The sequence below is a fragment of the Thunnus thynnus genome, chromosome 11 (genome assembly GCF_963924715.1).
Source record: "Thunnus thynnus chromosome 11, fThuThy2.1, whole genome shotgun sequence".
Classification (NCBI taxonomy): Eukaryota; Metazoa; Chordata; class Actinopteri; order Scombriformes; family Scombridae; genus Thunnus; species Thunnus thynnus.
Window position 1 is genome coordinate 25,400,944 of NC_089527.1, and position 62,526 is coordinate 25,463,469.

A 62,526-nucleotide genomic window follows, 5' to 3' on the forward strand; every position below is an offset into this window, starting at 1 on the left:
TTTCTGTAATAATGGCTTTTATGGGACAATGTTTTTACCAGAATTTCTTCCAGGCATCTAAGTACATCCCTGACATTTGTGTGATCCGAGCGGTACAGAAAATAGTGTGGGCATCAGGCTGTGGTACAGTGCAGCTCGTCTTCAGTTCTAATGAAGAAATCAGCAAGATATATGAAAAGGTAAGTATACACGTTTGTGAATTGTTTTGTTTCAGATTTTGTTGACAGTACGCTTTCTGTTTTAGAAAAAATTACAAATGTAATGACTTGAATAAAAAGCCGAAGCACATTAGTTATGGTCATGCAGACTGTTGAGGCAGGACAGCAAAAGCTTGGTCTCAGAAAGTCTTAAACCTTTGACAGGGATCGGCAGTTTAAAAAGTGAAAAGCCAGATGTATTTTATTTTTTGTCTTTCTCTCTTTTGTTAGACAAATGCAGCGAAGGAGCCAGATGGGGAAGATGAGCAGGTGTGCTGCGAGGCCCTGGAAGTGATGACATTGTGTTTTGCCCTCATGCCCACGGCTCTGGACACACTCAGTAAGGAGAAGGCTTGGCAGACCTTCATCATAGACTTGCTGCTACACTGCCACAGCAAGTAAGTACACCAGTATCTGTTCCAACCAACTGAACTGTCTGAGAATATCATGTTGCTGATGTTAAAACTGTCTCAACAGATCTGTGCGTCAGATGGCCCAGGAACAATTTTTCCTGATGGCAACGAGGTGCTGTATGGGCCATCGACCCCTCCTCTTCTTTATCACTCTCCTCTTCACTGTGCTGGGGGTGAGTAGCTATATGCCTCATGTTTATTTTTACACCCACAGTTTTTGCTGGATTGTAAAATGTATCACCACAGTGCTGTAAATAAAATCATTTTTAAAACTGCAGATGGGATCATAATTTACCTGAATTTGTATTCTATGTCCAGAGTACAGCCAAGGAGCGGGCCAAACACGCTGGGGACTACTTCACTTTGCTCAGACATCTTCTGAATTATGCCTATAATAGCAACATCAACCTGCCAAACGCTGAGGTGCTGCTCAACAATGAGATCGACTGGCTGAAACGAATAAGGGTAAAACAGCCTGTTCACCACAGTCTTTTTATTTAGTACCCTAGTTATTTTAGACATTATGTTGTATTATGTCCCCAGTTTGAGTTTATCTATTGTTTCGCCCTCACAGTTGAGTGTGGGCAAGAGTTGATGGTACATAATATATTTGTGTTTTCTAGGATGAGGTTAAGAGGACAGGGGAGACTGGTGTGGAGGAGACCATCCTGGAGGGCCACCTGGGGGTCACTAAGGAGCTTCTTGCGTTCCAGACGCCAGAGAAGAAGTATTACATCGGCTGTGAGAAGGGTGGAGCTAACCTCATTAAGGTACAATAGGCAGACAACACCTGAAACAGTTGGAAAGTTGTATTACTTCTGCATATTCTCTTCTCATCATATCTGTGCTATCTCTTTCTCTCTCATTAGGAGCTGATCGACGACTTTATCTTTCCGGCATCTAATGTTTACCTGCAGTACATGAAGAGTGGGGAGTTCCCCACAGAGCAGGCCATCCCAGTGTGTAGCACTCCTGCTTCCATCAATGCTGGCTTTGAGCTCCTGGTAGCACTGGCTGTTGGCTGTGTCCGCAACCTCAAACAAATAGTCGACACTCTGACTGACATGTACTACTTAGGTAGGGAGACAGTTTTACATATGCATCCTACTTGACAATTTGTAAGTTGCAGCATGCATGAGGATGTTGTTATTTTCTCTCCCTCCAGGTTGTGAAACATTGACAGAGTGGGAGTACTTGCCTCCGGTGGGCCCACGGCCCAACAAAGGCTTTGTAGGTCTGAAGAACGCCGGGGCCACCTGTTATATGAACTCAGTCATTCAGCAGCTGTACATGATCCCACCAATTCGCAATGGCATCCTGGCCATCGAGGGAACAGGCACTGATGTGGATGATGACATGTCAGGGGATGAGAAACAGGAGAATGAGGTACTGTGAGAGTTTGTGGTGCAATGAAGCTTTTGCTCGATGAAGATTTTCATCCTTTCTCAGCATCTAGTGACTGACAAAATGGCCGACTCTAGGCTTGCAGGCCATGTAGGCTGATCTTGGAGCTGAGGGCATCCTAATTACAGGAAAAATTCCAAGTGCTAAATTGTTCCAGAGACTAATTTATGCAAATCTGATCATCACAAAGTAATGAACAGTAGTTAGACAGGTGGTTATTTATGTTTTGTTTGTTTTTTTTCTGAATGTTTTGTCTCCACAGAGTAATGTGGATCCACGTGATGAGGTGTTCAGCTATCACCACCAGTTTGATGACAAGCCCTCCAGTAAGTCAGAGGACAGGAAAGAGTACAACATCGGGGTACTGCGTCACCTACAGGTCATCTTTGGCCATCTGGCTGCATCCAGACTGCAGTACTATGTCCCTAGGGGATTCTGGAAACAGTTCAGGTATTTCAGAGTCTCAGTCATTTTTATGGTCTCTGTGCTTTGTCTGTTAAGCTGTTAATGTCTAATTGTCTTCTGTCTGCTTTACATCTGTTACAACCTTTTTAGGTTATGGGGTGAGCCAGTGAACTTGAGAGAGCAGCATGATGCTCTGGAGTTTTTCAATTCTTTGGTGGACAGTCTGGATGAAGCTCTGAAAGCCCTGGGCCACCCTGCCATGCTCAGCAAGGTGCTAGGAGGCTCCTTCGCTGACCAGAAGATCTGTCAGGGATGCCCCCACAGGTGAGCACAGCCCTTTTTCTGCGCATAGTTCCTGGAAATATTTTACATGTTTCAGAAAGTCAAACTTCAGACTGCCTTCTTGTACCAAACAATGTTTGTATTTTCAGATATGAGTGTGAGGAGTCGTTCACAACGCTCAATGTGGACATCAGAAACCACCAGAACCTGTTGGACTCCATGGAGCAGTATGTTAAAGGAGATCTGCTGGAGGGAGCCAACGCCTACCACTGTGAGAAGTGTAATAAGAAGGTGAGAATGGAGCACCCGCTTGGTTGTCAGCCAGTGTAACAATGTGATAATCATAAAGTGCCAGCAAAAATAAAGGAGATTTTAATGGCTGTCCCATGGTTTATTAAAAAGTATCTCCCTCCTTTCTCTTTCTAATTAACTTCTTGAAGATTTATTTAAAGGGTCAAAGAGTTCATCTGTGGTGATTTCTCTCCTTGTTAGGTGGACACAGTGAAGCGCCTGCTGATAAAGAAGCTGCCACCTGTCCTGGCCATCCAGCTGAAGCGCTTCGACTATGACTGGGAGAGGGAGTGTGCCATCAAGTTCAATGACTACTTTGAGTTCCCGAGGGAGCTGGACATGGAGCCATACACGGTAGCAGGTGTGGCCAAGCTAGAAGGGGACGACGTCAACCCAGAGAACCAGGTGATCCAGCAGAACGAGCCCTCGGAACCCACACCTCCAGGCAGCTCCAAGTACCGTCTGGTGGGGGTGCTGGTCCACTCAGGCCAGGCCAGTGGTGGACATTACTACTCCTACATAATCCAAAGGAACGGGGGTGATGGCGAGAAGAACCGCTGGTATAAGTTTGATGATGGTGATGTGACTGAGTGCAAGATGGACGATGAGGAGGAGATGAAGAACCAGTGCTTTGGTGGGGAATACATGGGCGAGGTGTTCGATCATATGATGAAACGGATGTCGTACCGGAGGCAGAAGCGCTGGTGGAACGCCTACATCCTGTTCTATGAGCGTATGGACTCACTAGACAAGGACAGCGAGCTTGTCAAATACATCTCGGAGTTGACCATCTCCACCAAGCCACATCAGGTCAAGATGCCTGGTGTCATCGAGTGCAGCGTCCGCAAGCAGAACGTCCAATTCATGCACAACCGAATGCAATACAGCCTGGAATATTTCCAGTTCATTAAGAAACTTCTGACCTGTAACAGTGTCTATTTAAACCCTCCTCCAGGTATGCATTTGTATGCATGATACTAAATTATTATTTGCTTACTTACTGTATAATATAGATGGAAAGTACTAAATGTGTCTTGGTAGGTTAGCCATTTAACATCGACTAAAACATCGGGGGACGTTTTGGAAGCCCTGTACACTTGAAACACAAACTGCAACTAACCTGGTGCAACAGATGGTGCAAACTTAATTTTTGCACACAGTGTAGTTGTCATTTGTATGTCTCTTTGTTGCACAATGCGGGTAAAAACATTGACAACATACCTGATAATGAATGGTTGACACTAGCACGTACACTAATCTTGTGTGTGCACGATTGTGGGAGTGACAAAATGTAAGGCATGTGATTTGTTATAGATACACGGAGCCACTCTTCCAGTTATGACAGTGCTATTCGATACCCCCAAAGGGGCTCTTTGATCTTTTGCACAGTGATGAATTCCTCCTCATATCTCTACTGTGGATTTCAAAGCTTCTCTCTTATAGATATAAGCTGCCATAATAATTTTATCACTGTTCTCAGACTTGGTTCTCTAAAAAAAATTACATTTCAAAGTGATGCTAATACACAGCATTCCTGTGGAAAGAATTGGTGGACAGTAACGTTAAGTGCAGGCTGCAAAGCACTGCACTGCCTCTGCAATGCATTATTAATGGACCCGGAGCCCCGTAATGTTTCACAGGAAATAATGTTTGAGGGCAGCCATCGATTCAGAATGATTCACATCTTCAAGGACATAGAGTGTAAGGACGGATAGTATGTTTTATTTCTACCCAGTACCTTGTATCAAGTTGAGCAAGTTATTGCTGTCAGAATCCTTTTCAGCAGCTGCAAAGGGATTTAAAAAATGAACATATTGTTAGACTGTGATGATGAACCTGCTGAGCCGGTATGTAGTTTGGATGTATGATCCCATAGATCAGTGGACACATATTTAGCTTGCTCTTAGCCTTAACACTGCTGTCTTACATTCTGAGCCAACTACTTCCCCATCGCTATGTTCTTATGTATTTGCAATTTGTCTTTCTTACTCTGTGATTTCCTGACGTTTAGTATCTTTTACCTCACAATTTGGTATGTGATGTAATAAAAGTAATGTCTAAAAGAAGTTGGACAGTCACACATTTGTCATTGTGTTGACTCTGTAATCCAACATATTTATGATTTTAAAATTGAAATGACCTTCACAACAATTTTCAGCTTTAATTTGAGGATGTTTACTTCTGTTGACCTTTTTATTTAATAGTGCTCAAATTTTAGGGGACGAAATTAAAATGAAATTGGATAAACACCCTAAAAGTAATAAAACCTCAGTGATTTTTTTTTTTCCCCCCCAAATACAATGTGTTGGAATACATAGCCAAAACAAAGGAAATGTGTCACTGTCCTTTTACATTAGCCTTTGGGTGTAGTTTTTAAGGTTTTTGTCAGCTTACATTAAAGTGAATTAAGAAAATCCCATGGAAATGACTTGGAAGATGTTTTGCTAATTGTTGCTCTCTTTTTATCAGGACAAGACCATCTTCTGCCAGAGGCAGAGGAGATTGCTATGATAAGTGCTCAGCTGGCTGCTAGGTTCCTCTTCAGCACAGGTTTTCACACCAAGAAAGTAGTACGGGGTCCTGCCAGTGACTGGTAAGCTCTGTCTGCCACAGTGTTGTTGATTTTCTCCCAATTTTGTCTTACTCTGTGTTTTATCCTTCTCTATAAATATTCTCCTTCTCTTCTCCTCTAGGTATGACGCCCTCTGCATCCTGCTGAGACACAGTAAGAATGTACGCTATTGGTTTGCACACAACGTTCTGTTTGCTTACCCTAACCGGTTCTCTGAGTACCTGCTTGAGTGCCCGAGCGCTGAGGTGCGTGGCGCGTTTGCCAAGCTCATCGTCTTCATTGCTCACTTCTCCCTGCAAGACGGCCCCTGCCCCTCCCCCACTGCCTCGCCTGGACCCTCTACTCAGGTTGGTGCCAGTCTCAAGCTAGGATCTGAGAAAAATTAGCTTTGAATATGACCTTAAGCAGTATGGATTCTTAAAGCAGTTTGAGTACGTTTCTTGGAAGATGCCTTAGTTTGTATCACAGATTTTCACAGAGAGGTTTCTCATCCTGTTTCTGTTTTCCATCTCTGTGTATCAGGGCTGTGATAACCTCAGTCTAAGTGACCACCTGTTGAGAGCTGTACTCAACCTGCTCAGAAGAGAGGTTTCTGAACACGGCCGTCACCTGCAGCAGTACTTCAACCTCTTTGTCATGTATGCCAATCTGGGTAAGGAGCACACAGCAATCGCCCACCTGTCATGTGCATCTGCTCCCTCAGTGTGACTTTTAAGATTGAACAGGCGATGTTCATACAAGATATAAAAAAGAATTGATGTGATTCCTAAAATGCTTTTATTCTTTCTTTTATTTTCGCCTCATTTCACCATCCCCACACAGGCCTGGCAGAAAAGACTCAGCTGTTGAAGCTGAATGTCCCTGCCACGTTCATGTTGGTTGCTCTGGATGAGGGACCCGGCCCTCCCATTAAATACCAGTACGCTGAGCTGGGCAAACTCTACACTGTCGTCTCCCAGCTGGTGCGCTGCTGTGACGTCTCCTCGCGCATGCAATCCTCCATCAATGGTGAGTGTATCAAACTTTGATATGAACTCAGCTGTTAAGAGGCAGTAATAACTCGTCAAGCCCCCTGGGAAGCCCAATGAAGATTTTCATCCTTGCTCAGGATCTGGTGACTGAAAAAGCAGCCACTCTGAGCTTTGGCTGTGTAGGCAGAGCTTGGAGCTGAGGGCTTTATGAGATGAAGAATGAAAGACACTGTGCAAAGAAAATACCTATACATTTTACCCCAATAAAACGTGTATTTCAGATTACGTTTACTCACATTTATTGCCCTTTTCCTCTACCCCTTACAGGTAACCCTCCTCTCCCTAACCCGTATGGCGACACCAACCTGACAGCCCCAGTGATGCCTGTGCAGCAGCTGGTGGCAGAGATCCTGTTTGTGAGGACCAGCTACGTTAAGAAGATCATCGAGGACTGCAGCAACTCTGAAGAGACCGTAAAGCTGCTTCGCTTCAGCTGTTGGGAGAACCCCCAGTTCTCCTCCACTGTGCTCAGCGAGCTGCTCTGGCAGGTAAATGAACATCATCACCAGGACATCAAAATATCTATGGGTGGCTTACTTGTATGTGTCTATAAGATGTGTGTATATATTTGTCTGTGTGAAGGTGGCGTACTCCTACACCTATGAGCTGAGGCCTTACCTGGACTTGCTGCTACAGATCCTGCTCATTGAGGACTCCTGGCAGACACACAGGTCAGTTTGATTGGTCAGTGTGTAAATCATGGGTGTTGGATTGTTATATGAACTTCATTTAAATTTCTATTCTCCTCGTTTGGCTGTGTAGGATCCACAATGTGCTGAAGGGCATTCCTGATGACAGAGATGGGCTTTTTGACACCATTCAGCGCTCCAAGAACCACTACCAGAAACGGGCTTACCAGTGCATCAAGTGCATGGTGGCCCTCTTCAGCAACTGCTCTGTGGCCTACCAGATCCTACAGGTACACATACTCACAGATGAAGCTCTCTCTCTCCTGTTGTCTCATGCATTACATGTCACACATGGGAAATCAATGTCCTTTTTGTGATTTGAAATGACAAGATCACTCTGACGAGGAACCATTCTGCCAAACAACAAGAAAAAAAATGCACATGCTAAATGCAGTTCTCCTGTTGACCCAGTTACTTTTCCTGGGTGAAGAGCTGTTATCTTCTGCAATAAAGTTTATTTTACTTGTTTATTTCTATGGTTTCTGTCTCTCCCGTGGGTGCAGACTGAACCAAACACTTGCTAACTAAGTGCTAAGAAAAGTAAACTGTATTGTCTGCATTCACAAATATATTTAAGTGGAGCCATATGTTCTTCGTGTGCACACAGAGTAATGGTGATCTGAAACGAAAGTGGACGTGGGCAGTGGAGTGGCTAGGGGATGAGTTGGAGAGGAGGCCATACACAGGGAACCCTCAGTACACCTACAACAACTGGTCTCCTCCGGTTCAGAGCAACGAGACCTCCAATGGCTATTTCCTTGAGCGTTCACACAGTGCACGTATGACACTCGCCAAGGCCTGTGAACTTTGTCCTGAGGAGGTAATGGCATTGACATTTTACTCTTCACACACACACACTTTTGCCTGATTTCACATAAACGTGATCTTAAAGTGTTGGTGCTCAGGTAGCCACACCATAAACTATATATGTATGTATACATATATAGTTTAGATTATATGAACGTTTAGTAACACCCATCAGAATTTCTGAACAGTTCCGTCTGAATTTTCTGATTAAGTCAAACACCAGGATGGTCGGGGTGTTTCTGTTTATATACAAATAGAATCAAGAAGGCCACATAAATATTGAAATTTACCAAAAGACACCACACAAAAACATACGTAGATGTTCATGGTTGCTAAGGCAATATATTAACAATGGTGTACAGTGGTGAAGGTAACAGAAAAATCACACAGACATACTGTAAGACTAAGTCAGAGGACCTTCAACCACTGAATGGCATAACAGCCAGTACAACAAATTAGTTTAAACGATGACTTCTCTGACATTTTACAGAAAAATATAATCACACAGTATTTAAGCCAGAGGGAAGGACATGGACCTATTATTTCTGTGTTTCCAAGAAGCGATTAATTGTAATGTTTGATTAATTTAACATGATCATATGCTAGCAGTGCCAGTTTTCTAATCATTTGGAAAACCTGTTGCCAATCTCCACAAAATCTCCCATACAAAGTGTTGTTCACTAAGGTGAATTGGCTTTGTATTGATTCGTGGCTGCAGTGTGCAATGTATGCATATGTAATTTTGTGTTCTCACTAAAAATAAGTTACTTGTATTTGTTTATGTTGAAAAATCCAGTCAAATGACACACTTCTCCTGTAATATTTCATACACAGCTCAAGTGTACTCAGGGAAGCCCAGGGAAGGTCAGTATTCCAGGCACCACGACATAAAGGAAGGAAATAAAATAATTGAATTAAAGAATCAGCAGAGAAGCAATGAACAATTGGCCAATGGCAAGGCCTCCAACACAACCAACACTTAGATACAACTACACAATCTGTAGCTTGGATAGTCATCAGTGGCCAAGGCTAGAAACACTGTCTTGTTGAGTCTACATACTTGATCCCAATTTGTCTACTTTTGCTTTATTTTCTTTTTGGACTCTTGGTTTGTATTTGTGACACAAATGTTATTTAAACAGTTAAGTGCAGAAGGATAGAGTAAGGCTATGTTTACACAAACTGATAATGATTTATAGTCAATGATTCACTAAAGTGAGCAGTTTTTAACATTATTAACACTTAAAGTTGTCACCACTTGAGATGTTTTATATTGAAAAAGTATGTTGACTCTCAAACTTCGTAAAAGCTAATGCTATGTACGCAAGTATAGTAAGTAAAATAGTCATCCTTCATCCTGTTGTCCACTAGTATAGTAAAATGAAAGGTAGACTGGCTACCAGTGAGTGATATGTGAGACGCTCTATAGTGTAACTGACATGAGAAATCATGTTACACAGCTGCACACAGTGAACAGATCTTTATCTTTGTTCTCGTGCTGTCCTGTTGCCCAGTCTCAGTGATTCGCCAAAGCAACAGCACTGACATAGCCAGTCTTCCATCTCAGTCTAGCGCTCTTTTAACAATCCATGCCAATTTTTGCTTCCCTCCCAACTCAAACAGCCACCTGCATCTGATTGAAAACTCTTAGTCGCAGCTAAACTCCAGTATTCAGCAGTAGTTACAGTATTTGAGCTGTGAGACTTCATTAAGGAAAATCTTTGTTGTCCATTTTGCCATTGTAGGTAATATGCTATTATAGGCTTTTTTTAGGCTTTTTATAGGCTTTTGTAAATTTATTTAGTGACATGTATACATGTCAAATTAAGTACATGATACAAATATAAAACCTAAATGTTCTAACCTGTTAGTTGGGAGAACTTTTCCTTTAGAAAATGAGGACACCATTTGATAAAACAGCCTCTAACAAATGTTGTCAATCTTTATTTTTTTTCTATTTGCATCAAATCAATAATAGTTAAAAAACAAACTTATAAGCTCAGACACTCTGTAGATATTATATAATGGCTGGATTAAAGCTGATCTGAGCTTAAAACAACACAAGGATGGTCTGTGTGATGGCAAATGTTAGTACATGAGCTTCACATGCTACAGATTTGTGTCAATAGCCTGACAGGTTCTGTTGTTTATCTATTTTTGACTTAACATCACATTGTAATGTGTTAATATGTACATGTAACACAGAATATCCTGTGCACTTAACTTTGTCACACAGATATAAATAATGAGGCTGACTTTAGTACATTTTGCTTTCAACAAATTGCATAAGAAAAATTATAACTAGTGTTTGAAATAACATCTACAGTAGAGAAGTTAATGTGCAGCATTTGTTTCTAAAGAATTACCAGCAGCTCTCCTGCTGACAGGATGCTCTCAGGTGTAGAATCCACCCACACACATAATCAAATCTCTTTTAAACATCATTGACTTCATAATGTAACACAGTTGGAGATTTGACTTTCCCATGCAACCTACTTGCTGTGTCACACTGAATTGCCAAAGCTCAGAATCTTATCCATTGTTTTGTTCAAATAAATAAGCAAATTCTATAGATATATGTTTATATAGTCTAAATCATTCTAATATACTTTGAATTTTGAATTTAATTTGTGACAAATAACATTTATCTGACATGCTAGGAGCCAGATGAACAGGAAGCACCTGATGATCAAGACTCCTCCCCACCTGAGGACACCTCTCTGTACCCACATTCTCCTGGAACTACCCAGTTTCAGCAGGTAACGACTTGGTCATGTTTACCTCACGTCATCATGTCACCCAGTGATGTAAGAAGACATTTTTGGCTTCTTTCATACTGCTGGTGTTAAGGATTGATTTACTGTTTGTGTCTGACCTATTATTATAGCAGGGTAGAGGGTAGGAACATGGTAGCGGTGTCATCTCCCACAGCCAGTCTCACATCAGCCATGAATAATGCTGGTGGTCATGGCAACAATGATTTTGACTTCAGCAGCCAGTGTTATTTCGTGCCTGAGTGTTGTTTGTGACAACACAGAAAGACACTTGCTATGGAATAAAATTTGGGTCAAATGTATCATAGCTGTGTGTCATCATATCTGAATGTGTGAAAACATTTTGTATGAAAACATTCAAATGTGTGAATGTATAGAAAATATCTGAACAAATAGATTTAATTTTTGAATCCGTAAGGAGATTTGTAGCTTTGCATGATATTTTGTGAACAAATGAAAAAGATTTGCACAAATAATTTCCAATGTGTGAGTGCATGAAGAAGACGCCACTTCACCAAAAAACACGGCGTGAGAGGCTTTTGCTCCAAGGGTGGCGGCCAAAATGAAGCCATCAGCAGAGAAACGTTAACACCGAACTCCATTGGGGGAAAAAAACAATTTAACATAAAGATGATTGGTGATGGATCACTTGTTATCTAGTCATACATTTTTACTGAAATAAGTCCACATTTACCTACAAAATAGGTGACATATTAAACAATGGCTCCTAATGTTACTTTTTAAAAATACCATCCATGTTTGTCCTCCGTGTACAAACAAGGCCTATTTTAAATTGTGTATTTTTATATGGGAGTTCAACATGAGCATTAAGTTTAAAGGCTGTTAGTTGGGCCGTCCTTTCAGCACCTAAAGGACACGCCCCCAGCGTTTCAGAGCATTCTCAGTGGCTATTCAGGAGGAAGTGTCAAATGTCGGACAAAAGTATTTGTATTTGTAGATTTGATTTGTAGCTGTTAACGGGAGACATACAGTTGAGTTCTGTTTTTTCACCCACAAACAGATTGATGTGTAACTGCAAACTTTTGTGCAAATCTTCTTCATGCACTCACACAATGGAAATTGTTTGGAAATCTTTTTCACTTGTACACCAAATATCATGCACAGCTACAGACCTCATTACGGATTAAAAAATTAAATAATTAAATCAGATATTTTTTATACATTCACACATTTAAATGTATTCATAAGAATGTTTTCACACATTCAGACATGGTGATACAACTACAATACATCTGACCCAAGTTTTATGCCATACTTTGCTTCCTTTTCTGCAGACAAATTAAAAAAAAAACCTACTATTGTTCAGATATTTTTAAAAAATAGATATAAATCAAAAAATAACAAACATGCAACCCTATTAATACAATGACAAGAAGAGTTTGAAGACTTGTCCAGTTTTGAAAACAGAATAAATACAGTTGCCGAGTCCTGAAAGATCTCTTACTTTAAAGTGAATCGTTTCATCTTCTCAGTTTGACGTTGTTGTCAGTCGCTTTCTTGTCAGCACAACCTGATTTTTGTTTACCGTCTCCTCCTGAACAGAACAACCACCCCCATGGGCAGCCGTACACCGGGCCTGCTGCCCAGCACATGAACAACCCCCAGCGTCCTGGTCCTGCCTCTGCCCCGACTCCAGGCCCTACCCAGACCCAGACCCCGACCCCGACCCCAGCCCCTGGTCCTACTCCTGGCCCAGGCCCGCGAGCACAAGAGAACTGGGAGAGCACCGAGGAGGTCGCCCCCGCCCCCACCTCTACCCCAGCGCCTGCCCCACCTAAGGAGTAACATCCCCTCCCCCTCTGCTGTGCCTCGAGCCTCCATCGTCCCGCTCTCCCTCCTCTCATCCTTCGGTCAACAGAGCTCCTCGTTGGGCCTCTCTCTCTCTCTCTCTCTGGCCCCAGGGCAGGGCAGAGCCAGGCCTCCTATCCCCTCTCCAGGCCACTTCTCTCTCCCGTCAGCCTGCGGGGAGGTGCTCTTCCCTGGCCTGGGGCTGCCTGACCGCGTGACGGGGGCCTGCTGGCGGCTGCAGAGGCGAGGGAGTGGATAAAGAGTTCTAATAAAGAAAAACAAATGTACCCAGAGCTGACGATGCTGATGCGCTTGTCTACACGACGAAAAGGTGTACATAGTATGTTAATGTTTTTGACTGTTCAAATCCCCCAGTAGCATAACTCTGTGTGGTTTGCTGTTGGGAGATGTTGCAGATATTATGGAAAACAAAATGGATATTATAAATAAGAAAAATGCCCAAAAAAAACTGTAAGAAGACAACAACTCCTCTTTGTTTTATCACCCATGCTCAGCAGTAAAGTTTGTTCTACCATCGGACGGTTACTGGTCATTCAACTGTAGAAGGACGCATTGTTATTATCATAATTATATTATTCTTAAGCTCCTTGGCAACCTTATGACCCATGCCAGATCAACTCACGAGCTGTGGTTGGTTTTAGTGTGAGATATGGAATGGTTGGGTGGACTTTTACGGTGTTTGGTTGATGTGAAAAAGCAGTGATGCAACATTGTTCTGAAACTCATTGCCTTTCTTTTTTCTTTTTTTTTTCTTTTTTTTTTTTGTTTGTTCTGGTAATTAATTCAATCCTTTTTGAAGCTCTAGTTAATATGCTGTAACATTTAGCATGGCTTCTCACCAGAATAGTGTAGCCCAAGGGAAGACTTGTGATCATAACAACCTGAAGCTGTTCTTAATCCACATCTCCAGAGGGGAATTACCCTAAGGTTTTTTTTTTTTTCTGTTTTTTGTTTTTGTTCTTTTCTACTCATCTACCCTATCTACAATGAGGGCAATATTTTGAACCAATGTATGAATAAGTGGCTTTTCAATTGCACATATAATCCTCCAACTTCACATTTGGCAGTCAGTTTTGGTGGGATAGACAGCTTAGCTTTTCATCTATAGGAATTCTGAAAACTGAAACACATATGCAACAGAATAGCTGCACTGGGCTATCTGGTGTATAATAGACTGTGTGGTTTGCTTCTGTCTCTTCAATAGAGCCTAGTCTTAGACAGACTTGTTGCCCAGACGGCTTCCTTTCTGTCATGGAGCTGGTCAGGTTTGGCGTCTGGCTGCTGCTCGGGATGAATTCGCAGATCCTGAGCAGTGGCAAGACCCTCACCAATCTGGCTCCATGGAGAAAAGGATCAACAGCAGGGTTGTACCAGCTGGTTAGTCATGTTGCAACTTGAGCTAACTTGTAATTCTGTAGGAGTAAAAGGTAAACATCAGTAAATACTGTATTTAATTGGTAACTTGAATGCGTGTATTTTTTTGAATTTCTTTTTTTTTTTTCTTTTTTTTTTTTTTTTTGTCTAAAACATACCAAATACTCCTGCAAATGAAAATATTCTGCCCACCGTATTATATTTAAATATTTTGCTCTTATTTTATAGAATTTATTTTGTTGTATTTCACTAAAAATAGAATTTGATTTAAGAGGAACATTTTTGTCCTTGTGTTATTTTTAAAGAAGATATTGACTGTACAGAGTTCTGCGCCCTGTTTTTTGCCGACTTTTGTTTTGGCCATGGTGTGACGTTGAATTCTGGAGCTACAGTCGCGATGTGGACTTTCACTTTGTGAGGTTTTTTGTGCACAGAAATATAACAAAAAAAAAAGCATTGCGCCCTTAGCAAATAAAGAACATGGAATCTTGTCTGTGTCTCATTTTTACTTGTGGATATAAACGGTGAACATCTGCTAAGCGTCACCAGTTTTCATCCAGAAAGTAGTGACATACATGATCAGTATGTTCAAAAGTTGCATGGACGTTTGCACCAGCTGACATTTCATGGTTCTGCATCACTGTGTATTAAGTTGTGCAGTTATGACATGTATGGTTTGGTAAGTAACACAAGACGATTTTTTGTGAAGATGCGTTTTGAGCGACTCTTAAATCATATTTTACAGTGATTCCTACACTGGGGGCCCCTCATTATGGGCTCCAAAGAAACATTTAAAGGATTAACAAATACTGTCACAATCTTTCCCCCTGATTTTGCTGTTTCTTGAGACTTTCACCTTTTCATTCTCTAGAAATGATGAAAATCACTGAATGAACTGCTCACAACTCCTGTCCACACAAAGGTCAAACCACTGAATCACATACAGATGTTTTGTGAATGGATGCATTTCACACAGGAATGAAATGATTAAACCTTTTCCTGTAACACGGGCTCCCTCTGGTGTACAAGCACTCGCTTCCCAATTTATTAGGTACCCCTCTTTAAATTTAAAACTAATGTCTGCTACAAATCTTTACTTTCTTGAAGGTTTTTATGTGAAATATTTGTTGAAACTGTTTCAGAGATGTGCTGATTCTACTTGATTGTAATTTTGGAGGCTGTTGTTTGTGGTGTTAAACTGTATTTTGCTGCAGAGGTATTTTTATCATGTAGACAAAAAACATAGAAACACTTCAGTTTAACAGTGTGTTTAGTATTTAGTCAGAGGTAAGTGGTCTTTTCTCTATCAAATTAAAACATATTGAGAAACACCTCTGTGTAACTCAATACAGCTCCACAACCTACCACCTCCAAAACAACCACTGAGTCAATTTACTTAATCAGTTTAGTCAAAAACTGAACATAACCTTCACTAAGGTTTGATTTCTTGCAGGGTTGTTGTATTAGACTGATACTTCTATTTATATAGTGCTAGCCTGGTATGGTCTAGTTTAAGAGAGTATGTTCTCATCAGTCCTTTCATCTTTGTCATCAGATATTTATAAAAGACACAGTACAGCTGACAAACCCACCACCTAATGTTTTATATTAAGTGTAAAATGTCCCAGTATGTCATTTGGTGTTAGTGGCAGACAAGACTGTAATCCACCCTTTTCACAGCATTTTGTCATCACAGTAGGAAAAGCACAGGTGTTGATAATGATGGCTCAGTTCTGTTGAAGTGTCCCAGTAAACCAGTATGCACCAGCACCAGGACCCTGAAACTGAAGTGGCTACATGGAATTCAGCCATTAATATTTACACCTGTGCTTTTTCTACTGTGACGAGTCAAAATGTCTTCCATGACAGACTATTGTGATAATTTATGCATTTATCATCTAGTTGAGTATTTTACCACTACATCTGTCCCACATTTGAACTGTGACGACCCGCAAATGAAGCAAATGAACAGATTCTTTTGGAACAGATTTTATTATCAAGAAAGTCAGGCTTAGTTCTCCTTCTCCTGGACGGTCTTTGTTCCACGCAGTCTGCCTGTACGACGGGCAGCGATAAGACCGACCTTGCGACCAGCAGGTGCATCCCTCCTGATTGTTGAGGGTTTGCCAATATGCTGATGGTTACCACCACCGAAGGGATGCTCAACAGGCTGCGGAGAGAGAAGAGAAAACAACGTTATTAGTTTGAGGAACTTAAAATGTTATTGAAGTTGCAGCCAGACTCCACCTCCAACTCCCTGTTCAATACTTTGCCTCATTTCCAGAGTGCAGAGATTGACCCCAACACAATATATAAGAAAACTAACCGATACAGCAGAATGCTCTTCATTTTGACAACTGTATAACACCTTCCAAGACGTTACAGTCTTGTCCTCCAAGACATCACCTGAACGCTGTTTTTTGGTTAGTTAAGATCATTGTATATAAACAACATGATGGTCACAACAAAGTGCTTCAGATTCAGAAACTAATATGGACTTCATGAACGTGAAGGGTTGACGAACACAATCCAGTCAGGAAAAAGTTTAGTGACGTAGAATCAAGATCCAGTCCTCATTTCAGATGAGCAGTCTGAGGCGGCCACTATACCAACACACATCCTCGGGTGCTTTTAAGAGCTTTACTGAGACGGCGCACTTTCTGAAACACTCCTATAACGTGTCTTAGATACATTAACACACGTTTGGAGAGAATATGACCGTGATGAGGACATGTGAGCAACCAGGCAGGAACTACAAGACGTTGCTTAAACTTCATCACCTGTAGAACAGAAAATCCCTTCCCTCCCTTCATTTCTCCTGCAGGTTCTCACAACTGAGACTCCTACTTTCTTAGCTCATTAACACATTTCCCTCATCCTTCATTAGACAGTTAATTATTTAAGTCCCTCATAATTAAATCTCTCTCTAAGACATGACCTACACGTAAGGCTGTTTGATGGAAGCTACAGATGACAAAAGCCAAGTCCCAGATATATCTATTCACAATGTAACAGAATCGATATTTAACAATCTTACTCAGCTCTACTGCGTTCATACATGCTCCTAGTGAATCGCACTTACTTTCTGTCCCCAATCTCATCTTTCAATACTGTTAACTATTCCTCACTCTGTGTTGACCGCTACCTCAGGCCTTACAGTACTCAGTAACTGAGACTTTGCACAAAGTCTCACGATTATTCATGAATGTCCGCAAGTTTTACTCAGCTGCCATCGTAGAGAATATCCTTTCGTGTTCACTTACGTTCATAGCCACACCACGGACACGTGGCCAGCAGTTCCTCTTGGCCTTGTACTTGTGGTAAGCGCGACCAGCCTTCAGGATGGGCTTGTCAATACGACCACCTCCAGCAACCACACCTTTAACAAACAGGGCAGAGCTGGTCAAAACATGCACTGCTGCAACTACATTCAATTCACAAAATTCAAATTAACTGTGCATCACTACACAACACATTTCACATCAAAGAATACACAGTTCTAAAAATGCAGTAAGGGTCCATACCAACGACAGCTCTGTTGGCAGAGGAGATCACTTTCTTGGAGCCTGAGGGCAGCTTGACTCTGGATTTCTTGGTTTCGGGGTTGTGGGAGATGACTGTGGCGTAGTTTCCTGAAGCGCGGGCCAGCTTGCCTCTGTCACCGGGCTTCTCCTCCAGGCAGCAGATGATGGTTCCCTCAGGCATTGTGCCAACGGGCAGGACGTTGCCAATGTTCAGCTGAGCTGTGGGAGACAAGATGAACAAATGGTTAGCTGCTGGAGTAAAACAACGGCTCCACACACAGTATCTAATTAGTCAAACCCACTAACAACCAAAATACATTTCTATCAAGATGAAGAACCACATCCTGCTTTGTCAGCATTATTCCAATACTTCTGATGTCACCTCTTGCTGTAGGCTGGTACATTAAAAAGCAGGTGAACTGTTAACATGCAGGCAGATACAAATAAAAACATTTTGATCCAAATTAATGTGTCCAAGGTTAATAGAAAGATGCAAGAAGTGAAGAAAGTTTTGCTGCAGATGCTGCAAAATGAGGCAGAGATGCAACTAATCTAGCTCAAAAGTTCTCCATTTAAGATCCAAGTGGGACTCAGGATTTATCAACAGTGAATTAAAACCACCACAATGGCTCAGACAAACATGTCTGACCCTGATTTCTCACACTAGAGTTCCCAAATGTCTTCCATACTTACAGTTCTGAACTATTAATTTGTACTCTACATGTTGTACCTTATGTGCCACCAATCTTACATGTTGGTCTAATGTTTGATTGAGCCTCCAAAGTTACTTTTCCATTAAAGTCATTTCTGCAGTCTTACTAGGTTGGAAACATCACATTCATTCATTAAGCAACAGATCATATTCTACTGCAAAGTAAGTTTGAAACCCATTAATTGATCTTACTTTCCAACTCATCCCATTGTTCTCCAGCATTCCCATATCAGGTGCCAATTTGTGTGCGAGCGTTGCAACTACATCTGTAATGGTCCAGTCAGCTTTGAACATGTGCATAACTAACGTATGTTTGAAACAGCGAAAGCCATAACTTCTGCATATTCCATGTCTGAAAAGGGCTTTTTGTTTGTACTGTGTTGTGGGTCAGCTGTTAGTGGGGATTCAGACCAAAAACAGCCCTGCATTGTTTAAGATAGCGGTGAGACAGTGGAATATGATCCAGGACGTCCAGTTGGAGTAACGGAATATGTTGAAAGCCTCATCAGAAACCAAAACACTTCACACTTGTTTGTAATACTAAGTTATCCTGACACAACTACTTATTCTTTCATCACAATGAGGTTAACAGTAGAAAGACAGCGTTCGGTAGGGTTGACCACAAAGTCCTGCTACTCACATACAAATCTGTCAACAGACATGTGCCTCCCTACCTACAGGAACTGATCACACCACAAACCTCCACCCGCACCCTCAGATCTGATCTTAGTACCCCCCCACACCATGGGTGATCGAGCCTTCTGCTCTGCTTCACCACGCTAGTGGAACAGCCGTCCTAACCATCTGAGGGCAGCACAGACACTCGACTCTTAAAAAAAATTGACCTAAAAAAGATCTTTCTATTCAGGAAGGCTTTTTCATCTTCACTCGTTATTTTCTTTACGTTTTTAACGCTGTAGCACTTTGAGATTCACTGCGAATGAAAAGTGCGGTACAAATTAAATGTATTATCATTATTACTATAACAGTGTAATCTACGTGGGATGTGCGCTTACATGTATGTAGGCTAGTTTACATAGTTCATCAGATCCATGTTACAAGAATCCTAAATGGACTTAAAATGCAATATCAGTATCTACTGCATCGGTCACTTTCACAACTGTAAACACCTTTCTGCAAACTCTGCTGCTATTTTAAAGGCTTTTATACTTTTGTGTAGCTGTGTGTGTTTATGTAATCCCTTTACTTTATCTTTCTAAAACTTTAATATGTTTGGCGAAACATTATTAGTAGTCTTATATTTTTAGTAGTTATGTTCGTTTATATTGTTTATTCTTTAAGTGCGCTGTTTTTGGTCTGGAAGGAACAGAATTTCATTTCAACGTATGGGAGTACTGAGAAATGACAAAGAAATCTTAAATCCTAAACAGCCTACTTTCAGCGTCTTACCCTTCTTGCCGCAGTAGATGAACTGTCCAGTGTGGATGCCCTCAGCAGCAATGAAGAGCTCTGTCCTCTTCTTGAAGCGGTAGGGGTCACGGAAGGCTACTTTGGCCAGGGGGGCACCACGGCCGGGGTCATGGATGATATCCTAAGAGAGAGAGAGAGAGAGAGAGAGAGAGAGAGAGAGAGAGAGGGTAACCCACCATTATAATGTACACTCACCCACAACCAGAAAGATGTTCACTCTGCTTCCCAAAATCATCACTTACCTTCACAATCCCCTTGATGTAACCATGACGTTCAGCGAAGTCAATGTGACGGAGTTTAGCAGCACCTTTCCTGTGCTTGACGTGGGCTTTAAACACGGAGCCCGCACCTTTTCTCTGTCCCCTGATCACACGTCCCATCGTGAACTGAAACACAGGACAGTTTATCACATTACTTACTAAGTAGACATGTGTATGATGACCGAGTCCTACAACTGATACTGAGTGGCTGACTGGCGTCTTTTTATAGGATTATTCTGTCTGTATTTAAAACGGCCTTGTTTGATAGATTTAAAAGATTTGGGAAGCAGGAAGTTCACAACAATTAAATTTGATTCAACTTTGTCATTGCACAAAGTTCAAGTACTGAGACAACAAAATGCAATTTAGCATCTAACCAGAACTGCAAAAGTAGTAGTAAAGTGCAGTGTAGTACTAAATAGAGTAGACAGTAAGGGTAGGTATGAATTGGATATATACAGTGTGAACACTAGTAACTTAGCAGTATGAAGTATACACGCTAGGAAATGCAGAGTAAACAGCTCGATGTCTTATCAGAATACGATGAACACACTATAGATCATATATAAACACTATAGACAGAAGTATGAGTGTGAACACAATATATAAGATATAACTAGTACACACAGTGGTTTAAATGTAGTATAAATAGCGAATGTGTGTCAGCTACTGCTAGTTAGCATGCTAGCCGGCGTTAACAGTTAACAGTTTAGTAAATGTTTCGGTACTTTAACAAAGTCACAGATGAACTTGCTGTCAAATTTGATAGTTAAATACAAATTAAGCTTTCTCTAGCTTCTGTCAGTGGTTCACATTTAACACATATGCTCCGTTTGAGGCCTTTTAGCGGCTACACATTACTGTTACAAACGCCGTGTCACCAACGAGCTGGACAGAACTACAAAAATACTTTAATATCAACTTCTGCCGCTAAAATACTCAGTAAGAGTTGTTTTTATACATTTTCTACACATTTAGAAATGTCAGTTTAAAGCGGATGACATCTTAAAATCATGATTTAAAGCAGATTTTGTGAAGGGAATAAGACCGAAGCCGTCCTACCTAAACTCCGTAGACGGAAAGAGGAAGTGCAAAGGGAAAAGCGAAGGTTTTCTTCCGGAGAAATCACCGCAGGGGCTGATGGGAAGTGGAGGCAAATATAGTGTCTATCGATATATCTATCTTGGTAGGAAAAAAAAGATAAATCAATGATTAACGTGTTTTTTAGAAGCTAAAGGATTATTATCAAAGCAGTTTTAGAAAGTCAAGACATACTGTAATATGTTTAGAGGATAAAGTAAGGGATATGCAAAGGTACAAATGCGCAATTATTTTTTCCCAAATATGTTTATTGTATTTACACATAACATAAAATAACATACACTTTACATTGAACATAAAAGACACAAAAGTGGCTTAAACAAAACACATAAAGCCACTTTGAATACGATTTGGCCAAGTTACGTTCGGCTGTCATACTTGTAGATAGGATACTTAAATCATAAAAATCAATGATCTAATATAATAGATAGTGAATAATGTAGTATTCACTTAAAACTCAAGGTAAAACAAAACATAAAGAAAATTCACAGAGGTTCAATGCAAGGCCTCAACAATTACATTTCCCCTCCAGAAATGTCATGAATGAGCCCCAAATCTTTTCAAAAGTGTTGGATTTTGCTTTTACTATATGTATAAGAATATGTGTATATATGTGTGTAAGTTTTTCCATAGGCAGGCTATGAACCAGTCCCTCCATCCAGCTTTGCTTGCTGGGTCTAATAACGGATTTCCATGATAGGGTAATTTTATGATTTATGAACAAACATAACCATCATCTTAATTAGATTTTTAAGTTTACAGGTTACAGGAAAAATGACCAAAATTATTGGTACCCTTCCATTTTATTAAAATAATGCACCATTCACCCTGAACATTAAACATGGAAAACAGAAGGAAAAGTAGAGAATGGTGCGAAGAGACTAGTAAAAAGGTAATAGCCAAGCATGGTCAACATAAAGGTTACAAGACCATCTCCAAAGAGCTTGATGTTCCTGTGATCACTGTTGCCAATATTATTAAGAAGTTTAAGGTCCATGGAACTGTAGCCAACATCTCTGGATGTGGTTGCAAGAGGAAAATTGGCCTGAGATTGAACAGAAGGATTGCTTGAATTGTCAAGAACGAACCAAGGAAAACTTCAATACAGATCCAAGCTGATCTTCAAGTTCAAAGTACAATAGTTTCAAGTCGCACCATCCATCGCTGTCTGAATGAAAATGGGCTCCATGGTAGAAGACCCCTCTTCTAAGAGGGAGACACAAAAAAGCCAGACTGGACGTTGCCAAAATCCATGTTGACAAGCCACAGTCCTTCTGGGAGAATGTGCTTTGGACAGATGAAACAAAATTAGAGCTTTTTGGTAAATCACACCAACCCTATGTTTACAGAAGAAAAAATAAGCCTTCAAAGAAAAGAACACCATGCCTAACGTGAAACATGAAGGAGGCTCAGTAATGTTTTGAGCTTACTTTGCTGTCTCAGGGACTGGGTGCCTTGAATGTGTGCAGGGAACAATGAAATCAGAGGACTATCAGTGCATTTTGGAGCCTTATCAGAAAGCTGTGTCTTAGTCGCAGGTCATGGGTCTTCCAGCAGGATAATGACCCCAAACATACATCAAAAAGCACCAAAGAGTGGATGAGAAGAAAATGTTGGATCGCTCTGAGGTGGCATGTAATAAGTCCTGATCTGAATCCCAGTGAACAGCTGTGGAAAGAGCTGAAATTTGCAGTTGGGAGACAGCACCCATCAAACCTGAGAGAATTGGAGCAATTTGCTCAAGAAGAGTGGGCCGAACTACCAGTGGAGAAGTGTAGAAATCTTATTCAGAGTTACAGAAAGTGCTTGACTGCAGTTATTGCCTCCAAAGGTTGTGCTGCAAAATATTAAATTGAAGGTACCGATATTTTTGGCCTTGTCATTTTCATTTGTTTTAATGTATTAAATAATATGTTAAGTTGTAAATCAAAAACAAAGTTTCAGTTATATTAAATGTGAAGTAAAGAATGATGGATACTTCTGTCAGAATCAACTTAATACAGAGGAAATTTAGTTTTTGTTTTTCTTAAAGTGGAAGGGTACCAATATTTTCAGCCATGTCTGTATACAGTCTATGATCATGATATAGGCCTCTGGTGTATTTAGTGAGATCTGAGATCTATTAGTGTGTTAGTGGTGTTGCTATTTGCAGACAATGAAACAACATATGGAAAAGAAGGAGATATGAAAAAAATATTCTCAATAAAAGGTGGAGGTGTGGGCACTAGAGTCGGACATTTATGGAAAGGAATTGGAAACAATTTAATACTTAAATATTGGAGAATATGGTTAAAGAAAAGACTTACATGGGTTTATATATTTACAGAAAACAATGTAAAAATGCAACAAAGTGTTGAATGTCATGAGTGAAAAGAAAAAGTGACAAGGCTGTAACACCCAGTGGAGCTTATTCAGTCCTTTCCCTTTGCACTTTTGGTGAACATTTAGCGGTTTTGGCTTATTGGGAAAAGTGATATAATATAATAAAAGTATACATTTCTGTTCCAGTGGAGAAGACAATTGTCCAGATCATTGTAAATATTTTATCCATTAGTTGATGAATGTGAAATTGCGAAAATGGTCTGTCATTATAAATACCTAACAGTAAAATCTGGAAAAAGAAACAATCTTATGTCAGCCATTAGGTCATTGCTGTAAACGTGAAATATTATTATTGCCCAGCAGATGGGGCCACAAGTCCTGCCACGCAAACCTCAATTATACAGAGGACAAACTGTGGACTCCATAAATACATTTTGTGTTGTGATTATTCTGAAGTTATATCAAAAACCTGAAGACTTCAAGTGTTCCTAGAAATAAAAGAAGATAAAGTTCATATAAACCTTTATTCAGTCTGAATACAACACATATTAGGTGTTACAGGTTTATGTAATTGATCCACACTTCACACCCACTCTGTCAGATTTGTATAAACAAGTTAAGCAACATTTTTGAGTAGGCAGGTGCACCTTAGTGCTTTCCGTGTCTGTACAGGAAAACAGTGTGTGTCATTGGATGTCTATTGGATAATGACTAATTAAGTGACGCACTAAGTCGAGAGGTGTGTCTGATCTGTGTGTGTTCTCAAACTTTGGCTTATCTCAGGAGTGGACTTGGACGACACAATATTGATTAACTTTACATGATCTCTTGGGGATGGAGTAAGGGGGGATTTGCTAGGCATCAGCCTCTCTTCTCATCTCTCATTTTGGCAATCTCTCACCAGTTGACCTTTCTCCTAGTTGCCTATTACCTCCACTGTACCTTATCCCCTCAACATATGGTCTCATCAGCCCTCTCTCTGCTGGTACAGTGTAATGCAGGGGATAAATAACTGTGAACAGGCCTCACAGCCTGCGTGTATAGACAACAGAAGGCACACCGTTAGAGAAAAGACAGAGTGAGGGGGGTTGTGAGTGGAGGAGAAGAGGGAGGCTGGGAGAAGGCTTTGGCTTTGCTAATGCTTGACTCTGCCTGACCTTACAAAGGACATTTGAAACCATATGATTAGGAGATGATCAGCCATCCCAGATGTCACATGTCCCATTTTGAGCAGCTTTGGGAAACAGTTTATGTAAATTAAATTTAAGTTTTAAAAAGCAGTTAAATAAAAATTTAACTACTTTTGACTGGTGCTGTATATAGTATAAAACGTTCCAGATCGTCTTCCTCCAGGAGACTCACACCTCTTGTCTCTTCTCTCTCTGTGTGAATGGTCTCCAGGTCTCCATCGCAGAGAGAAGGTTGTTTTATTCTGTTCTCTTCTTGTATTTACATTTTATATTATCATTCCATTTATCTTAAGTGTTGTTGTTTCTGTCAGCTCCGTGCATATGACATCATATGACATTATCTCAAACTACAGTCTAAGCATACAGGGTGTCTGCACTAATTGTAAAGCCCTTTGAGGAAAAGTTGTGATTTTTGGGTGGCCTATATAAACTGGAGTACCGGGTTGAAAACCACGTTTTATACATTTCCAAACATCATGTGTAAAGCAAACACAGGTGGCAATTCAGGTGACACAGATGATGGCTTTTATTACCAAATGATGTAATTATCCTATAGGATGCCTTGTGATGTTTGGAAAAAGTGATTTTCAACCCAGTATTCCTGTTTGGTCCCTGATGAAGGTGTAAGGTGTAAATGCTGGACTTTATTTCAGCACAATGCTGTTTGAATAAAGAAGTTGATGAAACTAACAAGTATGTGTGCATTCCTCCTCATTCAACTATTTAAGAGTTAGCTAGTAACCAGCACCAAAGGGTTGAGGTGCTTCTTCATTTGTAGCCTATATCAGACTATCTTTATTGTCAACTCATTCATATACAGGTATGCATTTGGGTCTATATGGTGCAGTACAGTAAAACAGGTAGACAGTGCAAGACAGAAAATTCACAATATAAAACATAAGGACATAAACTGAACAAATCTGTGAATAACATAATATTGCAAATATGATAGACACTATAAGACAGAACAGTAGTGCAAAGACAATGTAAACTGTAAAACAAGACACTAATGCAAAAGGACAGTGATATATATAAATGACATTTACTTGATTTGAAGTAAAAGTTGTTGGGGTTTGGTTTAGTATAAACTGTTTATGGAGCCCACTCCAATTAGTTTATTAAGTTGTCTGGAAAACTTAAGAGTGAAACCTTATATCCAGGTACACTCATTGAAACAGGCCTCATATATTCAGTCCGTGTATGACTAATCCCCTCTATGTTCCCACAGCAATAAGACTGTTCAATTCCTCCTGAATTGACTGGATAGTTTTTTGTTTTCATATTTTGATGAGCTCTTGACAGTTTGAATTTCCCTTCGGAAAGTAAAAAAGTAATATCTATCTATCTATTATTATTATTATCATGTTTTTAGTTTAGTTTTGTTTTGTTTTTAACTGCGTCATTGTAAACTGTTTAGGTTTCGGTCCTGGGGTTTTATAGGTACACAGTGAAGCATGTGCAAATGACGCGTCAAGACAGAGTTATATGACCAACCGCATTATTTTTCCCACCTGCATTCTGTGAAGACCCGCCTCTACTCTGCCTCTGATTGGCTCTGACTCTGAGACTTATGCATAAATCTAACCAACCTAATCAACGAAGGTAACGAGTACCAGCCAATCAGAGGCAAAGTAGGGCGGGTCTTTGCAGAATGCGGGTAGGAAAAAAATAAGGCTGACCAATCTATAATGATCGGTTTCATGTGTCTACCAATAGCTGCGAAGGAGAAACATCGCGATGTTTGTGTAACAGCCCGCTGGCTGAGGCGATATCTCGCGTTACCTGAGCACTCGATGCCTCATTCCGCCACGGTCGAGCCTGCCGAGAGGGGGGTTTCTGTTCAACAGCGCTGCTGCAATCCTTTCATTTGGAAACTTGAACAGAATTTATATTTATAACAAACATCACTGTTTTATTTATTTTAAGTAAACGTTATTATCTAGCTAACTTCATAAGTAACCGTTGGCTCAAGGTAGTAATTTGTACAGAATAAGAGAAGCTAAGTTAACGTTACAGTTACATTAGACCCGGGTCGTGCTAACAAAGAAAATCCTTTCTCTTCAGAAATAATCCCCCACTACTCTCTTTTAGTTATGAGTCATGTGGTCGTTGATAATCCACACGGTCTAGATCAGCAGGTGAGTACTTTCAAGTGGCTACTTCAATTGTTTTTTGTTTTGTTTGTTTTAAAAATGGTGGTGATTTGCCGTTTAAGCACATGTAGTTTTCGGTAGAGAAAGAAGGAGCCTCGTTAGCCTGCAGCTAAGCTAACGCTGCGGCTGGTAAAATGGAGGTGATGATGTCGCTGTAGAGAAGATTGTGATGGCGGAGCTCGACACTGCGTTGTGCCAGCAAAACTCAAATAACAGCCTTATAGTTCACTGTTTTTGTTTAAGCTGGCGAACAACTCATTTAAACGCAACTGTAAATGACACGATAACCGTCTCTCCTGCGATTTTATCCCAATTAATATCAATTTACACGGTTGTCTAATGTTCAATACCCGGCCGGTATTGGCCCGGCAAGCGTCGGGCCTTCTCGACCTGAAACGTGGCGCAGGAAAAAAATGTTGGCAGCGGGTTTTCAGCGACTCAATAACATATTTTATGTGGTCAACTTAATAAGTCGCTCGGGTAGTTTTAAACGTAGATAGGTCAATTAACTACTAGTATTAATTCTTGTATCACTTCCCTTTTATGTGGTATCTTTTTGTAATTTGTCAGCATTTTCCGGCTGGATCATTGTGCTATGCCGGTTGTTGCGACACATCAAGTTAATTTTAAGACCAATATCATAAACAGGGAGTTTTGAGGTTGTTTTTTTTAAATTATACCACGTAAATACGAGAGTCGGAAAAAATATACAAAATGATTTGATAAGAAGTTGAGAGGCAACCATTTTAAGTCGGAGAATTACTTTAAATATGCAAAATATCATTCGAGGTAGCCATTTTTTTCAGTTTAACTTTTAAAATGTATTGGTAGTTTTGGTTGTTTAGGCACTTGATTTTTACACAAATTACCCTCCTAAAACCGTGAATGTCTCTTTTTTTGTGTGTTTAGCTTGCTGCCCTAGACTTGAACTCTGCTGAGGGACAAGGCGGAGGAACTGGCAGTAAGTAATGAAGCCGATTTTTATTTAAAAAATATATCTGTAAATGATTACATTACGTTCAATCTGTGCCTCATGTACTTTTTTTTTTTTTTTTTTTTTTTTAAATTTGACACTTAGATATTGATTATGTTTGAGTTACCAATATGAACCACGGTTTCTGTTTTACTGTCTGTGGTAATGCAAGTTCCTGTGTTTAGCTTCAGCTTGTAAACAATACCAATCTCAGTTAATGAGGGTGATAAACTGCAGATAGCACATGACATGTTTTTCTTTCTCTCTCCACTCAGGACGTTACATTCCACCTCACTTGAGGAACAAAGATGCTTCCAAAAATGGTGAGTTAAACTTAACACCACCCGCTGAGCCACAGTCAGACCAACAACACAGGTTTGACTTGTGGTGTTGTTGATGTAAAAAGCCCATCAGAGCATGGTAAAAGCAAGCACAATTGCGAAAAAAAACCAAACAAACGGTGAGGCTTTAATCAGACAATATCTGTTTCTTGACATGTTTTTACCAGTCAAGACCAAGATGGTGGTTTTCAGTAGTTTTGCTGCACTCCAGTCCATTGGACCGTTAAAGACATTTGTCTCATTTTTACAAGTGCACAGAATGAGGAGAGAAAGCCACGTCAAATGGGTTTTCTGTCTGTGCACTACAGCTTATTTGGCAATAATAAAGTAGGGTAAGTGGTTTTATAGAATGGCTGAAGCCTCAAATTTTCACCCCAGACTGCTCATAAGACAGAACGGGGCAAATTTTAAAACAGCCTGATTGAGTTTTAACAATCATTTCGTTGAATTGTTTTATTCTTTGGCTGGTGTAACGTCTCACATGTGAACAAGAGGAGTGCTAGCTGTTGACTGCTCTGATAAAGGGAAATGTGTGGGCTGGGGTTGGTGTCTGTATCAGTGTTGACATCTGTAGACTTTTGAAAATGTGTTTTTTGAAGCCAGGATGAGGCGGTTATGAGTGCACAACAGTCTTAATTTTTTCTGTATTTCTTTAGCCTCTTAAAGGCTTTAAATCAAGACATGTGCTGTGCCTGGCATACTCGGATAATTTTACATTTTAAATAAATATTGGAATCTTGGTACTGTGTCATTACATACTTGACGTTTTTCTCGTTTTGCTGTTTTCTTATTCCACCGCAGGAAATGCTTATTCCGCTGGTAGACAGTGCGGTTATTCAGTGGCACCAGTAAATCTCTGTAAGTCCCTTCTGTCTGCTTTCGCTGTGGGCAACCTGCATTTCCAGATGCATGAAATAGCCATTTACACACCAGCAAAGCCAGTGCGAAGGGGGAGAGGGTTAGGTTAGACCCATACACTTCACAGTAAAAGTTAATGATGGGCTCATGATTAATTGATGTGCTTCTCTCTGCTGGAATGCTTGCTGTCAGAATGAGAAATACCATATGATAAAAGATAACGGGCAGTCTTATGTAAGCATAAGATACTTTACTATAGTGAGTTGATTTTCATCTTAATATTTTAATCTATTGAAGTATATTATAGATAGATTAAAAATGACTTTTCCCCCACTGTATATTCAAGCCCATATTTCACCTGCAATGTCCCCCAAGTTTCTTCTAAGCAGTGCCCACAACCATGGCAGGCAGAGTGTCCACACAGATACAGAAATAACTATACTTCAGGATGGGATGACTGTACGATCGGTAACTATTAGTGTAAAGTCAAACCCAACACTCATACTGCATGAGCCAGTAATTATGGGCGAGTCTTTTTATAGCCTGCTTCCCTACCTTTGCTCAGGTTACCCAAGACTGGCTTCTCAAGAGCTTGCCTTTTACCATGCCTACAGTGGGGGTTGGCGAAACAGATGTGGTATACCTTGATCTCTACCTGCATGCCATGCCATCTACTTGTTGGCAGAGTTTTATAGTGTATATAGCAAAACACTGGAGCACCGTCAATGTGCCCTTGCTTTGTCATTGTCACTTGGAAAAAAAGGCAGCAAATCTGGGCCTAACACAGCATTTGCCAAAGCTTGCAAATGAAGTTTATGATGCATGGTGATGGTGCCTTAAATATTCTGCACTGCATCACTAGTGTGGCTGTTTATACTAATAATGAGACAGTATCTGCTGGGAAAGAGTTACCCAAGTCATATACCTTTTTTAATTGTATTGTCCAACCATTTTAACCTCTGTCACAGTTTATAGTCATGAAATCACAGTAGGGATTTTATTTATCAAAGTTCTTTGTTGTTTAGTTCTAAAGTACAGTCTTACAGCTTTTTTGTCTGCCTGAGGTTTACCCTTGAAAGGTACTTAGTGGGATTATTGAACAGTATGCTGAGAAGCTGAGTGTGTGCAGGCTTTTGTTCCAACCACTGACTGTACCAGGTGATTTATTTGAATAGTTCGTTCTCATTGGTGTGAAGATAGAATAACCACTGATTATAAACTGGTACAGTCAGAGGTTGAACAGAAACCTGCATGCACCAGGGCTGTCACTTTTTCAAAAAGTCAAGTTCGAACAAATTCGAACTAACAAGTAATTCGTTCACATGAATTCAAACACAACCCATATACCATAATGTGTCGAACATGCAGTTTGCTGTGACTGTAAGCACATATGGCCAGTGATGTCCATCCGTCAGTGGCAGTGGTCAGTCTGTCTCACTGCTCAGTATAGTCTTTACATTTTCCTGTGCGGTGTCATACAGCTGCACTGTGTGTCTTGAGATAACACAGTTTCAGATAAGGTTGTAGAGTTGACGTTGCTCCGTTCGTTTGATGCCTTTGCTGCCTCACTTTTTTGGTAAACTAACTTGTGGATCGTTTTAGATTTGTTGTTGAAGAGTAAGGTAGCTGCTTTTTACAAAGTTGGCAGTCTTTGGTGGTAGTTTTGCCATCTACAGTGTAAAACCCAAAATACTTCCACACACTGCTTCTCAGATGCTTCAGTGTCATGATTTTTTTTTTTTGATCAGCACAGCTTTGCTTGCTATTGTCCTTAGTCGCTTTTATTTATTAGCTTAGTTTACTGATAGGTCAAATAGCATGTGATTGGTCAAGCTGATAGTGAATTTTTAAGGGCTCCCTCTGCTGGATCACAAGATAAACTACTTCAAATGGTCTGTTGTGCTTATAGACTGTACATTTTGAATTCAAACAGGTAACATTACAGTTTGAATGTTTAACTTTTCTGGAGCAAAAGTTAGAATTTCAAATGAAAAGTGACAGCCCTAACATGCACTCAGCCCTCCTAGACACATGATTGAAATAGTCCTGATCTCAAATGGGTGTTTGTATATTGCTAGGTTATTTCAAAATGGTAATTATCAGGTCTTCTCCTCGGTCCGTTCTTGGACATTTGAGATGTGATTTGAGGCATTTTTAGCTTGTCTTTACTCTGCACTTAATGTGCCTGAATGATAACTGTTCTTTTAGTCTAGCAGACTGTCAAAGCTAAATCATACCACAAGTATAACTCTTGGTTATAAATAGTCAAAGGAATCTTGCAACATATAGTCTTTGACGCTGAGCTGGTTTGAGTTGGTACATAAGCATCTCTAGATTTTGCTGTTTTGTTGTCCACAGTGTGGGACATGATGATTTGGCATCATTAAAATATGTGAAACTGTGCTAGGTGACGTGTTTTCCTTTTCCAAGCAGTGTTGGATACACAGAACTGTTAAGAGCTCAAACTCAAAAGGTTTGAACTTCCTAAAGGTTGCTTTGCTAAAATTAATCACAACATGAGTGATATATTGGGGGGACTTTCACTTGTAATGCTGTAGATTAGACATGTGGGCTTTCACTTGTAGATGGACACAAGTCTATCTATGACTGCAACTAACAATAATTTTCATAATTGTTTGATCCTTTTTTTGGTACTCAAGATGTTAGAAAATATGTGTTCATCACAATTTCCTGAAGCCCAAGGTAACATCTTCAGAATCTCAAAGATATTCAGTTTCTAATCACTTAAGATAAAGAAATGAGGCAAATCCTCACAATTCAGAGGCTGGAACTAGGTAATTTTAGCATTTGTGCCTAACAAACAACGTAAGTGATCAATTATCAAAATATTTTCTTTTGATAAACTAGTTGATTAATCAACCAGTTGTTTCAGCTCTAGCCAACACTGCGTGGAAAATAAGAATAAAAACCCTAGAGTGCTTTCGTGTGTCGGGTAGCTATGACGCATCTCTGGGTTATTGCAACACTTAAACATAATTTTAAGAGGGGGAACTTTGTGGTTAGGGTGTAACTTGCATTGTTTTCTGAGTAAGCTGAGACTATATGGTACTATTTTAATCTTGGTAAACTGGTTTGATGTGATGTCATCTGCACTGCTGTCTCAGAAAATCAGGCTCTGACACTGCTGCATGGTGTGTTTTGCCATGTTTGCAGAGTGCACATCATTTTTGTCCGATACCAGTCTGAGTTATTAAATTCTTATGATTAATTTGCCACGCTGCACTTGTTAAATTAAAGCTCACATCTATGCAGTAAACATTTGGACAGTGCAATGAAGCTGGGAAGGATTCTAAACTAATCTGAAGTAAAAGTAATGCGTATCTTGCTTATTTGCAAGGCTGCAGTGTTTGAAAGGTCCCAAAATGTTCACTGAACTGTCAAAATCCGTATCTTGTTATTGTTGTTACCTTTTCGAATTGGTGAAGAAAATACTGGATCAGTGTACGGTTGGTATCACTGATACTCTGAATTTAATCACTCAGATCAGTATCAGAGACCAAAAAAACTGGATTGTGGCCTAATTTGTCCATTATGGACTGGTCTACAACACATAGGTCGTGTGTACCCGTGTTAAGCATTACAAGGCTTTTTCCTTGTGCTTACTTGAAGGGGGCACCTCGATGGACATTTACCTGTTGGTCCACAGGTGCGAGTTAAATCATCCTCACTACAGATCTTATCAGCTCCATCAGCTGATCTAAAACTCCTTCAAAGCAAGTCCAATCTATGCCTAGATCTGTGCAGCTGGTCTGCCCTTTGATGCTACTGCGGCATAGCTTCTGCTACTTAGCAAGCCTTCCCATGGCAGCGCTAACTGACCATTGTCCCCCACCAGCCTCATCCTCGGCCTGCACTGATAATAGTGTGGCCTCCGATGGGAACGATGACACAGTCGATGTCTAAAGCTGGGCAGATCGTTGTGGTAAATGTCCCCCACAGGCAGAGTTGGGGCTCAGTAGATTGTTTGGTCCAGAGGAGTTATCCTATAATGAAGCCAGTATCTTGGTTATTGTTTTTAAAAGTAAATTAGAATTAGTTTACCTAAAACCTCTGCATCTATTCTCTTGTACATTATGTAGAACTTGCTTTGCATTTTTCCCCCTACTTTTTTATACTGGACAATATAAACATTTTTCTGATAATTCTGCAAGCTTTCAGCTCAGATTCATATTTACTATGGAGCTGCTTGTATCCCATCTGTCTGCAAATTAGACTAAACATAGCTCAGCACTGGAAGAGACTCATGGTTAGTAAGCACTATGAGTACAGCCAAATGCATACTTGCCCATTGCCAAAAATTTGTAACGTGCAACACTATGCTCTTCCTCACAAGCTTCTCCTGTTTGTGTCCCCCCTAAAGATTCATCCGGATGGGATGGTGGACGCAGCAATGGATTTGTGAATGGTTACCATGACAACCGCACCAACGGGGGCTTTGGAGGGCGTGGACCCCCTCGCAATGATAGAGGTGGGCGTGGCGCCTACCGTGGTAACAGGGGTGGAGGCTCGTTTAATCAACCATTACAGAATGCAGGTGGGGAAATCCTATCATGCCTTAAATTATCTCACTGTAGCTTTAGTTGCAGAGTGATGAAGTAAACGTCTACCATCCCCCACCCTTGTTCATGTAGTTGTTGCAATATCAGAGCACCCCGTGCACATGCAAGTTGCACTTGTAATTAACATTAGCTATAAACTTTATTTAAGATTAAATAACTTATGATCAATGGCATTCTGATTTAAGGGAAAGAAAATGTTCCAGTATTGGTAAGAATACAGCGTCATCTGACGTCTGACAGCAGATTTGCAGAAAAATTTCTGTTTCTAACAAGCACTCTCTCTGCTCCATTACAGGGTTTGGCAATTATGACAACAAAGATGGCGGCTGGGGAGGACCTCCAAGGGATGCTGCCTTCAACAGCTTTGGGGGGCGTTCTGATAGGTCCAAGTCGGCCTTCTTTAATGATCGTGGGGCAGGCTCAAGGGGAAGGTCAGTGAAATTGTTACATTTAATAGTTATAGTTAATACTTTGCTTATTACAATTACTAATACAAACTGCCTAGTGTGGTTTGTCTTTATGTAGTTTTTCCTTTTTTAGCATAATTAAAAGGTAACATGCTCGGTGTGTGCAGGTATGAGCGTGGCGGCTTTGCTGGAGGCGGAAACAGCCGCTGGGTGGAGGAGTCCAGAGACGAAGATTGGTCCAAGCCTACTGCTCCCAACGAGCGCCTGGAACAGTAAGCCAGATCCTGATCAGAAATAATAAAGCTAACAGTCGCATTGCATCTACATTTGACCTAAACTTTTGCAAATCTTATTTTCTAGTGAACTGTTCTCTGGGAGCAACACTGGCATAAACTTTGAGAAATATGATGATATTCCTGTGGAGGCCACTGGAAGCAACTGCCCGCCTCACATTGAAAGTGTAAGTGTGCATTCAGCAGTGCTTGCACATTCTTATTGGTGTAATTAAAGGGGTCGGCCGTATCTATATGGCCTCTTTTCTTTTCTTTTTAATTTTAAAACATTTTAACAAAGCAGTTTGTGCCATATACTGACGGTGTCTGATTCAATTGTGCTGTAGTTCCACGATGTGGACATGGGGGAGATTATCATGGGTAACATCAACCTGAGTCGCTACACTCGTCCCACTCCAGTGCAGAAGCATGCTATTCCCATCATCAAGTCCAAGAGAGACCTGATGGCTTGTGCCCAGACTGGTGAGTGCTTCTATATATTCTCTCTCTGCACTTAACAGCCTTAAATAGATGTACCAGCCTTTTCCTGGTAAAATTCTCCTTACTTTCTAAAAAGAAAAGAGGTTCATGGATTGCTCAGTGATCATCTTTAGCTCTGTTTTTATATTGTATTTCAGTGTTTAACAGTAGGACTGCGTTATGATCCCTGTTGTGTTTCAGGTTCTGGTAAGACTGCTGCCTTCTTGCTGCCGGTGCTGAGTCAGATCTACACTGATGGTCCAGGAGACGCTCTGCAGGCCATCAAGAACAGTGGACAGGTAATGGTGGCAGAAACACACAGTAATGGAACATATCTGTGACCATTTGACTTATTTGAATAAACATTACTTGATTCACTCTCAGGAGAATGGAAGATATGGACGTCGTAAGCAGTACCCACTCTCCCTTGTCCTGGCTCCCACCAGAGAGCTGGCCCTGCAGATCTATGACGAGGCGAGGAAGGTGAGCACCAAGCGAAGCACTGCATCTGACGCCTTCATAGAACATACTGCACCTTTGTTTGTTCAAATATTGACTGTGTATTCATATGCTTGACTGTTTTCCTTCCCTCCTACCTTAGTTTGCATACCGATCACGTGTGCGTCCCTGCGTGGTGTATGGCGGTGCTGATATTGGCCAGCAGATCAGGGAATTGGAGAGAGGCTGTCACCTGCTGGTTGCCACACCTGGTCGCCTTGTCGACATGATGGAGAGGGGCAAGATTGGTCTGGACTACTGCAAGTCAGTATAGCACAGGGATCCACTGAGACTAAACGTGTAGTTGAAACAAGTGACTCCAATATTTGTTTATATAAATACACTAAAGTATATGAAATGTGTCTCTGCAGCTACTTGGTCCTTGACGAGGCTGACCGCATGTTGGACATGGGTTTTGAGCCACAGATCAGACGCATTGTGGAGCAGGATACAATGCCACCTAAAGGCATCCGTCAGACCATGATGTTCAGTGCCACCTTCCCCAAAGAGATCCAGGTATGTTTGGGCAGTTAACAAGTATACAGACTCATTTGCCATAGTTTGAAACATAATATATGTTTACTAATCGGTTTGATTTTGTGTTGTGTAGATCCTCGCTCGTGACTTCCTGGAGGACTACATTTTCCTGGCTGTTGGGCGTGTAGGTTCCACCTCAGAAAACATTACCCAGAAGGTGGTCTGGGTAGAGGAGACTGACAAAAGGTCCTTCCTGCTTGACCTGCTCAATGCCACAGGTAAGAAAGTGTGGTTGAGTTTTTGTTTTGTTTGTTTTTTTTCCTCCTCCCATGAGGTCCCATTTAGGCTCTAAACCATCATCCTGTGTTTGTCAGTCTGCCTCATACCAAGCTAATATTGACTATGCTACATCTCTGCTAACAAATGTTCATTATAGTAAAAACCTGCAGTGAATGATAAAATATGAAAACAAAATTGTACAGGGGTGGTCAGGAACTGAAATCATGCTGTTTTTTAAGGGGTTTGCTTCTGATATGGTCTTTGTAAGCACAATCTAAAGCTGTGAAAGTTGTGTACTGCAGAGGCTTACATGTTCTGGCCGGTTTGGTTTTATCTTAGTTATTCCCAGTGAGGTTCAGGAAAATGTGACAGAGGCCCCAGAAAAGCCTGGTAAGTGTGAACATACCATAACCTTCACTCTGACCCCCAAGCCAGAAACATCACATCCCATGGCTCATCCTGTCCTCTGCTCCCCAGCTGACATGCTGCCTCAGTTTTTTGTTTTTTTTCCTTCCATTTCCAATAAGAGCTTGTAGGACCAACAATAACACTTACCTTGCACCATACATAGCTGAGTGAATTTCAGAGATGGAGGTGATAGTACAGTCTCTCTCCACTGAAAGGGGAGTCCCTTTTTAGCTTAGTCACTAAGGTCAACCGGTCAACGTGATCATGCTGGCTGTTTGTCATAGAAAGAGCTCTTAGTTTCCATGAGTCAGATGGCTGTGACAGATCTAATGGCACCAGCCTGCCTGTCAGTTCAGCAGACAGAATACAACAGACTCTGTGGATCTAGTGTAGTCCACTACACTGCTATATTGATGAATAGCACTATATTAATATTCCTTTTTAATAATGTATTGAGTCATTGCTGGCTTATTAGTATTACAAGTCCTGTGTTTTGTAACTAGACTTTACTTCCAAAGAAAAGTAAAGTGCTGTTTCCATGGTAACCGGTGCAGCTGCCACTATAAAAAGCAAACTAATATGTAATTTATGTCATGGACAGCCTGGCGAAAGATGGCTTTTATCAACCAAGGTAAAGAGGCTTGGTAGGGGGGCGCATCTGCATGAAAATGGCGAGCTGGGCGTCCTGTTTGTCAGTGCTGAAGTGTTACCACATAATAATTTAGCCAGTCTGGACTTTATTAAAGTACTCACAGGCATAAGGAGGTTTGATGGATGGAGTTTTTTTTCTGTCTTGTGCCAGAGTACATTTGCACAACAGTTGAAAGTTTAGCTGTGAATGATGCGACTTGAAACGTCCTGTCCTACCCCATCACCCCTCAGCCATTTTTATTATCGTGAGCTTTTATTCTGATAGCCATTAATGCCAAATATCTTAATTGTAACCCAATATATAACAATTCAATGGTTGTTTGAACATAAACGATAGTTATTCAGCTATCATCTTCAGTACTGCGTGCAGTAAAACTGAAGTCAAGCTTGTCAATTAATGGTTGTCAGTAAATTTAAAGCTTTTTATGCAACCCCTGTCTCCATTTCTAAGTTGTCATTTTGATTATTTTCTTATTTTACTTCATGATCTTGCAGTTGTTGACCTTGTATTATGACAGTTTTAAGTTCCTGCTCCCATCTCCTTTCAGTTCAGAAATCCATAAATAACCTTGTTCCCAGTTATCAATGATTTATTTTCTTTTTTCTCCTTTCATGCTCTTTATCCTGCTCTCCTCCTGTCTCATCCTCATTTCCTCCTGTGCAGGCAAGGACTCGTTGACTCTGGTATTCGTGGAAACCAAGAAAGGAGCCGATGCCCTGGAAGACTTCCTTTACCACGAGGGTTATGCCTGCACCAGCATCCATGGAGATCGATCCCAGAGAGACAGAGAGGAAGCTCTGCATCAGTTCCGCTCTGGGCGATCCCCCATCCTGGTGGCTACAGCTGTACGTAGTCATGCAAACAAGTTGGCTTTTTTCCATTCTGCTTTTACCTCTTCGGGATCCTTTAATAACTGTGCATTTACCACACCACTGAAAATACACCTAATTGTTATGTTGACATGTAAATGTTACTTATTGTTTAACATATTAGTATCATTGAATCATGTCTCTATTATCGGGCAAAATGGTTTCTGTCCCATGTGGATGACTAGCGCTAATTATAATAACTGGCAGCAATTTCATCGGCTTCAATCCCTGAATGGTTTAATGCTGCAGATTTACAACGGGATGAATCTAGTGGTCAATAAATCATGAATCAGCCTTAATGTAATGATTTATTGACAAGGTTGCCATATTGAGTAAAACGTGTTTACCTTTTCTCTCCGTGAGATTTACATTTTTCTCACTGGAGGTGCATCATGTCCTACTACAGGACTTAATGGGTTGGTGGGTTCTGTTCCTCCCATTTTAATAAAATCAGTGTTAACAATATTATGAGACCAAATTACACTGGATACTTGAGAGCTCGACATTTGGGGCTTTAACACAGAATCAGAACTGGTTTGATTGGGGTCCAGTAATGTTCAAGTCATCTCTTTGAGCTAACGCTTGAATGCAATCAGGGCTAAACTTAGTTATCTAGGTCAGTGGACTAAATTAAACTCTTCAGTGTTGTCATCAAATCTTGACTTTATTTAATCTCTCTCCTTACTTCAGGTGGCTGCTAGAGGTCTGGACATCAGCAATGTGAAGCACGTTATTAACTTCGATTTGCCCAGTGACATTGAGGAATACGTTCACCGTATTGGCCGTACGGGACGTGTGGGCAACCTTGGTAAGTACAAGTTTTTAACCTGATGCCTATTGCGTATTTGAATTACTTGTAATACAGTATAGTCTGACACTTGCTCTGTTTTGTGCAGGTCTGGCCACGTCGTTCTTTAACGACAAAAACAGCAACATAACCAAAGATTTGCTGGACATTCTGGTGGAGGCCAAGCAGGAGGTTCCCTCCTGGCTTGAGAGCCTGGCCTACGAGCACCAGCACAAGAGCAGTAGCCGTGGACGCTCTAAGAGGTAACTTTCACACACAGAAGCAAATGTATTTTTCAGAACATACACAAAATGCACGTTGTCAGGTGCAAGTCAAAGATCATACAGATCTCCTTCTGGGCATCTGTATATCTTTACAACATCAGCATGATCTTTTAAACAAACTGCTAGTTGACACATTATCTTATCTAACCATATATGTGCTTGTGAAAACAAAGACAAATACACCCAAATGTTGTTTGTCAACTGCATTTTAAACTGTGCCCTCAACTAAATATTCTGGGTTAAAGTTTTACCAAAATGAAGGCCACAATTCGTACAGAATTCGCCACTCCCATGAGATCCTCCGATATTTAAACTACAAGTCCTTTATTTGGAGTAACTTTAATGCCTACTGGTCTCTAGCTTGTACCACCCTCAGAAGATCTAAACCATCACTTACACAAACCAACATTCTTGTCTTGTCAAGGTTCTCTGGTGGTTTTGGAGCTAGAGATTACCGTCAGACACCTGGAGGCTCTGGAAACTTCAGCAGCAGCCGTGGAGGACGCAACACTGGAGGACATGGAGGGAACCGTGGCTTTGGTGGAGGTAAGGCAGCAACGATGCATTTCCCAAGCTTTTTAACTGTTGTTTGAGCCATCAACACTTGTAGGTTGAACCTTGCTGCATCATGTTAAACAGTTGCAACATTTGTGCTTTTTGGCACAAAAAACTGATCCGCATAAAAATAGCAGCGTACAAGTTGCAAGCTCTTTATTGCATACAGTTACCGTAAGGCTTACCTGTAATGGGAAATTTGTCAATTTGATGTAAATGTATTTTTTGCTGCCGTTTGGCTAACTGACCTCTGATCTTGTCTTTCACAGGTGGCTTTGGTGGCAACTTCTATGGTAATGACGGCTACGGAGGAAACTACAGCCACTCTGGTAGTGTGGATTGGTGGGGTAACTAGTCACCATAGGAGTAGGTTGCCATGCCAACCCAACCCAATGGAAACCACATGTTAACTTAAGCCAGACCATAACAACCCTCCCTGTGTAGCTTCACTGACACACAGTACATTACCAACCCTGGTTCTCTGCCGTTCGCTTCTCTCAAAATGAAGTGTAGCACGACGCAAAGGAAAGTCACCAGCACGTGCAATGCACCGGAGACCGCAGAGATTTGCACACCTCAGAGTGAGCATGGATGCTGACATGCATTGTCCGATAGCAACCTCGGACTTTCATTGTTAGAAGTATTTTTGTTCTTTTTGTGGAAAAAACCCAATTGAATAACCTGAGGATCATTTGTATGTTAATGTACTGTGCCTTTTGAATTTAAACAGGAAATCTGTGTTTTCATTTCACCAGATGAACATGGCCAAGAGCTCTAAATTTGTTTTTACTATTATTTTTGTTTGGTGAAAAATATTAGAAAGGTAAAAAAAAAAAAAAAAAAAAAAAAAGCTTAGACTTAATCAAACCTTGGCAAACACTGGGACATTGTGGCTCTCGAGTCATGATTCCATTTGAACTTCAAATTTATTGCAGAAACATCATGTAGCCTTTTCTACAAACAGCTAATGGAGCCATTACTATATCGAATACAAACTGGGCCACTCTGTGAAGCAACCGTATTTTAATTCTAAGGGACAAAGTTACATTTGTTTGTTCTTTTTTGCTCACTCTATCCTGGACAGGCTCCTTTTTATGGATATGGTAGTCTTTGAAATAGCCATTCCTATTGTAATCTTAAGAAACACAGAAGTCATTAAGCTCAGTGCCAACAATCGCTGAGGTTTAAACAAGAATAATCAATGCTGGAACTTGTTACTCCACATTTTTCAATTGACTTGACAGTGTTATGGCAGCTAGTATGTTACCAAGTGCTAGCTACATAAAGTGGGCGGTGTTTTTTGTTTGTTTTTACTTGAGACATTTTTGGTGCAGGTGTGTGCAAAATTGAAAAACTCAGTCAGTTTTTTGATTTTTGTTTTTTTGGGGGGGGGGATTGTTTCTCTACAAATATGTATCAAAACAAAAAATGCCTGCCATCTTGAAAGTGAAGTTCAAAGTGGCTGCATAAAGGACCACAGCATCGGGAGGGCATAGCGTGGTGTTAGTGTTTACTGAATCGACTGACCACCGCGTGGCCCACATGGTATTCTACGCTTGCAAGTGTTTTGTTTTTTGGTCAAGGAGAAAGGACAAGTGAACTGAGTCGCAGGCTTAACTTAATTACAAACGTTTTCTCTTTTCAAGCTGCGTTGGAGGCATGGTTCATCTTTAAGAGACAGGCAGGAGAATGATCACTGAGGTTTATCAATTAAACAGGAACAGAGCGGGGTTGAGCAGCACTCCGACCACCGGGGTTAGGGAATCTAGGGTAGGCGTGGGGCGCAGTTTTCAGTGCACCGCTGTTGTCAGTGGCTTTGGTTTCCATTGCTGCATAGTGTAACTGTGGAGGCGGCCAAAGATGAGGGAGTGTCCACTTCCTTATGGAACATTAAAGTACTGTCAGGTCCTCTGGGAGTTCATCTGCTCTGTCATGTATAAAAATCTGTGGCTTTGTAAAGCCAGAGCAGGCTTTTCCTCTCAAAGAGGAGCAGCCATCGAGAGGAGGAGAGATGGGGGCGTTTGACCTCAAAATGCTCCAGTTTTCTCAACGGGTGTGTTGTGCCTTGAAAACTTTTTTTTAAAGAAATTGAACTAAAAGTGGATGCACTGACAGTGTTGAGAACTTGAGATTGAATGGTGCTACTTGATTTAGGTGTGTAGACCCTTGTACGTCGTGCCCATCAAGTTTTACAAAAGTTATTTTATTGCACATCTAGAGTTTTATATAGATGTCTTGGATGATATGTGTCCTTAAGCTTCCAAATATTGTGTGTGAGGAGATTGTGAAAAACGCAGCTTGTTTACAAAGGGGAAGGGTTCTCAACGTTTAAACCAGGATTTATTTGGGACCAGGGGATTTAGCAGTTGGGGGAATTTAGCCATTTGCACAGATTTCTAGATTCTACTTTTGCTGCTAGTTTTGTGTAATTTATTAAGCATTTTTGACAAATATTTATTTTTGTAAGCCTCAAAGTGATTCTTTGAAAGTTTCAGAAACTTGACCAAAAGACAGTACAAAAAACACTGGCACTTGAATGTTGAATGTCACCTGTATGCGTGAAATTTATATATTTCGGGGTAGTGTGAGCTTTTTAATGTTTAAGATACATTGGACTCAGTAAATATCCACAGCTGTTTCAGGGCCTCCTCAGGGCCAGTCATCTCTACTAGATTATACTAATTGGTCAACGAAATTTGAAATGGAATTGAACAAACATGCCAAGGTTTGGAATGAAGCTGTCAAAAGAGCAAATAAATTTCCTAAGCATATCAGTGCAGAAGTGTTCAGATTCTCCAATTGTGTGCATTATTGATTCTTTACTCTAATTTGACCTGATAATTATTTTTCTCCAGTGAATGTCTGGCACATGGCAATCCTTAAAGAAACAAACATGTGGTTTATTCTCATTGTTGTATTTGCATATATTAAAACTCTGGAGTTCTCCTTGAATGTGGAGCACGTCTACAGCATTGATTTCCAAAGCAGCCATCAGTGCCGTTTGGGATGAACAGCAGGCTCTGTGCAGGCAGAACCCGAGACCTGTTCCACGTCCACTAGAGAACCCTAGAGCTCTTTAGATGTAGACTTTGCTTTCTGTATTAGCTTATAGGCTACTGCACTGCATGGGAAATACTCAGCTGTGCAATTGTATGATTTTACCAAATAAAATGTTTGAATGCAAAATTATCTGGAAGAATCCAGCATGTTTCCTGAAGACTTGTTTACTGTAGTTGTGCTGAGAAGACCTGTAGCAAGCGGTCTGTCGCCCTGTGTGGATACGGGGCAGGCGGGCGGCAAAATCCAAATTGGTATAGATTGGATGGGCTTAATTTCTTTTGAAGAAAATATATAAAGATTTCATTTGTAAATTCAACTGTGTCACTTGTGTTATTTTCCCAAACATTGTAACTGAGTTGTCCTAAACTGCATCATACAGTGATTTCTGTCCATTCAGTGTGTGTGCTGTCACAACCTGCCTCAAAGGGTGAAGGTGCATTGTCATAACATTATTTATGTTCAGCTAGGAGACACAAACCCAATATAGTACAACATACACGAACCTAATACACTATACGGTCAAAAGCATGCAGATACCTGTGGATGGGTGTTTTTCATGGTTGACACTAGTGTCCTTGAGTCCAATTCAGGAGAAAATGTAAGAGGAATCTTCATGTTACAGTATTAACTGATCAATGATAGTGTGCTTCTAACACACTATCGTTGGCAACAGTTTGGGGAAAACCTTTTACTATTTTACCAGGAGACACAAATGTCAAATTCTATGCAGGTGCTCAGTAATGATTTGCACAAAACTGCACACTACTGTCTTGTTTCCAAATCATGAATTATGTTATATGTAAGAGAGGGTGTTAGGTGACTTCTCTACTACAATAAAAACACATGATTGAATGTATATATGGGTAAATGTATTTATTCATAGATTCATATGTTTTTAAGGAAACAAATCAAGAGCAAACCTGCTAAAAATGTATAGAAACCTCATCACAAAAAAAGAAAAGGGGAAATATGAAAACATGGAACTCTGAGCACTAAAGCACACTGAACTCATGAAATCTGAAATGTTAAAGAAAATAAATAATAAATTAGCGGCCCACTAAACATCCTAGTAAACACATGATCTCAGTCCCAGTCCCCACCACCTGGCCTCTGTCCTTATCTGTTTCAACCACTGACTATATAAAGATGACAATGACCCCATGAACAAAGCAAGATCCTTAAAAAGAAACTGTTTTCCCAGTTTCATGTGGAAAAAACTGACTGACCTTCACAGAGCCCCGACCTCAACCTATCCCAACACTTTAGGGGTGAATTAACACTAACTGTGAGCATGGTCTTACTGCCCAACATTATTAGTGACTGACTCTCACTAAAAGGCCTTTTGCACTGAAAGCATTTTGACATGTCAGTTGGAAAAGAAGCAGGTGTAATTAATAAAATTAATGACGGCTGAATTCCATTTAGCTGCTTCAGTTTCAGGGTCTTGGTGCTGGACCACTGTCACAGTTGACTGGGAGACTTGAATAGAATAAAGTCATCATTAACGTTATTAGTAACACCTGTGCTTTTCCTGCTATGACAAGTCAAACTGTCTGCTGTGATAAAGGCCTGCGCTCTCGAGGCTGAACGGGAGAAAATCCCTGCAGCCAGATTCCAAAATCTTGTGGAAAGCCTTTCTCAGTGCAGCAGGCAGTCAGATGGTCAGGCTGAATCTCCCAGACGACCCAAATCCAGAGGCCTGACATTATTTCCTCTCATGGTAACCAGACATGCCGAGAACATGGTAACCCTGTGTGCTGAATTTTAAACTGACGTGGGATATGAGGTTAAAATTCAACCGTCTGACCTGTATTTCCTGTCTCTACAGATGGTTTCTACTTTGGCCATCTGTGGGAGCTTTTTAGGCAGTGAAAATACATTACATACCCTGCATGAAAACCATGTTTACCCCAATTTTGGGAGGTTTTTCGTGTTACTCTTGAAAGAAAGGCCACATGGTCACCTAATGTGCTGAGTAGGTTTCATAACCACAGAGGCAGTGACACCCATTAAAACCCTGTTGTATAATTTCTGTGTCATTTTGAAAATAAGGACATTCAAGTCTGGTGAACACGTACAGCTCTCAGGGGAGAAAAGATGGTCATCCATACAGCTTCAACAGCACACTAATCTCATTTAATAAATTTTATTGATCAGCTCTCATCAGATCACACTACTGATGGCCTGCTCATCCCCTAATCCATTTCAACATCTGCATTTCTGACAAGTTTCATGTCCAACTTCATGCTCTGTGTGTGTGTGTGTGTGTATGTGTAGGTGGTTGGGTGTAATCTAAGTGCTGTGTGTTTCTAAGTTACCCCTCTGCCTCGGCTGTTTGATCTGAAAGCTTTGCTTTACTTCTGTAATCCCGCCAACCGCCCATCTCCATCTCCATCCATCTAGCCCTCTCTCCATCACTCCATCCAGGGGATTTGACTGCCATTAAGAGATGGCTTTTTGGTGTGTGTGTGTGTGTGTGTGCTTATGATGGGACATGCAGACACACAGTGAAGGGGGGAGGATGAGGTGTAGAAACACAACCTCATACTCTTTGACTGGAGAACTGTCAGGCAGAGGCGTCCAGTAATCTGGCTCAGTTATGCTGTTGAAGGTGCACTGTGCAGACTGATATGGGACAGGCAGGATGGACAAATGCATGAGTATTTGGATTGTGACTTTTACACACACACATGGATGCTACTGTCTGGAAAGATCTACAGGTATGTCACTTTCATTTCTGTGTGTCGTATTTCTTGAATGTCTCGGTTGTCTGTTTGCCCCAAATTAACAATTATGATGTAGAATAGCAACCACAAAGATTTCAGATTGTAACTCACCTTGTTTTCCCATTTAAAGTTAAAATCATTGTCCTTAAAACTAGATCACTTACAGACCTCCAACCACAGGCTTTGTCATATATTTATGTAATTCATAGTATTCCGTCATAAGTGCTACTCTGCTCTTTTTGTGCTGTTTCAGACCTCCGTTAATCCTGGCATGTCCCAGATGAGAGACTACAGTAATGACTGTCATCACTTTCACTGGTCAGTTTCAATCCCTTCACTCTTCAACTGCTTTTTTCCCCCACGTCAGCTGTAAAAATGGTCTCACGCCCTGTAATGGCTTGTTGAAAGTTGTAAATCCTGTTATCAACATCATAGATCAGACTTGTTTCTTCCAGGACATAAATATTTTGTTGAGTGAGAGAAGAATGATCAAGACCTTCATCTATAGAGAATAATTGATTAAGCTAAGAGGCAGGCCCAAACTCAAGCTAATGTGAACTGAATGGAGGGTGAAATCCCAGGCACAGACAATACCTATTGTTGTGGGGCTAATCTCTGATGTAAGCCGTTCTGTCTTAATCACATCATCATTTCACCAGCAGCTGGCAAAGAGACAGTTTAGCCCTCAACCTGCCAGTCAACGTGACTCAAACATCAAATCATTACTCCGCCAGTGTCCTTGTGTTACTGCAAACATCGATGCAAGCATTTAATCTTGGGAGGGGGTTAATAGAGGAGCTGATCTGCATGTTTTTTTTCTTAGTTTGTTTACTAATGTCAAATGTTTTTGAGATTTTGGTAGACTGGAGTTGTACAAATACTTGTTTTCTTTGGAGCAAATTTAGTTTTGGTACGAATTAAATAAACCAGATATGATGTGTTAGTTAGTGTGCTTCTCAGGTGCTGGTAGGTGGTTACCTTCAGACAGAGCTAGGCTAGCTGTTTCCAGTCTTTGTGTTAAGCTAAGCTAACCATCTCCTGGCTATAGCTTTGGAATGGACAGATAGTGGTATCAATCTTTTCATCCAACGCTCAGCAAGAAAGTGAATAAGTGCATTTCCCAAAATGTTAAACTATTCCTCAAACCAAGGCTGGATCACCAAACGGTAAAACCCAGCAACTGCCCAAAAGTATCAGGTTTACCTTGTATCATTTGAGTCTACATCATTTTATTAATCGCAAATTTGTTAGAAATTGGCACCAGTGCACCATGAATCAACTCTGTGTTAAAATGTAGTTTTAAGATGTTAATTGTTTTAGTTTATATTGAGCTCATTTGTTGTAAAATTTTGTTTTATGAAACTGCACACAAAACTGAGGGCAAGGTTGTATTATTCATCATATCATAGGAGTACTGTAAGGCTGCAACCATCAATTAACAACCACAATAAAAATGAATCAATTTCATTATTAATAGGTCTGACAATTATTTTATTTAATAATCAACTGATTGTTCAGTGTATAAAATGACAGGAAATAGTGAAAAATGCTGATCATTACAGACACAGAGGGAAATATTGTGAAAGTATTGTTAAATGTTCAAATGATCCAATATTTCACCAAAAATCAAAGATCAGAGAAAAACTCCAAAAACTGAAAACAGATTTGTGTATCAGAACTTTGTTTTTTATTTTTTCCTCTCCCATTAATCATTTGACGACCCCTCAGATTTATCTGGTGACCCTTTGGAGGGGCCCGACCCCTAGGTTGGGAACCAGTGGACTAAACTAGTAACTGTATATAAAGTAGTTGAAACTAGCTCCACCTCCAGCAGCTACAGCAGTACCATGCTGCTCACACACTGATGCTTCAGTATTAATTATCTAATGATGTCATATCCAAACCACTACTTTTACTGCAATACTTTAACTACATCAAGCTCATAATACTTATGTACTTTTCCTCAAGTATTAAGGTGGATTTTTAATGCAGGACTTTTACTTGTAATGGAATATTTTTACACTGTTGTATTGGTACTTTTACTTCAGTAAAGGATCTGAGTACTTCTGGCACCACTGGCAGTCAACAGTACTGAAACACTTGAGCCTGAACGCTGGAGTAGAGGCCTCTCTAGTGGTTCTTTGCAGTAAAGTACTTCTGACTACAGTGTTGTTTTCACTTCGAGGCTTTGACATTCGTGCCCTCTCTCTGTCGTCCTTTCAGTCTCTGTGCTGTTCGTGCTGCCTCAGGCGGTTCTGGCACGGTGGGCGTGTGTTCGGGCCTGTCCGGCGTCTTGCTCCTGCACTCAGGAGAGGAGCTGCAGCGTCCTGTGCGACCGGTCCGCCATGGCTGAGCTGCCCAAAGAGTTTCCCTGCGAGGCCTCCGCCATCAACCTGGACAAGAACAGACTCAAGTTCCTGCCAGAAAGGGCCTTCGGTACCCTGCCCTCCCTCAAGACTCTCTCCCTGGACCACAACAACATCTCCTTCATTACCCCTGGAGCCTTCAAGGTCTGCCTCACCTTGCTGGGTTTTTATGCTGAATTGTGATTGCACATTTCCCTCAAATGAGGTACAGATTCAGATACCAGGTTCAGTACAGAAATTATTTTGTCCTTTTCCATTCATGTATTTTTATATGATACCTCATCCTTGCAGTTGCAGATAGTTTCGGTTTCATTTGCTTGTATTTTGTGATATTTGATGCTAAAATATTTGTCACCACCCCAAAATAATGGAGGGATATGGAACTATGATGGTAGCGCCCAAAACATATAACCTATAAGTGTTATATTCAAAAGCTATTTGCCTTTCCAGAAACAATACATAACAGGACACAGATCTTGCTGTGGACAGTTTTAGTTGGAACCAATTTTTAACCATTTTCACCATTATCAGATTAAACCAACATCTGCTTAATTAGATAAGTATAAATAAGTAGATGAGTGGGATTATGTTCTTGGGAATGAACTGCCCCTTTAAGGAATTGGAGCTGCATAAAAAAACTCACTTGTTCCTTTGCCCATAGTCTAAGTCAATTCCACAAAATTTCCCACAACCTGTTTTATCCCACAAACAAGTAATTTATACTGCAAACATAAACCTTTTCTAATGAGGAAATGATGACATATTACTGATGAGTAGTCAAGTAAAACAGTTCTCCAGAACATAGTTTTGACTTAACCTCTGTTCTGCAGGGCCTCGCCAACCTGGTGGAGCTGAAAATGGCGCACAATGACTACATCAGCTACCTTCATACACGAACCTTCACCGGGCTGAAGAAGCTGGTGCGCCTGGACTTGTCAGACTGTAACCTCTTCAACATCCCAGACCGCATCTTCATTGAGCAAATAGTGCTGAAAGAGTTACTCTGCTTCCAAAACAACTTCCGCAGGATCCCTGGAGCCATCAGAGGCATGGAGAATCTGACTCACATCTACCTGGAGAGGAACAAGATAGAGGCGGTGGCTTACAACTCCCTGCTGGGCCTCGGCAGCCTCAAGTAAGTCACTGGCTGATCTACCTCATGTATCACCTCTCATAGCTACTGGCAGGAATTAATTTACCAACAGTCTGGCAACGTAATCTACTCATGGCATGGCAGAAAATCTTCTTAGTGACTGTAGATGGGGAAAAATGACACCAGGTAAGCATAAAGAAACAGGAATAACTTCTTCCATTATTAACCAATTAAAACCATGTACAGTAAAATCAAAGATGGTGCAGGAAGCAGTGTCCTCGGTGCTGCTACTTGTGGCAGGGAAGATAATTTAAAGTAGTACTACTGAATAAAACAGTGTACTTTAAATATTTTTCACCCACCAGTGGCTACACTGAGCACAGTACTGCTGAGTAGCACTGTCGGCAGGGTTGAGGAAGAACTCCTGCACCATCTTTGATTTTATATGTTTTGTAATGACTTTAATGAAAGGGACCTTTCTTGGTAGGAATAAATCATGCTTTTTTGTTACATCACACCATCCTGACTCTGTTTTTTTTTTCCATCTGAGGTCTTGGGGAGTACTCCTGCATATATAAAAAACATTTTGTAAACCCTTTTGTTGCTCCAGAAGGAGCTGCACAAAGTCTGATAAATTGCCTCAAGTAACGTAATAAAAATAAAGGAGTAAAAAAGACTTTGCATTTTGGTTCTGCTGAATTGATATTGATACAGTTGTTTTATTTGTTATAGAAGTGCAATGCTAAATTGATGATGAATCCTTTTAAGGACCTGGATTCTGGGAGATGGTCATCCAGGACCATGATAACATAGTATGGCTGCCAATAATCAGGGATAGATAATAAACACGCAGGTTGTTAGATGATTATTCCTGTATAGTTACAGCCTATGGATCTTTATATTCTACATTCTTATTATTATTCTACATTTATGTCAACTAATCCCATGAAAAGACCAAAACAGACAATAAATTTAAAATATTGTCTATGTATCCAAAGCCTGAGCTACCTCATTCCTCTGTCTCATAGACCTTCATTGTTATCCAAAAGCTATTAAAAATACATATGAGCCACACAATGTTCATTTATTTCCATTAACATGGTCAATCCTAGGCACACTATCCTGGGGCACCAAATTTGTATCAATCCACAGCTGAAAATGGTACTCAAAAATGCACTATTTACTCCTGCTTGAATAGTATTTACTAAAAACTAGTTACCCAGCTGTTTTAGATTTTTTTAATGGAATTACTAGGCCATTAAAAAAAATAAACTACAAATTTGTGATCCATTTTTAAAGATTTACTCCTTTAGGGACAAATGGACTTGTGGTTGGAAAGTATTGAGAGACAGAGTAACACTTTCGGTTTTCATTTTGTCATATGATTTGTTGACCATAAGAAAACCTTTAGGAACAAATGGACTTGTGGTTGGAAAGTATTGAGAGACAGAGTAACACTTTCAGTTTTCATTTTGTCATATGATTTGTTGACCATAAGAAAACCTCTAGAATAACACAAGTCTTACCTTTTAAGATACCAGCCTCGTAGGATGTTGTTCACATCTTCTTCTCAGCACTTGGTCTTGTGTTTTCCCGCAGCCTGCCAATAAACATTGATTGGAGAGCTTCAGTTTTTTTACCACTGCTCAGTTATTCCCTTCCCCCATAATTATTTTCTTGTTAAAGATTTCTACTTTTGAGTTTTGATGTTAGAAAATATTTTTTGATTCGGAGCTCATTTCTCTTTATGGTTTTGCTTTTCCCTTTTCTATGTGCTTTGGTATGCAGCATTTTTGGATTTGGAGAGCATTTTCATTAAGTTTGTGATTTTGCTTTTGTATGGGTTTTGGCCTTAAGGGCCACCATACTCTGCTGGTTTTCCATCTCTTTGGTTGAAGATATGCTGACACCAGAGAGCACTGTGTTTAGTCACTCTAAGAAGGTCCTATTGTGACGAAATCACTCTAAAGTCCTTTTCCTTATATCAGGTACCTGAACCTCCAAGAGAACCGCATCAATGTGATCCATGACCAGGCCTTTCAGGACCTTGTGCGACTGGAGAACTTCTACCTCAATGACAATCTGCTGTCTGACCTGCCCCGGCTTGCCTTCAAGGGCCTAGGCCGCCTCAAGATGCTCAACCTTGGGGGGAACCAGTTGACCAACGTGTCCAAGACCTGGTTCAGTGACCTGGTGGAGCTGGAGGTGCTGTACCTGGACAGGAACCAGCTGCTAAACATCGAGGAAGGAACTTTTGAGAACCTGACCAGCCTGATCACGCTCCACCTGAACAGCAACAACCTCACCACCCTTCCCTTTCCTGTTTTCCAGCCCATCTATTTCCTGGGCCGCCTCTACCTCTTCAGAAACCCATGGGAGTGCGACTGCTCCCTCGAGTGGCTGAAGGAGTGGATGGAAAACTACAAGCTGGTACGGGACATCCCCTGTGCTTCTCCGTCCTCCGTGACCGGGCTGGATCTCAGCGAGGTGGTCTTTGCCAAGCTGAATGGCACATGTGTGGATCCCGCAGAGCTGAACCTGACCACGGCCTCCTCAGAGATCGTCTCCACCACGGAGAACCGCTTCAACAGTCTCATTTCAAAGCTGCTCCAACAGGAGCTCAGAGAGGAGATGGGGAATGGTACCGAGAGCCTCCGCAACGGAACTCTATTGGAATCTGAGGACGGGGAGCTCTCTGCAGGGGTCAAAGGGCAACGAGCCGAGGCGAGCCAATCACTTCTCTGCTTCCTTGTAGTGTGGCTCATCTTTGGTTTGATTGGCCAGTCTGACATTAATATCTGTCTTTCTTGCACATGAGAACTGTGGAAATGTTTGCTTCCTGAACCACAGGCACAACTAGGAGTAGCTTTTGTGATTGCCGATGAGATAAAAGATGATTTTATTTATTTAAGAGCTGAGGATTACTCATGCTTGCATGTGTAGTTTACTGGTGTGTGTCTGCCCGGCTAAACATAGGATTTGGGGATTTCTTGATTGAAGATTGACAATTACATGGCAGCAGTTATTTTCCTATGAGCTATTTATATATAATAATCTATCATATTTATAGATTAACTATTATAAAAGAGAAATCAGAACTAGTCATCTGATACATGTCTGTTTCTTGGTTAATGAACAGCTATGTCAAGCTGTATGGTTGCAGGATTCATTTTCACAGTTAATAGAAGCGGGTGTTTATTTCAAACTGTGGATTAATGTGGAGATGTGATGAAAATGTATATGTAAACTTCGACCTTTTGTTGCATAATACTCCATTTTAATTAATATTATGTAATATTCATAGCATTACATAGTCTGTTACAAGTGTTTTTTTTTTGTATTTTCATTCACATGTATGTGTAAAGTTAAGGGAGATAAGACCTCCTGTAGTTATTTCTGAAACAGATGTCCTTTCTGCTCATTTTTATTCATTCAACTCTAAATGTAGATTCTGCAGCTTTTCCATAAATGCATTAATCTTCTTATCGCATACGGCTCAGTGTCGTCGCTGCTTGTGTATGCTACAAAGTAATGGAGGGACTTTGTCATTGCTTTTGCCTCCTATGGATGGACTTTTTTTCCCCTTTATGGACATGATCTCTCTCTATACAGGGGGTGTGGTGGGTGTGATTGCCATATGTCAGGATGTGGATGGGGGAGGTAATAGTGTGAAAGCATTTCAGTTCTCTTTGGGATAAGAAAAGCTTTCAGGACGATATGCTGCACACAAATGAACTGTTATTTATTTGCAATATGTCTTGTGTACTGCAAACATCAAATACAGTACACACTGATGTGCTTTGTGTAGCTGAAAAAGTCAAATAATATTCCTGTTCTAACACCAACCACTGGTCTGACAGCCAGTTATTAGACATAAAAGTCTGTCACATGATTTATTTTTATAAATAAAAAAAAAAATGCTGTTGAACTTTGACATGCCTGCTCGGTGACTCCTTTAAGCCTCAGTTGAGGAGTCGACCATTCAGCGATGAACACCAGTTAATCTGCACATTGGCCTGATGGCCCTTTAATGTGGGATTAGGCTGCAAATAAGAAAACTGGGGAGGCTGGATGCTGCAACTCATCCCTCTCATGCAGCTGTTTTAATTGTGGACCACTGCAGAAATGTAGTATATTCACAACATCTTTAATTTATCTGGGCCAAAGTTGAAATGACAGTGTTGAGCCACTGTAGTAAGCTCACTATTTTACTCTCTCATTAGTGTAAATCTTACAGCTGCACTAGTAAAATCTGGTAACACTTTATTTTATGTCCTGTAATGTGCTAATAATTTCCTTGAAAGTTTCCATGAAAAGTCCTGTAATTTGATACTAATTATAGGGAAAATAGAGACAATGTTATGAGACAGCTATCTGAGTTTAGTTAGTTGTTTTGAGTTTATAAGTTTTCATTTTCAGAGGCAATTACTGGAAAATCCAAGTAAGTATTCATTTATTATTGGAAACGTTTTTTTTCCATATTTGTTTGACAAATGTGACATTCATGCATGTTCATTTAACCTGCTGCACACTGACTAAAAACTCTATATTACATTGTGCTTTTGGGGTACCTTCTTAAGAATTTACAAATGAAATAGTCTGCCTCATAATCTGTCATGTCACATGTATATGTAACCAATATGAACATGTGATTTTGACTCGTTTTGTCTCTCATTCTGTGAATAAGACATCAAGTCTGTAGCTCTGTGAGACTCCATTACTTACCAGAAAACGAGTTTATTCATTGAATCACGGATGGTTCTGGAGTGGGTCCAGTTTTAAGGGGCTATAATACCCCTGTGACAAAAAGCAAGGACGTCCTAATGTGTGAAGGCGTTTTCTCCTGAAGCCAGGGCTTCCCCGTTTTTCAAACTAGCTATCATTGTCATTTTAATAAAAAGATAAAATTCATTTCTTGACCATTTAACAGCCACTGTTCACATCATATTATCAGCCTCGGTTTACTAGTTGTTTTTTGAGCAGCTGTATGACTTTAGCGCCGACTTGTCTGAAAACGAGAAATCTGTCAAACGGTGCCGCCGGTGCCTAGCAACGGTTGCTATGACAGAGTCGCGGGTTTTGAAAATAGTCAGTTACTTTATTCTGTGACGTAATCATGACGAGTGATCAACGTGTAGCCTAGTTACACTTTGATTTGTGACGTGTAGTCATAGATATGTGACGTGGTCATGAGCAGTGATTAACGTGTAGTCTCTCTTTGATCTCTGTAGTCACACTTTGATCTCTGTAGTCACACTTTTATCTGTATCGTCACCCTTTGATTTGTGCTTTGATTCTTTGATCTAGTCACAGATAAAAGCTATGAAAGTGGAAACATTTATGTATATAGGGCACCAGAATATTCAAGACCAATACGATAAACATCGAAGATAATCAATCCTGATAGCTACAGTTAATAAGCATCGAAGGTAATCGAGCTTACAGTTTGATTACAGTAACAGAGCATCGAAGCTAATCGCGCTTACAGTCGGATTACAGTAACAGAGCATCGAAAACAAGAGAAGAAAATGGTAGTCGTTACAGTTGATGATGTGCGCTCAGTGATCCATTCCTTTTTGGAGAAGATCACAGAGGAGCAATGGATACTGTTGAAGGAAGGAACTCCTGATGATGCCACAATGTACCTGTTGGCAGAAATGATCACAGAATTCATCATATCCATTACAAATACAATATTGGCGAATCTACGGAGCAAAGATGCGGACGTCTGTAAGGAGGAGCTTCTCAATAGCCTGAACGAAACTCTCCATCAGAGTTTCGTTCAGGCTCTGGAGTTTACGGAGGAAATGCAGTCAGTCAGTTCAGAGAGCTTAACAAAACTAATAGCAAAAGAGGTTGCTGAGAGCGTCAACTCAGCCCTCTCTGCTTCTACTGACTCTGAAAGTAGAGATTTTGTGGTTCCTCATGACAAAGTCGGTGGCTTTCGTGTCACACCATCCCGCAGACTAAACACAATGGTTGGTCATGCAAGCGCTGTGCTTCGTGACTTCATGACCAAAGTGAAAAGTCTGTGCCCACCTCAGCCATGTCGGTCAAGGTCATGTAGGGCCACCGATGTAGAAAACACAGACAAAGAGGATATGGTACCACCAATGGAGTCTCCAGAGCATGAGGATGCAGAAATAGAAGATCTGGAGACTTCAGATGAAGAAAAGGAGGAGGATGAAGTAGAGAGGCCCGACACTGGTGACCGCCTAGAGTCACCAGTGAAAAGTGAAAGGCAGGACACACCGGAGAAGATGGCATCGGAAGACAGCTTTCTGGCTCAAACCAGTAAAGCTGTCCAAGAGATAATCAGACAAGAGCTTTACGAGTTAACAGAACCTGTACTACATACAGTGGAGGAGTCTGAATATGAACTCCTGCAATCTGATTTCTCTTTAGAGATTGAGGTTATAGGGGACGACATATCTCAGATTCTTACGGAAGAGGCAAAGAGTCTACAACATTCTGAAACTGAGAGTCCGAGAGAAGAAAATAATCTGAAGAGCAAGATCAAGACACTTTTTGCTAAGCTGTTTGCCAAATCATTGATTCATCGTATGGTGGCACAGCTGAAGTCCAAATACCACAAAATCTTCAAAGGTAAAGGCAGACACTCAGCGCAGTCCCTCAGGTCTAGTGTTGAGTCTCTGCTTCTGGATGAGTACGACATTACAGAGGGTGGAAATGAGGTTTCTGTGTTTCGGCAGTTAGAGATAATCTCCAGTGGGAAACATCTGGTTTTCACAAAAGAACTCAGCGATCTTGTCTACAATCACATCAAAGATGGGATGGTGACGCCCGAGATTGTCCCTGAGTCAGAGAGGAAGAAGTCCATAAGAAAGACTCTTAAAGAGCACTATGACGCCCTGTACAACGATGTAGGCAATAGAGTGAAGTGTTTTCTCAGCCTGATGAATTGGTGGCTTAAAATGAAAGTTGGCAGCTACTGCAATAGGGTTGTACTTGCTCTTATGAACACCAAGATATTCTCACGAATGCCCCCAACTGAAGTCACAGCAGAGGAGGATGCAACAAGGTCCGAGGAGGATGCAACAAGGTCCAAGGAGGATGCAACAAGGTCCGAGGAGGATGCAACAAGGTCCGAGGAGGATGCAACAAGGTCCAAGGAGGATGCAACAAGGTCCGAGGAGAATGCAACAAGGTCTGAGGAGCGAGACACTGAATCTGAAGAGGATGCAGCGCTCAAGAAAAGGTACATAGCTGTTAGCGTGCTCGTTGAGAAGCTGGTGTGTCGTGTCCTCACCAAAACAAAGAACACTATTATGAACGCAGAGGCCCTGACTCGCCACATCATCAAGAAGACGTGGGCGGAAGTTGAGACTCTAGATTTTAAGGTAACGGAAAAAACTATAAAAAACATCGACAAGGCCATTTTCAAGGATTTGTGCAAGGTCTGGAAGAGTGCAGACATGGTGGTGATATTAATGAAATCAGGGGATCCGCTAATAGAAAAATACATAGCCGCGTCTTTTAAACATCACCTGACGCTGAAAAAGCCCAGCACCATCCACCGTTTCTTCTCCTGTGTACGCAGGGTTTTGGCCGAGCCTTTTCTGAGAATTTTTGTATAATAACAACTGCCTTCATCTTGAAGGAAAAAAGAATAATGGAGGTTTCTCTTTTTTCCTTCAAGATGAACGCAAGAAGTTAAGTCCCACCTCACATCTACCTATCTCCTCATTATTACGGATTCACATCTACCAACCTCCTCCTCCACTGGCCTCCATCCTACATTATCACGGACTCACATCTACCCACCTCCTCCTCCACTGGCCTCCATCCTACATTATCACGGACTCACATCTACCCACCTCCTCCTCCACTGGCCTCCATCCTACATTATCACGGACTCACATCTACCCACCTCCTCCTCCACTGGCCTCCATCCTACATTATCACGGACTCACATCTACCCACCTCCTCCTCCACTGGCCTCCATCCTACATTATCACGGACTCACATCTACCCACCTCCTCCTCCACTGGCCTCCATCCTACATTATCACAGACTCACATCTACCCACCTCCTCCTCCACTGGCCTCCATCCTACATTATCACAGACTCACATCTACCCACCTCCTCCTCCACTGGCCTCCATCCTACATTATCACGGACTCACATCTACCCACCTCCTCCTCCACTGGCCTCCATCCTACATTATCACAGACTCACATCTACCCACCTCCTCCTCCACTGGCCTCCATCCTACATTATCACGGACTCACATCTACCCACCTCCTCCTCCACTGGCCTCCATCCTACATTATCACAGACTCACATCTACCCACCTCCTCCTCCACTGGCCACCGTCCTACATTATCACGGACTCACATCTACCCACCTCCTCCTCCACTGGCCTCCATTCTACATTATCACAGACTCACATCTACCCACCTCCTCCTCCACTGGCCACCGTCCTACATTATTACTGATTCCCATCTACCCACCTCCTCCTCCACTGGCTTCTGTCCTACATTATTACGGACTCACATCTACCTATAACCTAGAGGTTTCTGTGTTTCGGCAGTTAGAGATAATTTCCAGTGGGAAACATCTGGTTTTCACAAAAGAACTCAGCGATCTTATCTACAGTCACATCAGAGATGGGATGGTGACGACCGACAACTGTAGCCTTCATCTTGAAGGAAAAAAGAATAATGGAGGTTTCTCTTTTTTCCTTCAAGATGAACGCAAGAAGTCCCGCCTCACATCTACCTATCTCCTCATTATTACGGATTCACATCTACCTATCTCCTCATTATTACGGATTCACATCTACCTATCTCCTCATTATTACGGATTCACATCTACCCACCTCCTCCTCCACTGGCCACCGTCCTACATTATTACTGACTCACATCTACCTGCCTCCTTTTTCCTCCTGCACCACTGGTCTCTGTCCTAAAACATCGAGGGGCAGAGACCAGTGGAGCAGGTTAGTTACCTCACTGAGGGGTTTAAGGTTAGGCTTAGGGTTACCTTGATGTAGGGCAGGACTGAGGGCCACTTCAGTGACACCTTATAGCTAGGAGATGAGGGTTCGAGCCCCGAGCCTGAGTCTCTTCTAGTTTGTGCGCTGTTTGCTGTGGTGGTGTGGGTTTACTCTGGGGACTCTGGTTTCCTACCATTTTTCATTAATTGGACACTCTAAATTACCCCCAAAGCTTAACTGGTTCATGATTACAAAAATGCAATAAAAATCATTCAATAAAAAATTAAAATTTCACATCTGCTTTCAATTATTCTTTTATCTTTTGCAGTCAAAACATCACTGGTTCAATTAAAGACAATCATACTTTTACAGTTGAATTCTGTGTAAAGGCATATAAATACAAGAAATATATATTCACTGTTATTTATTGTGTACATCTATTGTTGTAAAGATTTCAAACTATGTAAGCTTCCGTTGTGCCTGGATTGTGCTTCTTCATGAGTACCATCTTCAGAGGTAAAATCAAACACTCAGAGTTGTGTTGCAAATAACTAGATTTAAAAATAAATAAATATTGGTACAATTAAGAAGAAACGGTAATGTTGTCTTGTAGCACTCACACTATTTCAACATTTGTTGTTGCTGATTAATAACAGACATGCTGTTCCTTGATTGTGTTATATGTTTCAAATTTGAGGAAAACTCTTAGTTGAGCGTTCAATGTGTGTTGAGGCAACAGACAGGAAGAATGACACATGACAACTGCACAATTAATTTAAAGTATTTTATTGATATAAGCCATTAAGCTTCCATTAAGCAGAGGAAAGACTGGGATTGAAGCATTGTTTGAGCTGTTATTGCACTGTCAGCAAATATGAATCAATCTTTTACTAATGTATGAGTAATTATATTTGACCTTCTATTGAATACTTTACACAAAATATCACAAAATTATATAAAATTGCTTTCTACATTTATGCCCGAATGCTTTTTAGGCATGTCTTGAAGCATGTGTTTCATGTTGTTGAAAAATGCTCACTTTCAACCATGTCTTCCAAGGCGTACTGTACCTATCTGCAGACGGCTTCAAATGTTTTCCCCAAACATTTAAGCAGGATGATGTTTGGGCACGTTGAGCTCTATAGTACAGCTGTGAGGACAAATCCTGTGAAAACAAATCAGTATTAGATAGTTGGTTTCGTTAGTTTCCAGTTTCAACAATCATTTAATCTGTTAAAGGGAATGCATCATGTACATTTCCAGGTCTAGAATTATATTTTGGGGTTCAACAGTTCAAAAAACACTTTATGCTTGTCAGCTCATCCCCTGTTTGAAACAGGCTGTTTTAGCTCCTGTCTCTTTAAGACCCCCTCCCCGATGAGCCTGCTCTGTTCTGATTGGTTAGCTCCAGCTAAGTAGTACAGTGGAAACCACATATAATCATCATGTCTGTGTCGGGTTTTTCTTTATTTCTCATGCAGATTACCATCTAACTGACATTTGTATATTTATGCACAAATAATCTTGCTTTTAATTTGACAAGCTTACATTATTGATTTCTAGTTGACATTGTGGCTGTATGTGATGTGCTATTGTGTGTAGCTTTGTATTTTGCATTATGTGTCCTGTGTGTTTTTTGCTTTGTAATGCTTGTTATTGTTCCGTTATATGTTTTAATTGTGACCTGCCAAAGGGACTGCAGATGAAAATTGGCTATAAGCTAACTCTGGTACAGTACATCAAATGGTAACATTTATGTTTAACACTGTACATGGTCCCAATAAATATTTAAATAAATAAATAAATATTACATGAATGCTGTTTCAAACACTTGTTTCGCTGCTGCATCTCATTGGCTCGTTTATGGCAGTTTGTCATAAACTTCAAGGAGACCACGTTTTTCATTGCGACAAAATGACTTTTATTTTCCTGTCATGATTCCAGTGTGCATGCAGCACCAGCCTCAGGTAACCAGCGCGAAGCAGACGGGTTACTGCGGTTACAGCTGCACATATACATATCATACGTGTATCATGGGAGTAAAGTAAAAAAAAAAAAAAAAAAGAATTACCACAGTTTTACATTTTTTTCCATATGTTGTCATGTATGAAAAGACCCAAAATGAACACTGTAAGCAGACTACTTGATTACTATAGGTGAATATTTAAACAGCATTTGTATAGGAATGATTCTGTCCCGAGCTTTTTGATCCATATAAGCGGTCAATCACTGTAACTGTGATCATTATAAGCAGTTTCCACTGTAGTAGATTTCACTTATTTTTCTAATTTTTTTACTCGAAATGCAAACTTTTCAACTTTTCAAATACATCCGTATATGTTTGAGCAAAGGCTACGAAATGGATGGCCATTTGTGGTCATGCGTGTAACAATGGGATGTCATCATGAGGACGAAGTAGAGATAACATTGCAAACTGAGCATTCAGAGCTCAGGGAGCATTTTTACATATGTTCACCTCATGTTTTGGACCTTTGACTGAGTTTAACATAGACAGTCGTCATCATAACAGTATAAAAATAACAGAAAATAACATAAAGCATGATATGTCCCCTTTAACAGTTCTCAATAACGAATTTATATCTGATGAATAATAAATAATGAACTTGGTAAATAAAATACATTGCTCCAAACCCCCACTATGTAGGAGTTCAATGCAGATGATGATATAGACCTGTTACTTTCTGTCACCTTATAACACAGGCTTAACAGAATCTACATAAAATAAAATAAACATTACAGCTGACTGTAAATTCACAGCGCTGTGATGAAGTGAATGTATCTGACTCAGTTCCATGCCCAAAGCCCACTGAACAGTGGAAATTGAGTTATCGAGAGCCAGTTTCTTTCTGCCCACTCATTGCACAACAAAGACACGTGAGCCAGAGTTGAGTCTCAAGGGGCAATATTAACCCCCCCAATATGTCCAGTTACAACCAGTTATCATTCTCTGGATTGCAGTGCTGTTCAGAGTCTGAAATCAACAGTCCTCAAGAGGGTAAAGCCTTGCATCTTCCCGCTGTGTATGTACCTGTATGTACAATAGTGATGCATTATTAGACAGGGGAGATTTTTTAAGTATTTTAATACAAACCATGACAATTCAGACCATTTAACATACCAAAGATCATGGTCCATGGGTCCATTAGCATTTGGTATCCAAGAGACACAGCTGAAAGCCACATCTGTATATAAGACATCAATTTATATAAGTAATTCTTAAGATATGCATCTACAGATTTTAAAACTGTTGAACTTTGACATGCCTGCTCGGTGACTCCTTTAAGCCTCAGTTGAGGAGTCGACCATTCAGCAATGAACACCAGTTAATCTGCACATTGGCCTGATGGCCCTGTTGGGACGGGCAGTAGTGCGTGTGGTTATTAGCAATAATTCATAATTATCATAGATAATTATGAAAATAAGATATTGTTAACCTTAATCAATAATTTGGGCACCAACTGTTGGATCTATGAGGAACACAGTTGATTATTTGCAATAATTATTATCAAGGATAATAAACCAATTATGACAATTAATAGAATTATTAATATGAATTAACAAATACGGGGCACCACCCGGAAACCGGGACCAATAACCAAACAAGGTAGTCTCATAAATGGGAGTTCACCTAGAATGTTAATATCAGAGATAAACATTCAAGGATGAACAAAGAAGGGTTGAATTCGAGCTCAGACTCCTTCAATCAGCCACTTTTCACAATATTACACACAATAATGACAGAAGAACTTCTCTTTAAAGATATAACGGTGTTTATTAAACTTAGCAAAATTAGAAAAGTTAACAAATGCTTCATTCAATAAACAACTATCCTAAGATCTAATCCTACCAAACAAAACACAAACAGCTATGTACAGGGTTGGACACATGCAGGGGAATGCGTGTGTGTGTGTGTGTGTGTGTGTGTGTGTGTGTGTGTGTGTGTGTGTGTGTGTGTGTGTGTGTGTGTGTGTGTACGTGCGCGCGCGCGACAAGATGGCGACGGGGCCTGACGTGATGACATCGCCGGTCTGCGACGCGGACGTGACTATGGGAGGAAGTCACGTCGCGCGAGAACCGGATGGCAGAAATGTGGCGGTGTCTTGGTTAGACAGAAGCAAGACGGCGCCGCCTGGCGGAAGAGAAGCTTTGTCCACAGACAGCGTGTGTACGGACGGCAGTCTGTAACGCACGTTGTCTGGTTTCTGATCGACAAAGCAACTTACTTTCTCTCTCACGATGGCACCAACACAGCAGTAGTCCCGAGCGGGACAAACACAAAACAGTCTAGCGTGGTGAACACAACTAAACAGGCAGCAAACTTAAAACACTCCTAAGAGTAAAGCAGGAAAAAATGGACTCGGTGGTCCGTAAACAACACAACAAACAATAGCAAAAGCTAAGAGCTAAATGCTAAGCAACAGCAACTGATGCTGATAAGAACACACAATTAACACTGCCTCTGCCCCGACTTATGCCTATTACTTGGTCGCTTCAGATAGCTAGCAGGGTGTGTGTGTAATCCGTCTTTATGTCCGGCTTTGTCCTGGGCTCGGATGCAGACGGTGGCCGTTCTCGCACGGTCGGCGAAAAACACGGCAGCTGGCTCTCGGCGGCGTGGCGGAGAGAACAGCAGAGTCAACTCGGTGAAGAAGCGTTTCTTCCGTCTCGAGGAAATTGAGGACGCTGGTTGCAGCAGCGGTCTCTCTCGGATCCGGGAATGTGTTCGGGTGAACACGGGCGAAGTCTCGTCTCGTCCGGCGAGGGGGGTCTTCGATGAGGGGAAAACACGTGCGTGGGGTACCCCCTTTAGTCAGCTGAC

The 62,526-nt window shown here is 40.9% G+C and overlaps 4 protein-coding genes and 2 long non-coding RNA genes across 23 annotated transcripts in view; 4 read left to right on the forward strand and 2 right to left on the reverse strand.

The window, feature by feature from the left end:
* usp9 (ubiquitin specific peptidase 9) overlaps positions 1–14,560 on the forward strand; it is a 47,579-nt gene extending 33,019 nt beyond the window's left edge. For 3 of the 7 annotated variants that reach the window (XM_067604089.1, XM_067604094.1, XM_067604091.1), the window contains 22 exons: positions 42–179; positions 429–595; positions 675–783; positions 929–1,075; positions 1,234–1,380; positions 1,480–1,687; positions 1,776–1,996; positions 2,277–2,464; positions 2,570–2,743; positions 2,851–2,992; positions 3,194–3,947; positions 5,462–5,585; positions 5,686–5,911; positions 6,087–6,216; positions 6,387–6,572; positions 6,863–7,083; positions 7,178–7,266; positions 7,358–7,514; positions 7,892–8,104; positions 8,926–8,955; positions 10,752–10,850; positions 12,429–14,560. In XM_067604089.1, coding sequence (XP_067460190.1) covers positions 42–179; positions 429–595; positions 675–783; positions 929–1,075; positions 1,234–1,380; positions 1,480–1,687; positions 1,776–1,996; positions 2,277–2,464; positions 2,570–2,743; positions 2,851–2,992; positions 3,194–3,947; positions 5,462–5,585; positions 5,686–5,911; positions 6,087–6,216; positions 6,387–6,572; positions 6,863–7,083; positions 7,178–7,266; positions 7,358–7,514; positions 7,892–8,104; positions 8,926–8,955; positions 10,752–10,850; positions 12,429–12,671 — 4,113 coding nt within the window. In that variant the 3' untranslated portion in view covers positions 12,672–14,560. The remainder of the gene's footprint in view (positions 1–41; positions 180–428; positions 596–674; positions 784–928; positions 1,076–1,233; positions 1,381–1,479; positions 1,688–1,775; positions 1,997–2,276; positions 2,465–2,569; positions 2,744–2,850; positions 2,993–3,193; positions 3,948–5,461; positions 5,586–5,685; positions 5,912–6,086; positions 6,217–6,386; positions 6,573–6,862; positions 7,084–7,177; positions 7,267–7,357; positions 7,515–7,891; positions 8,105–8,925; positions 8,956–10,751; positions 10,851–12,428) is intronic. The other 4 variants (XM_067604095.1, XM_067604096.1, XM_067604092.1 and 1 more) reach the window with 3 other exon arrangements.
* A 1,482-nt stretch (positions 14,561–16,042) lies between these two features.
* On the reverse strand, positions 16,043–21,159 carry rpl8 (ribosomal protein L8). The gene is made up of 6 exons (XM_067604097.1): positions 21,059–21,159; positions 19,979–20,122; positions 19,716–19,857; positions 17,594–17,812; positions 17,333–17,448; positions 16,043–16,239 (listed from the first exon to the last, which is right to left on the reverse strand). The coding sequence occupies exons 2-6, from the start codon at positions 20,114–20,116 to the stop codon at positions 16,081–16,083; spliced, it is 774 nt and encodes a 257-aa protein (XP_067460198.1). The 5' UTR covers positions 20,117–20,122; positions 21,059–21,159; the 3' UTR covers positions 16,043–16,080.
* A 5,240-nt stretch (positions 21,160–26,399) lies between these two features.
* On the forward strand, positions 26,400–42,858 carry ddx3xa (DEAD-box helicase 3 X-linked a). Of its 10 annotated transcripts, XM_067604098.1 has the most exons (23): positions 26,400–26,581; positions 26,674–26,747; positions 27,672–27,723; positions 28,011–28,058; positions 28,878–28,934; positions 29,310–29,402; positions 29,500–29,571; positions 33,316–33,489; positions 33,810–33,945; positions 34,089–34,193; positions 34,282–34,381; positions 34,541–34,676; positions 34,875–34,972; positions 35,058–35,156; positions 35,275–35,435; positions 35,543–35,687; positions 35,782–35,926; positions 36,267–36,317; positions 37,651–37,832; positions 38,547–38,664; positions 38,753–38,906; positions 39,352–39,473; positions 39,752–42,858. In XM_067604098.1, the coding sequence occupies exons 2-23, from the start codon at positions 26,703–26,705 to the stop codon at positions 39,835–39,837; spliced, it is 2,379 nt and encodes a 792-aa protein (XP_067460199.1). In that variant the 5' UTR covers positions 26,400–26,581; positions 26,674–26,702; the 3' UTR covers positions 39,838–42,858. The 10 variants fall into 10 exon arrangements, with proteins under 10 accessions (XP_067460199.1, XP_067460201.1, XP_067460200.1 ...); XM_067604100.1 differs by having other exon boundaries at positions 26,400–26,747; positions 33,316–33,423; XM_067604099.1 differs by lacking the exon at positions 36,267–36,317 and having other exon boundaries at positions 26,400–26,747.
* Positions 42,859–43,774: 916 nt separating this feature from the next.
* nyx (nyctalopin) lies at positions 43,775–52,661 on the forward strand. Of its 3 annotated transcripts, none has more exons than XM_067604109.1 (6): positions 43,775–44,286; positions 44,371–45,262; positions 45,522–45,586; positions 47,492–47,778; positions 48,465–48,769; positions 50,716–52,661. In XM_067604109.1, exons 3-6 carry the CDS (start codon positions 45,565–45,567, stop codon positions 51,542–51,544), a joined length of 1,443 nt encoding a protein of 480 aa, XP_067460210.1. In that variant the 5' UTR covers positions 43,775–44,286; positions 44,371–45,262; positions 45,522–45,564; the 3' UTR covers positions 51,545–52,661. The 3 variants fall into 3 exon arrangements, with proteins under 3 accessions (XP_067460210.1, XP_067460211.1, XP_067460212.1); XM_067604110.1 differs by having other exon boundaries at positions 43,775–44,262; XM_067604111.1 differs by lacking the exons at positions 43,775–44,286; positions 44,371–45,262 and having other exon boundaries at positions 45,335–45,586.
* Positions 48,621–58,268, reverse strand: LOC137192980 (uncharacterized). The gene is made up of 4 exons (XR_010930656.1): positions 57,202–58,268; positions 56,236–57,042; positions 50,254–50,327; positions 48,621–48,707 (listed from the first exon to the last, which is right to left on the reverse strand). It is a non-coding gene; the product is annotated as an uncharacterized lncRNA (long non-coding RNA).
* Positions 58,269–58,715: 447 nt separating this feature from the next.
* LOC137192981 (uncharacterized) lies at positions 58,716–59,753 on the forward strand. The gene is made up of 2 exons (XR_010930657.1): positions 58,716–59,144; positions 59,662–59,753. It is a non-coding gene; the product is annotated as an uncharacterized lncRNA (long non-coding RNA).
* Positions 59,754–62,526: the final 2,773 nt, after the last annotated feature.

Excerpts from the sequence above, each read along its gene's own strand:
- rpl8 (XM_067604097.1), bottom strand. The coding sequence starts at position 20,116 with ATGGGACGTGTGATCAGGGGACAGAGAAAAGGTGCGGGCTCCGTGTTT. Across the intron at positions 19,858-19,978 it reads ACATCAAGGGGATTGTGAAG|GATATCATCCATGACCCCGG; the intron begins GTAAGTGATGAT and ends TCTCTCTCTTAG. Across the intron at positions 17,449-17,593 it reads TGCCAACAGAGCTGTCGTTG|GTGTGGTTGCTGGAGGTGGT; the intron begins GTATGGACCCTT and ends TGTTTGTTAAAG.
- ddx3xa (XM_067604098.1), top strand. The coding sequence starts at position 26,703 with ATGAGTCATGTGGTCGTTGATAATCCACACGGTCTAGATCAGCAG. Across the intron at positions 34,194-34,281 it reads CCCAACGAGCGCCTGGAACA|TGAACTGTTCTCTGGGAGCA; the intron begins GTAAGCCAGATC and ends CTTATTTTCTAG. Across the intron at positions 35,927-36,266 it reads TGACCTGCTCAATGCCACAG|TTATTCCCAGTGAGGTTCAG; the intron begins GTAAGAAAGTGT and ends GTTTTATCTTAG.
- nyx (XM_067604109.1), top strand. The coding sequence starts at position 45,565 with ATGACTGTCATCACTTTCACTG. Across the intron at positions 45,587-47,491 it reads GACTGTCATCACTTTCACTG|TCTCTGTGCTGTTCGTGCTG; the intron begins GTCAGTTTCAAT and ends TCGTCCTTTCAG. Across the intron at positions 48,770-50,715 it reads CTGGGCCTCGGCAGCCTCAA|GTACCTGAACCTCCAAGAGA; the intron begins GTAAGTCACTGG and ends TCCTTATATCAG.